We start from the raw sequence: 72,089 nt of genomic DNA, 5'->3' as shown, positions 1-72,089 counted from the left end.
CCGTTCTGAGAATGAGTAACTGTACGCCCCAGCGGAGTGTTACCTTTATCTCAAGGTTGTTTTTGGATGGCGTACTCTCCTGGTGGAACCTTCAGGTTCAGACCCTTGGTGAAGATGTTGCTTATGCACTGAGCTGGGACGATCTCAAGGAATTGATGCGGAAGAAGTACTGTTCTAGGGCCGAAATCCAGAAGCTTGAGGTTGAGTTCTGGAATTTGAAAATGGACGGGCCGAAGATTTCTGAGTACGTCCAATGATTTCACGACTTGTCTAGGTTCGTTCCCTACTTAGTCAAACCGGAATTCAAGAGGATTGAGCGATTCATTTGGGGACTTGCACCTCAAATCCTGAGCATGGTTACTACCTCAAAGCCTCCAACCATCACAGAGGCTATCGAGTTGAGTGTCACACTTACTGAAGAAGCTCTGCGCATGGGAAAGTTTTCGGGATCTGAGGCAAACAAGAAAGAGACTCATGTGGAGTCTTCGGGCAATAAGAAAAGGAAGCCTTCGAACCTAAAGATAGGCACCCAAGCCAGTTATGGAAGCTCTAAAGCAAACAAAAGAAAGGAAGTGAACCCGCCTCATTGCAGGAAAGCTTATGGAGCCACTAATAAGGCCGGTGGTAAGGTTTACTTGGGAAATAAGCTGAGATGCGAGGAATGCAATTTTTACCATGAAGGTTGATGTCTGAGGCCTAAGTGTGGAAGGTGTGGAAAAGAAGGGCACAACAAGGATGCCTGTTGGGCGAAAGATCCAGACGGAAGAGATAATGGTAAAGTTCCAAGTTGCTACAGATGTGGTGAAGTAGGGCACTTTAGGAAAGATTGCCCTAGGAAGAACCAAGCAAGGAAGGGTCTTCACGATCGGAGCTCATGAAGCACGCTAGGATCCAGATGCGGTTATGGGTACGTTCCCTATTAACCAATTCTATGCATCCGTTTTGATTAATACTGGCACCGACTTTAACCCTGTATCCTTAAGACCTTAAGAAACTGTTTGACCTAGTTTCGAGTAGAATAGACGCCCCGTATTCCATAGAATTGGCATATAGAAGGATAGTTAAAGGGAATGAGATGATTAAGGATTGTATTTTGGGAACTTAGAAGGCCAGAACCTTCCATTACCGTTGACTTGGGAAGTCACGATATTGTAGTTAGCTTGGAATGGATATCCAAGGTTAGAGCTGAAGTTGTTCGACATAAGGAAAATCATTCGCATCCCTCTTGCGAATGATGAAACACTTATAGTACACAACCTTCTTGCAATAGATGCGAGGGCACTAGGCCCCATAAGGCAATGGATTTGCGACATCTCACATTGATTATAGAGACACGGGAGCGCCTCCGAATAGACTGCATAGCCTTCCTAGCTCATATTACCGATAAGGAGACCAAGGAGCTGGAGCTAGAAGATAACCCCGTGGTGGAGGAGTTTCCAAAAGCCTTTCCTGAAGACTTGTTAGGAATACCTCCACAGAAACAAGAGGAGTTTAGGATAAACCTAGGAACAGGAGCGACACCGGTGACAGATGACGCCTTACCGACTAGCTTCGTTCGAGATACATGAGCCTCCGATGCAACTGCAAGAGCTGCTAGACAAAGAAAATCTACCAGGCCAAGCCTTTCACAGTGGGAAGCCCCGGTGATATTCATTAGGAAGTAGGACGACAGTTTTTACACGTGTACACAGTCTAATCTGATAGGAACTTAGAAGAACTAATGTAGAAAAAGTGTTACGCATAGGTTACATGGAGATAGACGACTAACCATCAAGAATCGGTACCCCTTACTGAGAATCGATGACTTGTCGACCAACTGCAAGGTCCCAGCTATTATTCCAAGATGGAATTGAGGACATGATATCCTTAGTCAAGGACACGAGAAGAAAGTTGGCAGTTTCCATTTTGCATCAACTTCAGAGAAGTGGATATCAAGGACCGGTATCCTTTGCCAAGGATTGATGACTTGTTGAACCAATCGTAAGGTTCTAGTTACTACTCGAAGAGTGACTTGAGGTCAGGATGTCCTCAACTGTAATTACAAGAAGAAAATATCCCTAAAACGACCTTTAGGACTCGCTTCGAGCATTACGAGTTCCTTGTCGTGTCGTTTGGCTTAACATATGCGCCAGCAGTATTCGTGGACCTCATGAATCGGTTGTGTAAGCCACACCTGGATAAGATCATGATTATATTTATTGTCTACATTCTTATATGCTCAACGACCAAGGAAGGTCATGAGCAACATCTGCAATTTATCTTGTGACTCTTAGAGAAAGAACAGTTGTGTGTTAGGATGTCTAAGTGCGAACCTGGGATTCACGAGGCAAGATTCTTAGGATACGTGGGGGATAGGAATGAGACCATGTCGACCCTGCAATCAAGAACTGAGAAGTCCCAAAGACGCAACTAAGAATTTTGCGGATTATAGGTTGTATTAGACGACCCCTAGAAAACCTTTCAAGGACTGCTCAACCGCTAACAACCCTAACCTAGTCGACACCTATCTTGTCTTCACCTGACAGTACCAATAGAGTTGCGGTTCTTGTGACGCTTCTCGACAAAGACTCGATTGCGCATTGATGCAACGAGACCAAGTCATCGCATACGCGTCACGTTGTTTAAAGGATCATGAGAAAAGACCTTGGACTAGGTGCAGTAATTGCGCGTTGAAGATTTAGCGTCATTACTTGTATAGTCAAATGCCGCACAATCTTTACTGATCACAAAGGTTCGCTGCACATCTTTGATCATAAGGACTTAGATATTAACGAAGATGGACTAAGCTACTAAATGATTACGACTATGAGATTAAGTGTCACCTGAACAAGGCGAGCGTTTTGTAGCAGACGCCTTGAGCAGCAAGGAACACACAAAGCCTCTAAGGTGCGAGCCTTAGAAATGATCATACAGACAAATCTCGTCACTTGGATCCGTGAAGCTGAGCAAGAGACGCTCAAATTAGAGAATCCTCAAGCTGAAGCGTTATATGAAATGGAAGTGCAATATTGCCTAAGGAAGACGGAATCTTACACTTCCTGGAATGACTCTAGGTTTCGTTTCGCGGCATTTATGTACGCTTATTTTGGGGCAAGACTCATAGGTCAAGGTACTCGATCCATCCTAGGATCCGACAAGATGTACCAAGACTTGAAGGATTAATATGAGTGGCCCAAGATGGAAGCTGATGTAGTTGTATATGCGGGTAACTGTCTTACCTGTGCCAAGGTTAAGACAGAATATAAGAAACCATCAGGGCTACTGCAACAACCTGAGGTTCCCATGTGGAAGTGGGAACGAATCTTAATGGACTTCATTACGAGCTACCAAAAACCCAAAGAGGTCACGATACGATTTGGGTAAGTATTGACCGACACACCAAGACTGCACATTTCCTACCAAATAGTGAGGAAGACAGTGCAAGGGATTTAGCAGAGATTTAGCCTAGAAAGGTTGTGGCACGTCATGGAGTGCCTGATTCTATCTTGACCAACTGAGATGGTTGTTTTGTGCCAAGGATATGGCAGACGCTTCAAAAGGCGTTTAGGTCATGATTGGACCTTAGTACTGCATTTCGCCCGCAGATAGACGGCCAGAGAAAACGAGCGATACAGGCTTTGGTAGACTCGCTATGTGCTTGTGTGATAAACTCTGATGAAAAGATGGATTACTCACTAGCCCTTAGTGGAGTTTTCCTACCATAATATTTATCACACCGCTGTTTAGGCCGCTTTGTGTGAAGCTTTATAGGAACGTAAGTATCGCTCCCCCTTCGTGTTGGGCGGAGACCGGAGATAAATGATTTACTGGCCCAAATTGGTTCAGGAAAACTATAGGCAAGATCGTTCAGATATGTGATCATATCAAGACAGCACGCGATATACAGAAAGGCTACGCCGACGAGCGGCGGAAACCGTTGGAATTTGAGATAAGAAGTATGGTTTTAATGAGAGACTCACCTTGAGAAGACGTGGTATGATTTGGAAAGCGTGGGAGGTTGGACCCACGGTATATTAGACCTTTCGAGATCCTGGAAAGGATCGGGACCATTGCTCACAAGCTGAAACTTCTAGAGAAGATCAGTAGTGATCACGACACATTCCACGTGTCTGGTCTTTAGAGGAGCCGGACTCTGGGAACAGTCGTTATTCCCGCAAACAGGATTCATGTCAATGACAAACTCCAAGTTATTAAAGAACCTGTTAAGGTTGCAGACTGGAAGTCCGCAAGTCCCGGAGAAGTCGTAATTGATTTGTTAGAGTTCGTTGGAATTCATTTCATGGCCCAGAGTTTACTTGGGAACATGAAGACCAAATTAAGCCTAAGTGACCACATTTGGTTCACAACTCCCCTGCGACCGATGGCATCACTTGAATTTCAGGATGAAATTCTTTTAACGGGGGGAGAATGTGACAACTGGCACTTTTCCATGCATTCCGTACAATAATTAAATAGTAATCTGTGCTTTAATGACTGTGCATGATCTAGTTTACAAGACGAATAAACTTTTGATTTCTGTTATATACATACAATGGCATTTCATGTTGCAAGACTTTTATCATTATTGCATGCAACCCAATATAGATCTATGAATGCACAGAGTAGAGTTAGCAAAGTTGTTAGATAAACTAGAGGTACTGACGGGAGTTCAGTACTTAGACAGACAGGAGGTTAAGACACAAAATAAGCCCCAGGACCACGTGGTACACTAGTATAGTGTGTAGGAAAGTAGGGATCACAAAACTGCCTTCCTAGTGATGACATAGGTACCGGAAAGTGCCAGAAACACACTAAAACTGCAAAATTCTGCAGAAAATAAATAAATTCAGCTTTTAACAACTAAATGTAATGCAGAATTATGATTTAATGGTCCTGAATACTTTCCTAAGTGTCGGGAATCGAAACTGTCATAAAATAAAACATAAAGCACACTAAACTGCGCAATTTAGCACTTTAACGAACAGTAACGAAACGAACAACCGGACACTACCCGACACATCAAATTTTTACTAGAAGCACTGTTTTTATGTTACAAAGCTAGTTATGGTCACTGAACATCATAACACCTCATAAAAATATCTAGTAACTAAATCCTAACTAACACTTGGATTTCAACTAGTAACTAACTAGTTTAGTTTACACCTATGTCTAGACCCCCCCCCCATATCTACGGCCCCAACAAGGGCCCCACACCTTGATTTGTTTCAATATTATAATAGATTATGTTTATGCTTTCCTAAACATAGAAACCATGAGTTAAAGACTTAAAATGGATTATAAACGTATCTAAGTGATCATAACCTTCATTCTACACACACCAAAAACACACACATCTTCTCCTACCCTTCTTCTTGTTCTCAGCCGACCCCAACACACACACACTCACCATCATTCATCCATCCTACATCCATTCTAAGCATACACAAGTGTGATAGAAGGTGCCTTGATCATCCCTAGCCTTGAGCTAGTGGTAAGAACCTTGATCTTTCCATTTTACTTCTATTTTAAGTGGTTAAAAGATATTAAATAATGATAATCATGAAGAACACTAAGAATCACAAGAATAAAACTTGAACATAAGCTTGAATAATGAAGAAACTAAGTTGTTTATGTGTTGATTTGCTTGTTGATTGTTGTTTATTCATGTAGTTGATGTAGATCATCATATGATCTTGCTAGATCATGATTAAAAACATAATCTAGCAAGATGAGAGGATGAAAGTGTTGTAGGATCATAGATCATCCTCATAATAAACATGAACGTGAAAGAATATGTGATTTTCTTGAAAAATAATGATCAAAGTAAGTTGTAATACTTATAGATCAAAAACTTCATGGATGGTTTTTCAAGGGAACCAAGTTAAAAACACAAGATCTACTTGATCTTGGTTCTTACATAAATAAACCCTATTTTTAAATGTTAAACAAGTGTAGAAACACTTATGTAACAAGAAAAATCAAAGAAGAAATATTTTTGAAAAACATGAATATAAGTTGTGAAGATCCATTTTCTTTAAAAATAAAGTTTTTAAAGAATCAATCACACTTTAAAAGGTAACAAGGCTTACTAAGAACACTAGTAAGTTACTACAAATTTTTGTGAAATTTCAAGTTCATGAAGTAGTAGATTATACTTGTTTTTAGCAAGATCGGTAAGTGTAGATTGTTTATTGTTGATGGTGAATTGATTGTGTTGATTATACAGAAGAAAATGATATACCTTGATAGTATGGAAACCTCCATTTTTAGGGGAAACTATGGCAAATTTTTTCTAAAAATTAAACACTTAGAAAAATATTTCTAAACAAATATTTACAAGTGTATTTTAAACCATAAATTTTTACATAAACTTTGCCACAATTTTTGGTTACAAAAATATAAATATTGGAGGTTGGTTTTTATGAATAAAAGTGACTAAGTATGTATTTAGGGAATATATATTTAGAAGTCACCATGTGTGTGATTATTTGTATACTTTGTGTATTAGTTATATTATTTTAGGGCATGAAATAATATAACTCATCAAAACACCAAAAATTACAATCCAAAATATTACCAAAAGTCCAAGAATATGATTATACAAGTTATACACAAAATATTGGTGAAACCGAACTAGAGAATATAACTTACAAAATACTCCGGAAATAATATTCATATGTATATTTTGGTAAATAATATTTTGGACACCAAGTGAATAAAAGTATGATTTTTTAACAATTACTACAATAATATATCATATTTTTTATAAGAGAAAAATATATTATTTTTGGCAAGTATAAATATATATTTTTCTGAAAATTTTTAGAAGATATATTATTTTTGAAAGAAATATATATTTTCTCAACAAACATGAAATACAATATTTTTTGGTGAAAGATATATTTTCTCAAATAAATATGAAATGTATCGTTTTTGGAAAAAGATAAGTTTATATATATTTTCTAAGTTAGACTTGAAAATATATTACTTTTGGAAATTATATGAAAATACAAATATTTTGCCAAAGGAAATTTATAAATAATTTTTCTAAGTAATATTTATTGAAATATATATTTTAGAAATATATATTGATGAACTTTTATTAAAGATAATATTCCAGAATAATTAATACGAAATTAAGTATAAGAATACTTAATAAATACAATAAAGATACGTATACTTGTATGTATAAGTACACACCGGAATACGACCCCAAATACATGGCAAAAATATACAAGTATAAGATACCCCCATCCTTGGGAAAGAAATACAAGTATAAATATTTGAAAAGTATTAAGTTAAAATATATTGTTATAACAATTATTTCAAAATTTAATAAATATAATTTAAGTTAAAATATTTATTATTTTAACAAATAATTATATAACTTGGGATATATTGGAGACACAAAGAACGTAACTCAAGGACACTAATTAATACTAATTTAAGGTGCGCCCCGCTCGTCTAATAGATCATAGCACGTTGTAGGTAGTTGTGTATGCTAGGCGAAGCTTGAGTTACTGTGATTCGAAGACGCAAGACTGTGAGTTCATGTTCCCCCTTTTCTTTAACTGTTTTCGGTTTTATAACTCTCGGGGGTGGAATACATGTTACAAATGTTTAAACGGTATGAATTGACTAGGAAACGGACTATTAGATCATGTGAGCATAAATTGAATTTGAAATGCCATTAATTCTTAATTAGGGACGAAGGTTAGATCTAACAGGTACGGCCGAACCCCACTCATGGTACTTATATGACCACTTAAGTGCTTCGGTGTCCCGGTCGAGGTAAATCGACAATGGTCAAGGGTAAAATTGACATAGTCGAAGGGGAATTCGACATAGTTGAGGGAATCGACGAGGGTATAAGCCTACTCATTTTGAGTGCTCCCTATGTCTTCACATGCTTTAATGTCCTTGTAAAACATTAATTTGATATGTTCATAAATGCCTTTCATACCTGTTTTTAGAGGAGTCTCTCAAAAGTTTACAAGTTTTTCAGTACTCAAACAAAACGCATGAACTCGCTCAACTTTTGTTGATGTTTTCCCAAATTACATGTATTTCAGGTAGCAAGTTGAATCTTGGGCGCTGGTGTAGTTTCTAGAAGTAAATTCCAAGTTTAGATGCCATCCACTTTTGTTAATTTGTAACTTAGTCGAAGGTTGTGTTGTTTAAAGCTTAAATCAATGGTGTTGTAATACTTTAAATTAATTGAATGGATGAACATCATTTTGATCATATAGTTGTTTTTTATTATAATTGAATGCAATGGTATTGAACAAGTCACACATCATACGCTTCCGCAAAAGTCAGGGTGTGACAGAGCGAATGCCCAGAAAATCTGCGTACCCTGAACGCTACTGGAGTTTTTCAGTCCAGGGCTCTGGACTGGTGGACTGCTGAGCGCAACAGGCATGGTAATGATGTAACTTACGGCCTTTCATGGGAAGAGCTCAGGGAGCTTATGATGAAGGAGTTCTGTCCTCCTCATGAGGTGCAAAAGCTGGAGAATGAATTCTGGCATATTAAGCAAGAAGGAGGTGACAATGTTGGTCTCACCGCTCGCTTCAAGCAGCTTAGTATCATCTGTCCTGGTCAAGTGACAACTCCGGATATCACGATCAAGAAGTACATTCGAGCTTTACCCGATTGTGTAACTGACTTTGTTCAAGCAGCTAAGCCTACCACCATTGAGGAGACTTACCAACTCGCCGCTGAGATCAATGATAAGCGATTTTTGGCTGGTTATTTCAAAACCTCAACCAAGAGTCTGAATCAAGCAACCGCAACTCCTGCTACCGAACCTGCAGCATCACAAGTTTCAAAGTCTTCATGCCAGAATCGCAAGCGCAAGGGTAACAAGAACTACGCTACTACTGCCGCTCCTCTCAACGTCGTTCCTGTCCAACCCAACACCAACCAAAACCGTCAAATCGCAGCACCTGTGACCAACGCACCGCCTGCTAAGCGTGCGTACACTGGTCCTCAACCTTTGTGCCCTACTTGCATCTATCATCACCCAGCTGGGTCAGCTTGCCGTTTCTGTGTCCACTGCAACCTCTATGGACACTTCACAGCGAACTGTCACACTGGCCCACGTCAACAAGCTCAAGCTCCTCCAGCACTACCAACTCCACTCCCCGCTCCACAGGTCAACCAAGCAGCTCCTGCGCCTGCTGCCCATGCGTGAGCTTGCTACTCACGTGGTGACCCAAACCACTTTTCTAACGTCTACCCGAACCGTGTGGTGAAACAAGAACCACATCAACCACCGCAGCAGCAACAACAGCAACAACAACAACCAGAACAAGCAGCCGCGGAAGAACTTTCAACATCAATGTCCGCCAGGCTCAAACTAACAACAATGTTGTCAATGGTACGTTTCTCGTTAACGGTATTTATGCTTCGTGTTTATTTGATACTGGAGCCGATAACTGTTTTGTGTCGCTTGAATTCGAAAAGCTCCTAAACCGTAAACGCGCTAACCTCCCAACGACGTTCGACGTAGAAATCGCCACTGGAAGAACCGTCACCGTTAGTTCTGTTCTTCGTGATTGTACTCTCAAACTCAACAATCACGTTTTACCGATCGATCTCATTCCGATGCAACTCGGTAGTTTCTATATCATAGTAGGTATGGATTTTCTTTGCGAAAATCGTGCCAAAGTTGTTTGTTTCGAAAAGATGATTCGTTTCTCTCTCGCTAATGGCGACCAACTCTATGTTTTTGGCGAAGTATCTTCGAAGGAACTGAAACTCATGTCGTGCATACAAGCAAGCAAGTATCTCCGAAAGGAATACATGGCTTTCTTGGCACACATTGTAGTAGCGGAGAAGGAAAAGAAGCCGATGGAAAAGGTACTTGTGTTTCGTGATTTTCCGAATGTCTTTCCTGACGATTTACCTAGTCTACCCCCGTCTCGTGATATTAATTTTCGTATCGACCGCATTCCTGGAGCTAACCCTGTTGCTAAAGCCCCTTATCGTCTCACTCTGTCCGAAATGCATGAACTTTCTAGTCAACTCCAGTAATTACTTGATAAAGGCTTCATACACCCTAGCACATCTCCATGGGGCGCACCTGTCCTTTTCGTTAAAAAGAAGGATGGATCGTTCCGAATGTGCATCAATTATAGGGAACTTAATAAGCTTACTATCAAGAATCGCTATCCATTACCCCGAATCGACGATTTATTTGATCAACTACAAGGTGCTACTTGTTTTTCTATGATCGATTTACGCTCTGGCTATCACCAACTACGAATTCAGGAGGAAGATATTCCTAAAACCGCTTTTCGAACCCGCTACAGCCATTATGAATTCGACGTTATGCCCTTTGGTCTTACCAACACATCCGCGATTTTCATGGATTTGATGAACCGCGTGTGTAAACCCTTTCTCGACCGCTTCGTCATCGTGTTTATCGATGATATCCTTATCTATTCGAAGTCAAAAGCTGAACACGTGCAACACCTACGTTTAGTTCTCGAACTTCTCCAAGGGAATCGCCTCCATGCCAAGTTCTCCAAGTGTGAATTTTGGCTTGAGGAGGTTCAATTCCTCGGTCACATCGTCAACAGTCAAGGTATTCATGTCGATCCCGCGAAGATTGAAGAAGTTAAGAGTTGGATTACACAGAAAACCCCATCCGAAGTTCGTTCTTTTCTCGGATTGGCGGGTTATTACTGTCGATTTATCGCTGATTTATCAAAAATCGTCGTTCCTCTCACCTCTCTTACGCACAAAGACAAGCCTTTTGTTTGGGGAACTAAACAAGAGGAAGCCTTTCAAACCCTCAAGCGTATGCTTTGCGACGCTCCCGTACTCGCGCTACCCGATGGAAACGACAACTTTGTAGTCTATTGCGATGCCTCTAACCTAGGTCATGGTTGTGTCATCATGCAACGGGACAAGGTTATCGCGAATGCCTCTCGACAACTCAAAGTCCACGAGAAAAAACTACACAACCCACAATCTCGAACTCGGTGCAGTTGTTTTTGCGTTAAAGATTTGGCGACACTACCTTTATTAAGTGTACGGTCTTCACCGACCATAAGGGCCTACAATACATCCTGAACCAGAAGGAACCGAATATGCGCCAACGCAGATGGGTTGAACTTCTCAATGACTACGACTGTGAGATACGTTACCACCCAGGCAAGGAAAATGTCGTTGCCGATGCTCTTAGCCGACGAAGCTATTTACATAGTGTTCGCAATGTTCAAGCCCAGCACGACCTTGAAGCTCTCATTCGCGACACTCAACATGCTTGTTTTCTCGAGAACACTTTGAAGGATGAACGAATACTTGGAACCGAAAACCAATTAGTGAATAAACTGAATGGTATTTTTCACTATCTCGATCGCATTTGGATCCCCAGTCGCATAACCTTCGGGAGATATTGCTAACCGAAGCCCACAAATCTCGATATTCCATTCATCCAGGTGCCGACAAGATGTACCAGGACCTCCGTGCCAGGTATTGGTGGCCTGGAATGAAGAAGGATATCGCTCTCTACGTTTCGAAATGCCTGACTTGCTCGAAAGTCAAGGCTGAACATCAACGACCCTTTGGCTTACTCGTACAACCCGAGATCCCGATGTGAAAATGGGAGAGTGTAGCTATGGACTTCATTACGAAACTCCCTCGCACACCATCAGGTCATGATAGCATTTGGGTTATCGTTGATCGTCTTACGAAGTCCGCTCACTTTCTACTAATACGAGAAGACTATAAGGTTGAAAGATTAGCACGAACCTATACCAACGAAGTCATTTGTCGACATAGGACACCTCGTAACATCATCTCTGACCGCGATGGTCGATTTACCTCGCGCCTTTGGGAAACTTTTCAATCCACTCTCGATACTACTCTTAATCTCAGTACCGCTTTCCATCCCCAGACCGACGGTCAGACTAAACGCACGATTCGCACCCTTGAAGACATGCTTTGTTTATGCGTTATAGATTTTGGTGGTAATTGGGATTCGCATTTACCTTTAGTCGAATTCTCATACAACAACAGTTATCACTCTAGCATTCAAATGGCACCCTTTGAGGCATTATATGGAAGAAAATGTCGATCGCCCATCGGCCCCATCGTATGGCACGAGATCGGAGACGCGCAAATTAGCGGTCCTGGGTTGTTACAAGAAACGACTGACAAGATCCTCCAAATACGGGACAATCTCTTGAAAGCTCGGAGTCGTCAAAAGAGATACGCCGATCAAACGCTGCAAGCCTCTTGAGTTCGAAGTTGGTGATCACGTACTCCTAAAGGTCTCACCTTAGAAGGGGGTGATCCGATTCGACAAGAAAGGAAAGCTAGCGCCTCGATACATTGGACCCTTTAAGATTCTGGAAAGAATTGGCAAAGTGGCCTACCGACTCGAATTACCGGAGGAAATCAGCAATGTACACCCGACTTTCCACGTTTTGAACCTCAAGAAATGCCTAGCTGAAGAGAACCTGCACGTCCCTCTCAAGGATTTGCAAGTTAACGAAACCCTGCACTTCGTGGAAAAGCCAGTAGAAACCATGGACCGAGAGACCAAGAAACTTCGACGCTCTAACATTCCTATAGTGAAGGTTCGCTGGGAAGGCAAACGCAGCACCGAGTTCACTTGGGAACTCGAAAGTGATATGAAAGCTAAATATCCACATCTCTTCATTACGCATGCGCCTTAATTTCGGGACGAAATTCCCTAAAGTAGGGGAGGCTGCAACAACCCGACTTTTCGGGTCATTACTTAGATCTGTCATTTAATGCTTAATTGCCATGTACTCTCGAGATTTCGAGTATCGCCATGGGTTGACTATTTTTAATATGTTTTACAACGTATTCACAACGCTTAATCACAATGCAGTTATCGCATTTAACGCAGTTTATAACACATACTATTTAACGCATTTCATCGCATATTACATCGCTTGTTTGTAATAAACGGAATCACAACGCTATCACATCGCAATCTCAACGCAACTCGAAACACAGATTTACTTTATGCATCTTAGTTATTATGTGTGTTACTTGTGTGATTACTTGTCTAATGTTATGTGGTTATCTCATCGCAACGCTCACTCGCAACTCGCTTAAACACAACGCAACGCTCAACGCACGAAACGAAAGTTGGAAAACTAACTCGCACAACTAGGCTGTCCGGATAACCAACTGATCGAATGGACTACCGTCCGGATGACCATCCGCTCGGATGGCCATCCGATCGGATGGTCATTTGACTGGCTAACCATCCGACACCCTTACTCTCTCTCACCCTATAAATACCCGCCTGTCACATCACTGTTCACTGATGTGACGACTCCATTTGATCAAACACTCTCAAGTCCCTTTCAAGCACTTTTCGTCAAGATTCAAGGCCATTTCGTAAGTATTTCTCCCTAAATCTTGTACTTCCATCGTCACTACACACTTCTTCATCATCTTCTCCACTGAAATCAAACATTTTCTCCATGAAATCACCAGATTTGAACTCTTTAAAGATGACATCATCTCGGTTGCATTCACAAACTGTGGTGTGACATCATCCCGTCAAGATTGGTTCAGATCTAAAGGATTTCTATACTATTTTACACGAATCTCAACAAGATGAAATCAGTTGAGAGATGATTTCATCCTTATCTTCAACTTTTCTTCATTTTCTACACAAACCGATGGAATCTAGACTCATTCAGGCTCTCTACTCATTCTCTAGTTGAGAACTGGTCTGAAAATGAATTTCCACTGGAGAGATGACCGATTCACCAGTTGCAGATGAACCTCCATCAAGAACAGTTAAGTCTGATCGAATGGGGTGATTCCCACCCGATCGGCTGAGCTGGACTTGGTGTGGATTCCCGTTGTTTGACACGTCGTCACACCGTCTCCGTTAAACTTCGAAACCTTCTAACTTATAGGTTTTACAAAATTTTCAAACAATCAGATCGCTCAATCGAATAGCCATCCGATCTAATAACCATTCAATCGAATGACTATTCGACCAGCTGACTTGCCCTTTATAATATTACTTGTTCAAAATAATTTGACCAAAACTTCAAACTACCAAACTCTCGATGGAATAGCCATCCGATCGAATGGCCATCAGTCCGGATGACTTATCATTATACTACAATGAAAACTTCAAAAGTTGGAAACAATTTACAAATACCCACAACTCATTCGAATGGCCATCCGTTCGAATGGTCATCCGCTCGGATGACCATCCATCTGGATGACCATCCATACGGATGACCATCCAATCAAATGGGTGTTCACCCGTTCGACTCACCATTCGACACTTATCTCATCCGACACGCTGTTTACGCACTGTTCAACGCTTATGCTACTGTTCTATGCTCAGGCTAACTCCAACGCGCTCCCTTCAATCCAATTCAAGGTTGTGTTTACTTGTTTAAACACAAACTGTGAGTATACTCGAACCCTTTTTCGCTTAACGCACTTTTGGGTGCTACATATGTTCTATATCAAAACACATCAACACACAACATAACACTTTTAAACGCTAACCGTTCTCACATGTTATACGTGACTCGATGAATGCTTGTATGTTATGTTTACACAGTGATTGTTGCGTGACACCTTAGCAACGATAGTACTTTAGTTTGGACTCAGCACCTGTCGTGGACAGGGGTTGTTAAGGGTATTACTTCACATGGTCACAGTGGTGAAAATGTGTTGCGCATTCTACACTCGCAGTCATGTCGGTTGCATACGTCATTGTCGATAGCTTACTTGATTCACATTTCTACGTGTTACATGCTAGTTACGCGTAAACGCTTTTGCTATACTATATGCTACTCAAACTTGTGTACTCACCTTTACATTTTATGATTTGACTTTATTTTAGCGTATGTAACAGGTTGATAGGATGCTATGCTAATCTTTTGTGGAATCAAGATAGGCAGTCTAGAAACCCACGAATAAAATCTGAGTTGTCGGAACAGTATTTTTGTTTATGAGGCTTATATCTGTAATGACAATTTATGATTTATATGTTAATGGTATAGGACATTAATGATAAATATATTGTCACTAATAGTTGTTATGAATTCTCTTGGACAAACTGTTTCGCTCAATGCCACGCCCCGATGTTTCCGCCATCGGTTGGGGTGTGACAGCTAAACCCTAAATATATTAGGGTTTAGCTTTAGGGTTTAGCTTTAGGGTTTAGTTTTAGGTTTAGCCCTTAGGGTTTAGCTTTTAGGGTTTATAATTTAGATTTTACGGTTTATCTTAGGTTTTAGCCTTATTTTTTAGCTTTAGGGTTTAGAGTTTAGGAGTTAGGGTTTAGGGTTAAGAGATCCTAGTTAGGGTTCGACGAGCCGGTTCCAACACCGCTGGAATGAGTCCGATCGGAGTTCGTATGAGTCGGTTCCCCGTTGTTCCCCACTTTTTAGTGTTCCCCAATGAACCTTCCCCAAGATACATATGTATATATAGTGTGTCGTATATTAACCACTACAACCTAATGCAAATATCAAAAAATAGACATCAAATCCACAGATGGATTGTGGTCAGACCGTGAATCGAGCGCTAAGCTCCTTAGCCAAAATCAACAATATTGCTTGAGACAGCAAGACCACGATCACCTTCACAATCAAATTAGGGAAAATTGCATTTTACGTCCTTTAAGTTTCGACAAAATTTTATGCGAAATTACAGCGGATGTTCTTTATCTTCTATTTTTTTCAGGTGGTATTCTTTCTCACTAAAAAGATTATAAAAATAAAGGGCATCCACTGTAAAAAAATGAAAACATAAAGGACAATGCCTGTAAAAAAATTAGAACATAAAGAACATCCGCTGTAATTTCATTAGTTAAAAGACATCGCTTGAAAATTTTACTAAAACTTAAAGGACATAAAAATGCAATTTACCCATCAAACTGTGAAGAGACCATATCACTTCTAGCTAAATTCACAAATCAACTACACACTCCATGACAAGAAATGTGTATGATATTACCTCAAGAGTATAATTGATTGAACATAAAAGTTTATTTATGATAGAACGGAAACTAGTGTCCGCGCGCCTGTAGGTGATACAAACATCTTTCCTGTGGAGGTAGGACTCCATCAAGGGTCTGCGTTGAGCCTTTTTCTTTTTGCGATTGTCTTCGATGAGTTGTCCAAGTTGATTCAGGAGACAATTACGTGGTGCATGCTTTTTGCAGACGATATTGTGTTGATTGCAGAGAATAAACAGTGCCTGAACGCAAGGGTAGACGAGTGGCGAGTAGCTTTAGAGGGCAAGGGCCTAGGGATTAGTCAATTTAAGACTGAGTATCTACACTAAGATTTCAGTGGTGTAGCCGATGACAATGACACCCAAATCACCATTGAGGATCAATTGGTCCCGCAGGCAACTAAATTTAAGTATTTGGGGTCGTTTGTACAAAGAGATGGTGACATAGATAGTGATGTAACCCATCGCATACATGCTTGCTGGTGTAGATGGAGGGCAGCCAATGGAGTATTGTGCGATAGGAGGTTCCCAACTAAACTAAAGGGGAAATTTTACAGGGTAGCAGTTAGGCCCGCTATGTTATATGGAACAGACTGTTGGGCTATCAAGAAGACACAAGCACGCAAGATGGAGGTAGTAGAGATGAGGTTGCTGAGATGGATGTGTGGACACACGAGGTTAGATCAGATAAGAAATGAGGTCTTTAGGGAAAGATTAGGAGTGGCTAGTATATCTGATAAGATTAAGGATGGGAGATTGGGATGGTTTGGGCATGTGAAGTGGAGGCAAATGACGACACCAGTTAGAGTAGTGGAAACTCTTATTGTGGAGGGGAGGAGAGGAAGAGGCAGACCCAAACTGACATGGGATGAGCAGATTAGGCATGATTTACTAGAGTTGCATCTTTCTGAGGACATGGTCCAAGATAGGACTTCGTGGAGGCGTAGGATTAGGGTTAAGGACTCCTAGAGGATATTGTAGTAAGGTCTTAGGTGTATTTTTAGGGACGTAGTTTTTTTCTTATTCTTTAAGCGTCTTTACCGGTGATTGTCTTCTTGTGTTTATGTCTAAATGATGTGTATGCTATTATACATGATTTACATTATGTTGTGTCACTCTGATCAGTTGCTTGGTATTTGTGACTTCTTATTTCTATATTCTTTGACTTGGTGTGTTGGTATGTTATTCGTTTTGGAGCCAAGAGTCTCTCTGGAAGCAGCCTCTCTATCCCTAGCGATAGAGGCAAGGTCTGTCTACATCCCACCCTCCCCAGACCCTATAAGTACCTTGCTATTTGTGGGATTTACTGGGTATGGTTGTTGTTGTTGTTGACCTAAATTATTTTTATAAAAAAATATCAAAAAAATGTGGTAAAAATTTAGGGGAATTTTCCTTATAGGGATGTATTTAAACTAAAACAAGTCAAATCAAATTGGTTAATACATGAGGAGTACTTGTCTTTAAGACCATATGGTGTGGATATGCTTAAAAATTAGGCGTTATTTGACATGTGGATGACACGTCAGCGTGCGTCAGAAACGGGACGTGGTGCCAAAACAGGGGTGTGGGAAGAGGTGTGGAAGAGTGACGTTATTCGACACGTGCCACCTGGTTTTTGTTATTATTTTTATTATTCAAAACTGTAAAATGTGTATTTAATTTTTTTAAAATACCTATATAGTCTATCTATACTTTCTATTAAAAGACAAAGGAGCATTGCATTACAATGTTGACGTGACAATCATATAGATTGTCCAACAATGTCAATCTTATGTCATTATTGCATCATTAATCTTATATTTTCAATTTTATATTTAATATATTTAATAATTTTATATCTTTAATTAAGCTGTTTTGGGCGGCCAATTTTGAATCCAAATTTTGAATTCCCACCACTCATCCCAATTCCCTATACACCTTCATTAATTCCTTCCATCTGCAGAGATAGAACCAGAAAAATCCCCAAACCCTCGCCCCTAATCTTCTCCACTTCAGAGAGAACCAGAAGTCCACACACACACACACATACGTACACCTTCAATCAGTTTGGTATCATCTTCAATCATCCATTGTTCCGAACCATAAACTCCGATGCGACCATTGTTCTGTTTCTTCGCTAACACATGAACTCCATCCACTACTTTTGCCACCATAAACAAGAATGAGAAAATGTGGGTTACACATATTTGAAGATTGAGTGACGAATTTTGAGAAAGAGAAATGATTCCTTCCTCCGTACTCCAGCCTTCACGCCGGTGGTGATCGGATGCTTTCTCCGGTAGGTTAGCATTCATGTTTTAATTTTATTTGTTGAACTTAGGGCTGAAAATTGAGTTTTTTTTTTTTTTTTTGTCTTTGATTAATTTAGGGTTACATGAACACGTCGCAAATGAAAGCAGAAAGCAGAAAGCAGTGGTAATCCTCTTTTAGGTAATCCTCTTCCTCATTCATCTATGGTTAGATTTGGGGTTAATTGGTTTCAGTTAATTCAGTTTTTTGTTGATTTCGGTTAAGTTTTGTCTGTTTTCGGTTAATGATTCAATTATTGCTCACCATTGAACACTGTTAATAGCGTAGCAGATCAATTATTTTAATTAAAAACAATAGAAATTATATACTCAAATTAAAGAGAATAAAGTACTCGTTTTTATTGTGTAATTTTTTTAAAAGAATAATATTAACGTACAAAAAGTATAATCGTTCAAAAATCGTGGGGTAACTAGTTTTTTTTATAAAGGAATAAAATGTAACTACTAATTAATTATCTATAATTTTGTTAAACATGAGTAAATTAAAGTGTAACCAACATGAGTGGATTAAAGTGTAATTAGTGTTTGAAAAACTAATTTACCCTTATCTTAGTATCTTAGGTTGTACCTTATGCAAAAGACTTAAAATGCTCATGTGTTGGTGGATTATATATAGTGTAGATAATATATATTTAATTCAATAAATATATTTTTTACATAATAATTAATGTATACTAAATAAATTATGATAAATATAATCTAATCTAACTACTATAATAAAAGAAACCAAGTTTTGAACACGTGTCATTCATTGAAGGCATCCACATATATATATATATATATATATATATATATATATATATATATATATATATATATATATATATATATAGGGTAAGGTTCATGCGAGAACCAACTTTATTGCGAGAACCGCGAGAACCAATGTGAACACAAGCTAAAATAGCTAAAAAAACCTAAAAAAACCCTAAAAAAAAACTAACCCGCACCCCCCCACCCCCCAAAAACCTAAACCCCCCCACCCCCCCCCAAAAAAAAAAAAAAAACCTAACCCCCCCCCCCCCAAAAAAAACCTAACCCCCCCCCCCAAGCTAGATGCTAAAAACTAAAACCCTAAAAAAACCTAAAAAAACCTAACCCCCCCCCCCCAAAACCTAAACCCCCCTCCCCCACCCCCCAAAAACCTAAACCCCCCCCCCACCCCCACGCTAAAATGCTAAAAACTAAACCCCCCCAAAAAACCTAAAAAATCTAAAAAAATTAAAAAAAATCTAAAATTTTTTTTTTATTTTTTTACTATTTTTTATGTTCAAATCGCTACTTTTAGTAGCCAAAAAAAAATTTTTTAAAAAAAAAATTTAAAAAAATTTTTTTTTTTTTTTTGATACTAAAAGTAGCGATTTTTATATAAAAAATAGTAAAAAAATAAAAAAAAAAAATTGGGTGTTTTTTAGATTTTTTTAGGTATTACTGTTTGTGTTCACACTGGTTCTCGCGGTTCTCGCAATAAAGGGTGGTTCCTAACGGATCTTTGTCCTATATATATATATGTATATATATATATATATATATATATATATATATATATATATATATATATATATCTTATATTAACTGTAACACTCTAGTTATTATTTTAAAGATTTTCGTATTTTTAACGAAAATAAACATGTAGTTAACGTTAAGTATCCTTAGAAAATACGAGTTAGTTATAACTTTCACAATTTCCAAGTACACCGCCTAATGTGACAAAGTTCGTCGTTTAAAAATATCGATTTACAAAGTGCGGAAGCGTGAATCTTTATAGTGTTCGGTTCTTCGATGATGCTTGATCGTCTTCCGGCATCCAGAATGTACCTACATTTCATAAACATGAAATGCTTTAGTCATACGGGACTTAAAATGCGTCTAAACGAGTTCGAGAAACAATTGATAACAGAAACAAAGTTTTCAACCTGACCTCCACCGTAAATTACGGTGGCCACTGGTAGTACAGGCCCCCACCGTAAACCAGGAGGGATCCACCGTAGCATTTTTCAACTCCACCGTAAATTACGGTGGACACCGTAATTTACGGTGGCCCCTGCATCAGCAGGTCTGCAGCTTAGTTCAGCTATGCCAGTTTTTACGGAAACAGCCATAACTTCTTCGTTATTGATCCGTTTTACCCGATTCCTTTTCCTACGCGTCCGTAATTTAATCCTCCATCTTATGAGGTTAAAATCCGACGTTCGACTTAACAAATTTTAAGACTTCTAAGTCTTCGGCTTATTTCTCCTTTTTGCCAATTTTGACCCGTTTGTAATTTCACCATCAAACATGTTTATTTGGCCCTTATATCACATATACTTCTTCGAATTAATGTTGCCTATCATATTAGATTTTAATCGCCGGTTTAATTACTCAAATTAAACCCATTTTTACTCGGATGTTTATTTTGACCCGTTAAGGGTATTTAAGCATTTTCAAGCCTAAAAACGCTTTCGATTTCTTCTAGTATTCCATCACCACATTTCTTACCCTATAATACCCCACCTCGACTGCATTTAAGGTGAGTTTATTATGGTGATCTTATATAACCCAAATTTTACCTCTAAAATCAATATTTTACGGCAAAACTCAATAGTGCCGTTTGACTAAAAACAATACCCCCTTCAACTTCTATACTTATTCTAAGTATTTATCTTATCGCAAAACTCGTTTCCAAACAACCTTTAAAGGTTGTTTGTTCAATTTAGCCTACAAGGGCATTTTGGTCGATTTTGGTCCTTCTTTTACAATGAAGGGCTATCACCAATTATTCGACCAAATTAGTATTTTTACATACATCATAAATAAGCGTACCTGACTCGGGTCAACAAATAGACCCGATCTTAATACCTTGCTTTATATTCGCTAATTAAGAACGGTGCGAATATCCATTGGATATCTATTCCTGTAAGCATATGACTCGACAAAAGAATCATTAGTCTATATAGTCAAAAGGTGTTATCTACACCTTTTGACCCGTTTGGCCGAAATGACCATTTATCTTTGATTTTCTTGTTCCGTTCGATTACACGACGGAACATCATATTTCAATTGTTTAGACACCTCATTCATAATTTATATGATAAGAAAACATTCCACAATTTAAGACTAGTGTAAGTTATACTTACCTTGCATCCGAATTATGCTTTTCCGCCATTCATACTTCGTTTGACCCGCTTCCTTTCCAAGCCTCCACCTAGCTTGTCAAGCGTCAAACTATCATCATAATTCGTAAGACGGTTATATTAGTCATCATTAATTATGACTATTCCATCTTACATATTTTCTATCACAATTATCATTCGATCTTATTAATGGTCGGTTTGACTATTAAAAGTCAAATCACCAATTAACACATATGATTGCACTATCAAGTTCACAAGACTCAATTAGGCACATTATCAACGCTTAGTTCTCATTTAGGCATTTTAACAAACACCTAATGTGCATGATTTTACATATTTACTAACTAGTTACTTTTACCAAGATTAACATCCAAAATTCACCACTATCACTTATGATCAATTACTCAAACTTGCAAGTTGTTCAAGTATCTTGCATCAACTATCAACTATGATGATTTCTTGCATAAACATATCATCATCTTCGCTACACAATCAAAACCCACTTAGCACATAAGAGGGTAATTATCAAATTCCAAGTTTTAGTACTAATTCTTCAAGTTTTCAACTAGGGTTTGTTTCTAAGCATGAATCTCATCCTAGTTTCACCCAAACACCAATCATTCAAGCTTCAATTTCGATCTTCACAAGTTCACCAAAAATCTCAACTTCATAAACATCAAAAATTTGACATACCTTACGATCCCCACGACTAGGTGATCGTTTCTACGTATTCATGCATCGATTTTGACCTTGAATCAGGCTTCAATTTGATGATTTGTTGAGTTCTAGGGTTTTGGCTCCCTTTTTCCTTTCCCCTGGTCGCCCCACGCACACACACACACACTAAGTGTGTGTTGTGTTTTATTTATTTGATTTTATTAAACCTAGTTTGCTCACTTGACAACTTTGGCCCCTTGTGTTTTATCTTTCACAAAAAGGGTTATTACCCATGTTTTCTTCATTGTTTTAAGACACCTTTTTAACTAGGTTAATATTCCTAGCTATTTGGTGAATTCAGGAAAGTTATGATTAAGTTCATTTTAAGTCCCGTTAACTCGGGCCTCTCATAACTTTATTTCCTTAAAACATCTATTTACATTTTATTTAATATTAGGTTTATTTATTTTAAATCCTAATATTTACCAGGTTACCGTTACTGCTAACAGTATTTTACCCGTGTATTAATAATAAGGGGTTTTGATTACCAAACCCGATTTCGGGGTGTTACAAGTCTACCCCCCTTAAAGAGGTTTCGTCCTCGAAACCTTTTATGATATAACTCACTGAGTTTAAACTCAATGTATTTTGAGCCGAGAAATCCCTTAAACATTACTTATACTCTTAGCCAATTGTTAGTATTACCAGAAAAGTATGGTAACATCTTTTTGGCTATTAATTGTCTACGTACCTCTTACGACATAGTGCAATTCGAAATTACGTAATCTCGTTATTTCCACTAGTTTAGTTACTTAGCGTTATTCATCACTTCCATATATTATCGAATTCTTTATGGATCCGTTACTTTGACCCATTTAAAGGTCTTTAGTGAAATCTTTCACTTTTAGCAACAATTTCTTTTGTTTTAAAATTCATTTATTCGGTTCAGTTACACCGAATCCACCGCTTACAAGCAACCAAATTACTTAAATGACCTCAACCGGTCTCACTAACTAGACTTATTAGTCCAGTTACTTTTTACCCTTATTATTTGCTATGGTTTACCTTATAAGGTAACCATTTAAAAACTCGTTATCTTTTAGTTAAAAGTTTTCATGTATACTGACGCGTACGTCTTTCATGTGTAAGGCCTCGCGGGCCGTTACTTACTGCTTATAGCCCTTAATCTTTATTGACTGAGTTGTAACTTGACCACTCAGTCTCGTTAGTCTTTTAACAGGTTTATCACGCACTTGTCTTATATTAACAAGCGTTTTGTATTCTTCATGACATTTTCTTAACTTTGAATAGTTTTGCGGCTAGCCTAATTTGACGCCGTCACTTCATACCCCGTCACGCGGGTATACTAATTTGCCATCTCCGGCCTTATGTGTGTCTAAGATTTTCTAAACCATCTCTTACTACTTATGTTTGTTAAAACATTGCTTTTAACTAAAAACTAAATTTTTAGTTTACATTTTCTCCTTGTCTTATATCTTTTTCTCATGTCTAGGAATTTCCGTTTTAAGTTTTATTCCTGACCGTTATTATTTTACACGGAGAATTGTAACCAGTTCCCCTTGCTTTACAATATTGACCCGTAGGTTTCTTCACTTAGCCTTATGGGCTATTTTTTTTTTAGACATTCACCTCTTTAAGGCGAAGTCCTTATAACTTCTTTCTAATCATGACCCGTGGGTCGTTTTGGTCCCGTAGACCTTTTGCTCTAATTAATACCTCGTAGGTTATGATGATCCCGTAGATCATCTTTTATTCGAGTCTTCCTTCAAATGTGTATACATTTATATACGCATACGGCGTTAAGGCACCATGTTTTTGCTTAACATCATTTATTATCGTTTTGATATTATCTTTGACCTTGACCGTAGTCTAAGGCTACATTCGTTTCTTTTCGGGCACATTTTCCGACTTTATGATTTCTCACGTCATTTATGCGTCGTTTTATCTTATACTCACCATTATCCAGTTTACATACATTCGTGTTTGATTATGTCCCATTGCCGGGCTCATTATTCTCTTGCATTTAACACTACCTTTATCTGGCTAGTGCTCATTTGTGCCATTCGGCGTTATATGGTATTCAACATGTTTGACCTATTAATGTGAAATCCATCACTTATAAACAATCAACTTTATTCTTTATTCGACCCATTCAACTTCGAATAGTTGAACATATTTACTCACAATTTCTATATACGAGATTTTATAGTCATAACTCGTAATCCACGTTACTTTGATCTTTCAACCCGCGTTCACGTCTCTTGGTTTACGCATGTGTTTAATTCTTACCCATCCACCGGGTGTTTTACCGAAATTGTTATTATTGCAACCCTCCTGGTATGCATTAAGACCTCGCTTCGGTTTTTATATTCTGACTTTATCTTTGAGTTCGACGTTTTACAAAAATGACCCGTTAAGGAACATATTTGCATTTTCCGAGTTCGAGTGTAAGTACACCCCCTCCCAATGCATATCTAACTCATCTTACATGTTTACATTCTCCGGGTTCGAGTGTAAGTATCACTCCCTCCCAATATTTGTCTAAATCATTTTACATGCTTGATGTTTTCTGGGTTCGAGTGTAAGTACACTCCCTCCCAATACTTGTCTAAATCATTTTACATGCTTGATGTTTTCTGGGTTCGAGTGTAAGTACACTCCCTCCCAATACTTGTCTAAATCATTTTACGTGCTTGATGTTTTCTGGGTTCGAGTGTAAGTACACTCCCTCCCAATACTTGTCTAAATCATTTTACATGCTTGATGTTTTCTGGGTTCGAGTGTAAGTACACTCCCTCCCAATACTTGTCTAAATCATTTTACGTGCTTGTTTGTCCCTTCACCCGGACTCATTATCCTAATGTAATACGCTCCCGTCACTTGGTTGTGCGTTTACATTATTATCAAACATTTTGCTTATCTGATTCATTTGGGTACTTTTTAATTAGTCCCATTCACCCTGCCCTTACTACATCGGATGTAAACGTGTCCGCCATAAGAAGTTCATGGTATCATATGCCTCTACTTACTTGGCCAGAGTAAGCGATTAACACATGACACGCATGACCTTTTTACAGTTTTCACATCACGCCCTATGTAAGTAATACCTCTATATGTTTTTCTTGGAAACAATATCCCGGATAGGTTTTCTATTCAGGTCTTTCCAAGTTTTCAATCTACATATGCAACTTTCAATCTCTACATATCTGTTGCATATTACTATTTATGCAATGATTTAAAACGTGCACCTGATAATGCTTGCCCTAACGGGCTTCTCTTGCCATTAGCCTTGTTCGCGGTCGTTACGCGATTTAGTCCTTGATGGGCATGTTCCTCTTGTCATGCCTCGGACTGTTCCTCTATCACATCTTGCATTGTTTAACCTTTGCCATCTTTAAATGTAAGTGTCCTTCAATCAAGACATTCACAAAGTTAGTAATGTCAACTCTACTAAATGCCCGTATCATAGTACAAGGCTTTTGTACTATATGTGTCAACGCACGAAATGTTGTTAACTATATCTATCATTTAGTTTGAGGTAACGTGTATCACACGATAGCCCTATTTGTTGTTTACAACACTTTAGCATGCTAAGCTATTAACATACTTGCACTTACCGGATTTGCGATCAAGCCTCGAACCGAACACACCTTACTCTTTAACCCTGAGCTCTGATTACCAACTTGTAACACTCTAGTTATTATTTTAAAGATTTTCGTATTTTTAACGAAAATAAACATGTAGTTAACGTTAAGTATCCTTAGAAAATACGAGTTAATTATAACTTTCACAATTTCCAAGTACACCGCCTAATGTGACAAAGTTCGTCGTTTAAAAATATCGATTTACAAAGTGCGGAAGCGTGAATCTTTATAGTGTTCGGTTCTTCGATGATGCTTGATCGTCTTCCGGCATCCAGAATGTACCTACATTTCATAAACATGAAATGCTTTAGTCATACGGGACTTAAAATGCGTCTAAACGAGTTCGAGAAATAATTGATAACAGAAACAAAGTTTTCAACCTGACCTCCACCGTAAATTACGGTGGCACCGTAATTTACGGTGGCCACTGGTAGTACAGGCCCCCACCGTAAACCAGGAGGGATCCACCGTAGCATTTTTCAACTCCACCGTAAATTACGGTGGACACCGTAATTTACGGTGGCCCCTGCATCAGCAGGTCTGCAGCTTAGTTCAGCTATGCCAGTTTTTACGGAAACAGCCATAACTTCTTCGTTATTGATCCGTTTTACCCGATTCCTTTTCCTACGCGTCCGTAATTTAATCCTCCATCTTATGAGGTTAAAATCCGACGTTCGACTTAACAAATTTTAAGACTTCTAAGTCTTCAGCTTATTTCTCCTTTTTGCCAATTTTGACCCGTTTGTAATTTCACCATCAAACATGTTTATTTGGCCCTTATATCACATATACTTCTTCGACTTAATGTTGCCTATCATATTAGATTTTAATCGCCGGTTTAATTACTCAAATTAAACCCATTTTTACTCGGATGTTTATTTTGACCCGTTAAGGGTATTTAAGCATTTTCAAGCCTAAAAACGCTTTCGATTTCTTCTAGTATTCCATCACCACATTTCTTACCCTATAATACCCCACTTCGACTGCATTTAAGGTGAGTTTATTATGGTGATCTTATATAACCCAAATTTTACCTCTAAAATCAATATTTTACGGCAAAACTCAATAGTGTCGTTTGACTAAAAACAATACCCCCTTCAACTTCTATACTTATTCTAAGTATTTATCTTATCGCAAAACTCGTTTCCAAACAACCTTTAAAGGTTGTTTGTTCAATTTAGCCTACAAGGGCATTTTGGTCGATTTTGGTCCTTCTTTTACAATGAAGGGCTATCACCAATTATTCGACCAAATTAGTATTTTTACATACATCATAAATAAGCGTACCTGACTCGGGTCAACAAATAGACCCGATCTTAATACCTTGCTTTATATTCGCTAATTAAGAACGGTGCGAATATCCATTGGATATCTATTCCTGTAAGCATATGACTCGACAAAAGAATCATTAGTCTATATAGTCAAAAGGTGTTATCTACACCTTTTGACCCGTTTGGCCGAAATGACCATTTATCTTTGATTTTCTTGTTCCGTTCGATTACACGACGGAACATCATATTTCAATTGTTTAGACACCTCATTCATAATTTATATGATAAGAAAACATTCCACAATTTAAGACTAGTGTAAGTTATACTTACCTTGCATCCGAATTATGCTTTTCCGCCATTCTTACTTCATTTGACCCGCTTCCTTTCCAAGCCTCCACCTAGCTTGTCAAGCGTCAAACTATCATCATAATTCGTAAGACGGTTATATTAGTCATCATTAATTATGACTATTCCATCTTACATATTTTCTATCACAATTATCATTCGATCTTATTAATGGTCGGTTTGACTATTAAAAGTCAAATCACCAATTAACACATATGATTGCACTATCAAGTTCACAAGACTCAATTAGGCACATTATCAATGCTTAGTTCTCATTTAGGCATTTTAACAAACACCTAATATGCATGATTTTACATATTTACTAACTAGTTCCTAACTAGTTACTTTTACCAAGATTAACATCCAAAATTCACCACTATCACTTATGATCAATTACTCAAACTTGCAAGTTGTTCAAGTATCTTGCATCAACTATCAACTATGATGATTTCTTGCATAAACATATCATCATCTTCGCTACACAATCAAAACCCACTTAGCACATAAGAGGGTAATTATCAAATTCCAAGTTTTAGTACTAATTCTTCAAGTTTTCAACTAGGGTTTGTTTCTAAGCATGAATCTCATCCTAGTTTCACCCAAACACCAATCATTCAAGCTTCAATTTCGATCTTCACAAGTTCACCAAAAATCTCAACTTTATAAACATCAAAAATTTGGCATACCTTACGATCCTCACGACTAGGTGATCGTTTCTACGTATTCATGCATCGATTTTGACCTTGAATCAGGCTTCAATTTGATGATTTGTTGAGTTCTAGGGTTTTGGCTCCCTTTTTCCTTTCCCCTGGTCGCCCCACGCACACACACACACACTAAGTGTGTGTTGTGTTTTATTTATTTGATTTTATTAAACCTAGTTTGCTCACTTGACAACTTTGGCCCCTTGTGTTTTATCTTTCACAAAAAGGGTTATTACCCATGTTTTCTTCATTGTTTTAAGACACCTTTTTAACTAGGTTAATATTCCTAGCTATTTGGTGAATTCAGGAAAGTTATGATTAAGTTCATTTTAAGTCCCGTTAACTCGGGCCTCTCATAACTTTATTTCCTTAAAACATCTATTTACATTTTATTTAATATTAGGTTTATTTATTTTAAATCCTAATATTTACCGGGTTACCGTTACTGCTAACGGTATTTTACCCGTGTATTAATAATAAGGGGTTTTGATTACCAAACCCGATTTCGGGGTGTTACATTAACTAAATAAATAAATAATAGATTAATATTAAATCTTATCATACTTTAATAAAATATTATCCTCAAATCTAAATTGTTAATTTAATATATTTTTAAAACAAATACATCTCTTTCCTACTTATCTTATATTAAACTAGGTTGGAACCCCGTGTATTACACGGGTTGAATAAATGTAATTTTATATACCAGATAATAAAAAAAATATATCTTTAAAAATCTCGTTTATTACACGGGTTGAATAAATATAACTTTATATACCAAATAATAAAACAATATATATTTAAAATCTCGTTTATTACATGGGTTTGGGTTGAGTAAATGTAATTTTATATATTAAATGATAAAAAAGTTATATTTTTAAAAACCCGTGTATTGTACGGGTTGAGTAAATTTAATTTATATATTAAATAATGAAAAATGTTACATTTTTAAGAACCTCATGTTTTATCCGGGTTGAGCACATGTAATTTTATATACCAAACAATTAAAAGTTATATCTTTATAAACCCTATGTATTATATGGATTGAATAAATCTAATTTTATATACTACATAATAAAAAAAACCCTGTGTAAGGAATGGAGAAAAACGGTGCCCCCTTCCGTTCTTGACCTAATTTCGTGATTTCTTGGTGGTTATGGTGATTGTTTGTGTGATTAGGGTTTCTTTATTCTCTATTCATGCTCGCAAATCAGTAATATCATCAATTGATCCGTTTTTACACATTAGGGCTACGAATTTTTCTTCCTATTTGCGTTTTTCTTTGGCTGCCTTCTTTAAGTGGGATTCTTGTTCTTTCGTGGTTTGGGTTTTCTAGAGAGAGTGACTCCATTCGTTATATTCTGATTGAATTAAGGATTCTTGGTAGAATTAGGGTTTCAAGATTGACGGCTGAATAACCTAGGTTCAAGTAAGGTACTTGACGGCTGATTAGGGTTTCAATATTAAGGTGTTGAAGGCTGGTTAACCTGAATTCACGAATTAGGGTTTCAAAATCAGGTTTCAATCAAAGAGAGTTTGCAATCAGCTTATTCTTATTCTGATTCTTTCCGTTGGCTGGTAATGGATGATCAAATCGCAGATGTTCCAGACAATTCAGGCGTATTTGTAAAGAAGATCAAGAATATTGATGGTAAACCATTTAAGCCAAAGCAATCGCTACGTATGGCGGCTAGGGGAGTGCACAAGAAGGTAACCTTTATGCTACCATTAAATGATGTAGAACACGATTTTGGTCGTTCTGATTCTCCTAACCAGCAGTACGCTAGGGTTGTTGACAAACGAAAAGTTGCTTTTGTGCTTCCGTTTAATGACGTTAGCCCTCTTCCCCGTGTTCATTCTCAACACCAATCATACGCTAAGGTGGTTTCAAAGGAACAAGCTGAACAGGGTGGTGCTAAAATGGACTTCGGTGTGACAAAAGTTGATAATTCAGCTATGAACGCTACTGAATCGGCTGATCAAACTCCCAAGATTAACTTTTGGGCACTAAAGTCTGATGTCTCATTGGAGGGAGTGGATGTTGTCTTACCAATCGCCTCTGTGCATCAGGTCAACAACAGGTTAGCTAATACTCTTTATGGGTATTTCCTGGGGGATAGAATTGCATATCCGGTTGTTGAATACTTTGTGAGAACAAATTGGAAGAAATATGGTCTGCAAAAGACTATGATGAATTTGAATGGGTTTTTCTTCTTCAAGTTTGAAGATAGGAAGGGTATGAATAATGTTCTTGAAGGGGGGGGGGGCATGGCTGATTTGTAATAAACCATTGTTTCTCAACACTTGGTCTCCTACAAACACCCTTACAAAAGAAGATATTAAAAAGGTTGCGGTTTGGGTTAAATTGCATGAGGTTCCGTTATTGGCGTATACAGATGAAGGGTTAAGCATGTTGGCTTCTAAAATTGGTTCTCCTATGAGGTTGGATTCGTATACAAGTGATATGTGTAATGAGGCTTGGGGAAGGAGCAGCTATGCTAGGGCTCTCATTGAAATATCGGCTGAACATGACTTTAAAGAGGTTCTAACCATGGCTATTCCCGAGTTGGTTGAAGGCAAGTATGTTACTGAGACTATTCGAGTGGAATATGAATGGATACCCCCAAGATGTGCCCACTGCCATGTGTTTGGACATGACTCTGAGGGATGTACTAAATGCATTGGTTCGACGTCACAACCTCCTACCAATAAGCCGAAAGTAGATGAGGATGGTTACACTGAAGTTAGGTCGAAAAAGAGTGCAAAAAAGAGTGGTTTTCAAGTAAATAACCTGAAACCCAAGTTCGAATATCGACCTGTGGATAGAAAGAAAAAGACAGGGAGTTCTCCCTATGTAAATGAGCAGGGTACTACTTCGTCTAAGGTTCAAACTCATAACCCGTTTAGTGCTCTTGTAGTTGATGGGGGGAATGGGGGTTCCATACTGGGAAACAGAAAAGGGGGACGTGTTCCTAATGAGGAGTCTCATGAGGATGAGGTAGAGGTGGTTTATGATGAAAGCAATGAGTTTATGACATCGGGCTCGCGTCCCACGTCTACTACGGCAGGGGCAAGCACCTCTCATACAAGGTTCTCCAATGGATAGAGTTTGTTTGGATCGGGCTAGGGGTTTGCTTCTTGGGGGCAACTTCATTTTTGATGATGGCGGATGAAGATTTTGTTTGTTAGTTTTGTCTTGTCTACTAGTTAGTCATTTTCATGATTGTAGTAGGCTAGGTTGATGTGGTTTATTGGTTGTTTTTTGTCATTTTTGATTACATATATGGGGCCTGTCCTGTATATTGTCACACCCCAACCGATGGCGGAAACATCGGGATGAGACGAAGTGTGTATAGATTGTTAGAGACGTCATAACACTATATGACAATATTTAATTAAATTCAAATTTCATTTCAAAATACTAAATTGTCAACAAGGTTCAAACAAAACAACAACATGGTTTCAACATAAATCATAACAATAAAAGATAAATTAATCTAGGTGTGTATCTAGTCCACCCTAAATCTCGTTTCATCTTTAGTCCATACTTCAACAATTAACCTGCAACATGTATTAAAATAGAGTTCAATGCAAAAGCAAAGGCGAGTATACAAGTTTGACTACATAGCATAATAGAATAAAAACTCATATCCAACATGTAACATAGTGATTAAATTTACTAGTGATGCAATTTTTGGCGTACTATATGATCAAACCCAAGAATACAACGCACAATAGCCTAATCCCAATAGTTTAGCGGGATAGAAATGTTTAACTCAACAATACCCAATTAGAATAGCGGGCGGGGCGTTAATCCTATAGCGCTATAATTGTTAAGGTGGGCTAGCAAAGTTAATGAGCATATAACGTTACAAATCGTTCATAGAGCATACAAGCATAGCAATTGATCACAATAGTTTCATGTTTCGTTCATAGATAGAGTATGTTTTGTTTTAAGCATAAAAGTTTGTTTTGTATAATCATACATGTTGCATCCCAAAGTGTAAAGGGAAAAAGGGATCGAGTATACTCACCTTGGTTGCGTTGCGGTTTCTTGTAAATTACGTACGAGTAAGATTGGGAAAAAGATCCAAGGGAACGAACAAGAGTGATTATCCTAGATGTTTAGAATAACACATAACGAACTCATTAACATAAGTTAAATGATATTCCAAATGTTTAATGGTTCACAATTTAATTATCTAGAATTTGTAATTTATGTCATTAATAACTTATGTCACAAAAGAATTTCAAAACAAACAATTAATTTATTTGGGTTCTTATAAGTAACTCTAAACCTTTATGTTATATAAAAAAAAATAAAAAAAACAACAACAACAACAATAATAATAATAATAATAATAATAATAATAATAATAATAAATAATAATAGTAATCGGTCCAAAAATAAAGCCAATTTTATATTCAATGCATGTCACGAGTAGTGTTTATATGAAACATTTTCCATAGTGAAAATAAGTAATATTAGGTTAGTTTAGTGTGCTTTTCTAAAGTTTCCTACAAGAGGGTTCATAAATATATTTACTATGATTCCATCACTCCATGTAAGTTTTATAAATACTATATATATATTTATAGATTAACCAAAAAGATTATGATATTGCGAGAGTAAAAATGGGTCGAAAACTTATGATATTGTAAAATTTAAAAGGATTTATATATATAAAAAAATAGAAAAAAAAAAGCAAATAACATCCCAACCACTAGTCTGCTTCTATCAGATGTGATGTTATTTGGTTATTATTATACTAAAGAACATACCGACGTCGTCTTCTTCGTTCCTTTTTAAACAATACGTAAATTGTTTAACTGGTTATTCAAAGATTTAGTTCATTATAATAAGATGTGCATTAACTGTTGGAATTCTTCTTCAATATGGAACATGAATTTACATGTATGTATAGAAACTATACACTCCATTTACCATAGCATTAGATTTAGTTAAATGAAAGTTATGATTCCAAGCTATATTTCATCTTCTTTGTTATAAACCAAAACTAAACCCACTGTTAACATGTTCTATACTTTTGGTAATTATCAAAATGATTGAAATTCTTTTAGATTCATGTGTAGTGAAGCAAAACGAAAGGAAACAAGAAAATTATACCTAAACGAACGAACAGAGGACTTCGATGTTTTCCGGCGACGACTGGATTCTCCGGTTTGTTCTCCGATCTCTGGCGGCTCCGACGTGTTCCAATGAGTTTCGTTCTTCATTTAAAAAAAACACAACGAACAGAACCAACAGTTTTTGTTTTATTTCGCTTCTATGATTGCGACAGTTTAACAAGAAGGTAAAACAAGAGTAGATCGAAACGAAGTAAAGGAAAGAATCGATACCGAGACGTTGATTGGAAAGTTTCGTCGAACTCCGTATAGCTCCGGTCGTCTTCTCGGTTTTCGGCGGTGTTACGAGTTTCTCCGGCAAGTGCAGGTTATGTGAAAAATGTTATGATGGTATGTGGGAGTGGAACCGTGATGAAGGCTTCGGTTTTATCGAGTTCACGCGTCTCGCAAGTTTGGCAATGAATTGCTGATTGGTTGTATGTGTGTTAAGAGCGAGTCCAAGTTCTTGATTTGCACCGAAAAAGGGAACGCGTAATAATCATTGTCGATTACCGAGGCATCGGCAAAATCAATTAAAAGAAAAGGTAACGGCAGATCAAGTTGTGTTTGGGCGGCACTCTTGATTATCTTTTTAGTTTAGTGTTTTAAAAAAATTACAATAAAGTCTCTTAACACTACAGGTTTATACTAACTGACACTAACGGAGTTATAACTTAGATTAATTAGAAAATTCTAACTTGATTAACTAGCTTATACCAAACTTTATATTACAAACTATTAGTTTAAATATATAACTAACTAGTTATATAAATAACTATATATATATATTTGAAATATTAAATAATTTCATTTTATTAAACAGATAACTATCATAACCAAGCCCATTTTAGAACGTCAACATTTAAAGAAATGTTAAATAATTTGATTAATTACATAAATAGATGACTAAATTAAATCCATTCTGCGGTTATTTATTTTGCGAAGCTTTCGGGTTTCAAAGATTAGGATTCTAATTCAAAACGGGTCGGATTTTGAAAACCCATTTTAACGGATGTTACAGTCTCCCCTCCTTTAGGAAATTTCGTCCCGAAATTTATTTAAGAGGAAGATTTCTAAGAGCTTTGGCAGAAGGGGATTATTTAAAATTGGGACTTTGAAGTTTGGTACGTTTTGAAAGTATGAAATTTTAAAGAACGAGAAGATTTGGCGTTTTACATAAAACGGTTTTGGAGGTAACGACCAACTACGGGTCTTTGCATATGAATAAAGAATATAAAGGTAGTTTTAAAAGTAAAGAGTTAGGTTAGGATTCGAACATTTAAACCGAATTATTGTAAACGAGGTTTATATAAATAACAAGATTGGAGAATGATGGAGGTTTAAGAGTGATTCGATTGCTCAACCATGAAAGGGGAGTACAAGGATGATATGTGTGTTGTAGAGATGAAAGTAGAGCGTTAAAAATGAAGTCTCGTCGTGGATAATCGGATATAATGCGTTTGTGAGTTGTTTAAAGTTTGAATTTGGTCTAAAAGGTCTGCAAAAACACTGAATTTCTTATGGCACGTCTTACGAAAATTTGGTAACATGATGAAAACACTTATATATATAGGAAGTACCAGCGGCGTATCCACCATGTTTTGACCACATTACGTCTGTCTCGTATTCGGTGTCATGTTACGTTCCGTGTCTTACCATACGCATTAGTACACCCTATGGTTCTCATACGCCCATTACCATAATCCCGTGTGCACCCGCGATTATACCAATCGTCGCATGATCCACATAGCTTGTACTAGTTGCGTATGAATTAAGGTATAAATAAATTCTGGAAATAAGATTGCGTGTATAGAGATGTAGCATATAAGCACGCTTGTGTTCCAAATAGTATAACAACGTAAGCGAATCCCTCGGGTTTCGCCCGCGTATAGGTGAGAAAGTATAAATTTTGTGTAAAAAGCATGAGCATAGTATAAGTTTAAATATGAACAAGCACGAGAGCATAAACACAAAACGCATGCCATGAGTATGAGTAAAAGTATAAGCATAGCGTGTATGAAAAAATGAGTATAAATGTGAGTACAAATTTGAGCATAAATGAATGAACGTGAGCATAAACGTAAATCGTATAAATGAGAGTATATATATAAGTACGAGTCTAACATAAATTGTATAAATGCGAGTATAACTATGAATTTAAGTATAAACATATTGTATTGGTATGAGGAAAATATATGGATGTGAATATAAGTTTAAGCATAGTTGTATAGGTACAAGTACAAGTAGGATATATGAGTATAAACACGAATATGAATATGTGAGTGTAAGTATAATTGTATTATTATGAATATAAACTTGGACATAAGTATGGCGTAAATGTATAATTTGTGAACATGAGTATAATATAAAGTGTATGAATATGTATATGATTATGAAAATAAACATAAATGTGTAAGCGTAAGATGTATAAGTACGAATATGGATATGAGTGTAATAAGTAATAATTTTGTATGTGGTATTAATCGTAATATACGAATTTAAGCATGTAAAAGGCCGAGAAGTTTTGAGTATAAAAACAAAATGAGGGGTATATGAGAATTTGTCGTGAGATATAAACTAAGACACGTAAGATAGTATGCATGTATAGTTGCTTGAGCAAAGCGTGAGGTTTAATTAAAATCAAAATAGATTGAGTTGACATGAAATATAGAATCTAGTTCATAAATGTAAAGAGAGTATAAAATATCTATTGGTTATGTGTGTTATACTTTGTGAAAGAAAGGAAATGCTACTCTTGTTTTAAAAAGGATTTACGTTCGTTGGAGATGGTTGGTTCTTATGAAGTTTCCTTGCCCACACATTTTAAATTACATTGACGTATTGAATAATGGTTGAAAAAGTTCTAGAAGTAAATAAGTTTGCATCGTTTTAAATGATCTTGCATTAAAGAAGAAATTCGAAGTTTAGAGATTTTTGTGACAACGTTGATTCGTAAGAAAAAGGATTTTGGTATACGATCTTAGTGATTGTTGAAAAAGCGGCTTTAATAAAACATTTTACTGATTTTGAAAGAAAGTTTGGTAAATGATTGAATAACATTGGTAGTATTTTATAGGTGTGCGTGAAAAAGTTGGTTTGATTCCCAATTTAAAATAGAAAATCTCTAGTTTAAGGATATAAGATGAGCCTTTTTCAATAGTTACGTTGAATACAAAATTTCGTGGGCAATGGATTTCGTGAATTTTGAAAATCGAGGAGTAAGCGTTTATGGTAAAGGTTAAGAATTTTGTGTGTGTGAGCTATATGAAAATAGATTGTGGAATAAGGAATTCGTTCATATAAACAATGCATGTTGAAATAAATAGAGATTTGGCTAATGATAAACGATTTAGATATAAACGTGATCATGTTTATGTAATATAGTCTATTAAAGAAAATATTGGTAACGATCACCTAGGTAAGGGAATCACCCCTAATCCGTTGGCGAGGTCGTTGTAAGCTAAGAAAAAAAAGCGGAGTTAATCGTCAAGGTAAGGAAATCACTCCTATCTCGATGATATGTCTCCACTTGTTGTTACAAAAAGTGTAAATAAAATTACGTGAAATTATGCATGCTAATAGTGTAAAATCGTATGAAAGGTAACAGTATGATGTATGCGCAAAAGTGAAATCTCAAAAATGATTCGAAATTGAGAAGAGTGAATTTCATCATAAAAGATCGAAAGTAATAAAGCGTAAGTTCGATTTAAAATTTGGATGGTTCCAAAATGGAACGTTGACTAACCAAAGTGGTCGAAAGGTCTCTTGAAATTGAGAAGCATGCCTTGACCTAATAGGTGATATACTCTCGCCGACAAGTCGGTTAACGGTATTCACCCTTCCGGTTACTACATGCCCCAATTCAATCGAAAATTCGAGACTTGGCGGGATCTTTAAAATCAAGGAGTGGGACTAGTCGACGAGGTGCGGGTTTCACCCCTAACTTGACGACTTTGTACCCTAAATGTGGTTGGTACTCGTCGGGTCAAAATTAAATTTCGACACGTTGACGAGGGTCCACTAGAATTTGAAATTGAAATTTCCATTAAGATGTGGGTTTCACCCCTAACTTAATGGTGTAATTTCATGCAAAAAAAAATAGAATTTAAACGGAATGAGAGTCGTTTGTATAATATGAGTGTTGTCGGAATTATAATAATCAAGCAAAAATCTTAGAAAGAGCGTATGTTAGGGGAATAAACGAACAAGTATAAACACGTAAGAAGGCATGTCGAGAATAACACATAAAGAATAGAACAATAAAGCAAGTATCAACACATAAGTGACATATATGTTTAAAAGATAAAAAGAGAATAATTAAGAAGCAAATAAGGTAGCATGCAAGTAGTTTCAAGCAAGGTATAAGAATAAGGCTCTAAAACTATAGACTAGGTAAAAGCATTCCTACTTTTCCTAATTCCCTATAGTTATGGCTCTGATACCAATCTGTCACACCCCAACCGATGGCGGAAACATCGGGATGAGACGAAGTGTGTATAGATTGTTAGAGACGTCATAACACTATATGACAATATTTAATTAAATTCAAATTTCATTTCAAAATACTAAATTGTCAACAAGGTTCAAACAAAACAACAACATGGTTTCAACATAAATCATAACAATAAAAGATAAATTAATCTAGGTGTGTATCTAGTCCACCCTAAATCTCGTTTCATCTTTAGTCCATACTTCAACAATTAACCTGCAACATGTATTAAAATAGAGTTCAATGCAAAAGCAAAGGCGAGTATACAAGTTTGACTACATAGCATAATAGAATAAAAACTCATATCCAACATGTAACATAGTGATTAAATTTACTAGCGATGCAATTTTTGGCGTACTATATGATCAAACCCAAGAATACAACGCACAATAGCCTAATCCCAATAGTTTAGCGGGATAGAAATGTTTAACTCAACAATACCCAATTAGAATAGCGGGCGGGGCGTTAATCCTATAGCGCTATAATTGTTAAGGTGGGCTAGCAAAGTTAATGAGCATATAACGTTACAAATCGTTCATAGAGCATACAAGCATAGCAATTGATCACAATAGTTTCATGTTTCGTTCATAGATAGAGTATGTTTTGTTTTAAGCATAAAAGTTTGTTTTGTATAATCATACATGTTGCATCCCAAAGTGTAAAGGGAAAAAGGGATCGAGTATACTCACCTTGGTTGCGTTGCGGTTTCTTGTAAATTACGTACGAGTAAGATTGGGAAAAAGATCCAAGGGAACGAACAAGAGTGATTATCCTAGATGTTTAGAATAACACATAACGAACTCATTAACATAAGTTAAATGATATTCCAAATGTTTAATGGTTCACAATTTAATTATCTAGAATTTGTAATTTATGTCATTAATAACTTATGTCACAAAAGAATTTCAAAACAAACAATTAATTTATTTGGGTTCTTATAAGTAACTCTAAACCTTTATGTTATATAAAAAAAAATAAAAAAAACAACAACAACAATAATAATAATAATAATAATAATAATAATAATAAATAATAATAGTAATCGGTCCAAAAATAAAGCCAATTTTATATTCAATGCATGTCACGAGTAGTGTTTATATGAAACATTTTCCATAGTGAAAATAAGTAATATTAGGTTAGTTTAGTGTGCTTTTCTAAAGTTTCCTACAAGAGGGTTCATAAATATATTTACTATGATTCCATCACTCCATGTAAGTTTTATAAATACTATATATATATTTATAGATTAACCAAAAAGATTATGATATTGCGAGAGTAAAAATGGGTCGAAAACTTATGATATTGTAAAATTTAAAAGGATTTATATATATAAAAAAATAGAAAAAAAAAAGCAAATAACATCCCAACCACTAGTCTGCTTCTATCAGATGTGATGTTATTTGGTTATTATTATACTAAAGAACATACCGACGTCGTCTTCTTCGTTCCTTTTTAAACAATACGTAAATTGTTTAACTGGTTATTCAAAGATTTAGTTCATTATAATAAGATGTGCATTAACTGTTGGAATTCTTCTTCAATATGGAACATGAATTTACATGTATGTATAGAAACTATACACTCCATTTACCATAGCATTAGATTTAGTTAAATGAAAGTTATGATTCCAAGCTATATTTCATCTTCTTTGTTATAAACCAAAACTAAACCCACTGTTAACATGTTCTATACTTTTGGTAATTATCAAAATGATTGAAATTCTTTTAGATTCATGTGTAGTGAAGCAAAACGAAAGGAAACAAGAAAATTATACCTAAACGAACGAACAGAGGACTTCGATGTTTTCCGGCGATGACTGGATTCTCCGGTTTGTTCTCCGATCTCTGGCGGCTCCGACGTGTTCCAATGAGTTTCGTTCTTCATTTAAAAAAAACACAACGAACAGAACCAACAGTTTTTGTTTTATTTCGCTTCTATGATTGCGACAGTTTAACAAGAAGGTAAAACAAGAGTAGATCGAAACGAAGTAAAGGAAAGAATCGATACCGAGACGTTGATTGGAAAGTTCCGTCGAACTCCGTATAGCTCCGGTCGTCTTCTCGGTTTTCGGCGGTGTTACGAGTTTCTCCGGCAAGTGCAGGTTATGTGAAAAATGTTATGATGGTATGTGGGAGTGGAACCGTGATGAAGGCTTCGGTTTTATCGAGTTCACGCGTCTCGCAAGTTTGGCAATGAATTGCTGATTGGTTGTATGTGTGTTAAGAGCGAGTCCAAGTTCTTGATTTGCACCGAAAAAGGGAACGCGTAATAATCATTGTCGATTACCGAGGCATCGGCAAAATCAATTAAAAGAAAAGGTAACGGCAGATCAAGTTGTGTTTGGGCGGCACTCTTGATTATCTTTTTAGTTTAGTGTTTTAAAAAAATTACAATAAAGTCTCTTAACACTACAGGTTTATACTAACTGACACTAACGGAGTTATAACTTAGATTAATTAGAAAATTCTAACTTGATTAACTAGCTTATACCAAACTTTATATTACAAACTATTAGTTTAAATATATAACTAACTAGTTATATAAATAACTATATATATATATTTGAAATATTAAATAATTTCATTTTATTAAACAGATAACTATCATAACCAAGCCCATTTTAGAACGTCAACATTTAAAGAAATGTTAAATAATTTGATTAATTACATAAATAGATGACTAAATTAAATCCATTCTGCGGTTATTTATTTTGCGAAGCTTTCGGGTTTCAAAGATTAGGATTCTAATTCAAAACGGGTCGGATTTTAAAAACCCATTTTAACGGATGTTACATATATGAACTAGTGGAGAACTCATCCTCACTACTTGTACTTATTTGGCGGTTGTCTATAATAGAATCACCGGGGTAACCCTTTACCCAATAAAAAAAACCCTGTGTATTACACGAGTTACATAAATGTAATTTTGTATAGTAAAAAGTAAAAATCTTACATCTTTAAAAACCTCGTTTATTACATGGGTTGAATGAATTTAATAAAAATTTATATCTTTAAAAAGAACTAACGGATGTACTTGATATACGATGATAGGGGGGATTGCGGTGATGGTTCTTATAAATGTCATGTAAACATAGTGATTACCGTATTTGAGTTGAGAGTTGAACACAAAAATAAAAGTATAGAACCAATAAACATCGATTAATATTTTTGTTTACCCCTTATAGACATTTTTGAAATAGGTTATACCCTTAACTATTTTAGTTTAATAAAATAAATAAATCATTTACATTATATTAATTTATATTTAATGTAGATCTTTTGTTAATTTCAGGTTAAATAATTTTGAAATCTGATAAATATTTTGAAATATTTTAAATATTATATTATCTCCTATACGAATTGTTTAAATTTATATTAAATTAAATTTTATAATTCTCTTTTAATTGATATTAATTATCTATAAAAAACAGATGGCTTCAATGAATGACACGTGTCCTCTTATTGGTTTCTTTTATTATATAGTATAGATATCTATATCTCTAATAAAGCAAACCATTGGGGGACACTTGTCACCCTATGGTTGATGCCAAATAAGCATACATGTGGCATAGCTCATAGGGTCCGATTGAATTTGGCTTCTATCATACGCTTTGTCTCAACTCTCTCTCTCATTCTCACAAAATCCTCCAAACGATTGCTGCGAAACCCTAACCGCCGATTCGTATACTCATCAACCCTAATCGGCGATTCCTCTAAGCATCAACCCTAATCGGCGATTCCTTTCCTGACCCTTTCAATTTATCGTTTTCGAAGAGGTATAATCAATCTTCATTGGACAATAGTCATCATCGACGGTATTGATTCCGATATCTCCTTCTTTTATGGTTGATTTAGTGAATCATATACTGTTTTCTTATCTCTTGATGACCGAATCTTCTTCTTTTACATACGATTTCGTTTTGTTTTATCCGATGTTTCAGATTCAGTCGTTTTGTTTCATTCTTTGTTTGTTAGATTATGGTAGGCGATTGATGTTATTTTGCTTTACAATTTCTTTTTTAAGGTCTGTAATAGGTGATTTTGATGTTGGACTGATATATGTTTTGTGTATTACGGTTTTGATTACTTTTTTCATGTACTGTGATTTGTTAATTGTTATTAGCACTTTTGGGTTTCTTGATGATGTATACGGGTTTTGTACATGATTTCAATATGTAATAAGTTAATCCTTTTTGTTAGGGTTTGAAATCTGATTTGGTGTTGTTTTGTTAGATGATTTTGATTTTCACCTACATTTGGATCTAATAATTGAGTGTCGTTTGTTACTCATCATTTTTAATAAATTAATATTAAATGTTATCTTAATTTATTAAAAATATAACTTTTTTATTATTTGGTATACAAAATTATATTTATTCAACTCGTGTAAAATGCGAGGTTTTTAAAAATTTAACTTTTATTATTTACTATACAAAGTTACATTTATATAACCCGTGTAATACATGAAGTTTTTTAAAATATAACTTTTTTATCATTTGCTATGTAAAATTATATTTATTCAACACGTGTAATACACAGGGTTTTTAAGGATATAATTTATTTTTATTATTTGGTAGATTTTTCAACCTGACTATACACGGGTTTTTTAAAGATACGTCGTTTTTAGTATTTAATATACAAAATTACATTTATTTAATATGTGTAATACACATAATTTTTAAAGATATAACTCTTTTTTAGATCTATTCAACACGTCTAATATACGGGGTTTTTAAGGATGTAATTTTTTATCATTTGGTAGATTTATTCAACCCGATTATACACGAGTCTTTTAAAGATACGACGTTTTTAGTATTTAGTATAAAAAAATACATTTATTTAATCTGTGTAATACACATGGTTTTTACAAATATAACTTTTTTTATTATTTGATATATAAAATTACATTTATTTAACTCGTAAAATATACGAGTTTCATAAAGATATAACTTTTTATTATTTAATATATAAAATTACATTTATTTAACCCGTGTAATACACGGGGTTCTAACCTAGTTAAATTATATATGTTTTATATTATATATACAAAAATATAATTATAAAGACATATTTTTATAAACACGCATGTAAAAATATCTATAGATTTAGATAAATAAAATAACGGGGGCGGTTCCCCTAAGAAGCCTATTTTGCCTAAGTTGCCTAAGAAGCAATCTACACCATGTTTTTAAACAACCAATGGACCAGATTAAATCCCTAATATTAAACTAGATAAGTAAACAATTAAAACGCGCGGGGGTATTTTCGCCATAAACAAAAAAATAGTACTGGACAAAAAGGAAAGCAGTTATTGACGATTCAAAACAGTTCTTCTTCACTCTCTCTCAAAACTTCCCAATGGCTAAGAAACGTCCCCTAAAATCGACAATAAGAGAGACGAAAATCGAACAAACAACAACAAAAACAGCATCAACGATGGATTCAGAGAGTACGTTCCATTTTTTTTTTTGCATTTTGGTGTATTCGTTTCAATTTTGTACGGTTTTTCTAAGTTTCTTCGAAATCAAATCGATTACACAGGTTCTAAGAGATCTACAAGAAGCCAGAAGCATAAAGAAACAAAACCTGATGACGATTTCGAAGGTTTGTTAAGGATCTGTAAACGAACAGATTTCTAGGGTTTTAATATGTCTAAACTGATTCATGTTCTGCATTTTATAAAACAGATCCATCGTTGTGTTTTAATGAAATAGTGCTGGTTTATTTTTTGTGCTGGTTTATTTTATGTGCTGGTTTAACCTATGTGCTAGTTTAGTGTTTTAGAAATATCTAGCACAAAGTTGTGGTTGGTTTTCTGGTTTTGAAATCGGTGCTGGTTTAACTTCCGTGCTAGTTTAGTGTTTTTTAAGAAACTAGCACAAAGTTCTAGTTGGTTTTTTGGGTTCCAAATATGTGCTGGTTTACTATCTGTGCTAGTTTACTATCTGTGCTAGTTTATTGCTTTAGAAGAAACTAGCACAAAGGGTTTAGTGTTTTCTAGTAAACTAGCACAAATTCTAGTTGGTTTACCGTCTGTGCTACTTTAGTGTTTTAGAAGAAACTAGCACAAGTGGTTTTTTTGGGTTCCAAATCTGTGCTGGTTTACCGACTGTGCTACTTTTAAATTCAGGAGATAAGTAATATAAGTTTCAGTTGCTTTTTTGTGTGTGAAAACAGAGCTGTACAATCCCAAACCACTACAAATTGTACAACCAGGAGAACCAATCCCTACTTTTGATAATGAACCTTTGCATCCCATTCCACTAAAAGTTGTAAGACCAACAAAAAAGGAATATTATATGAGTCCGAAATTTTGGAATGAAGTAGCAATCTGGGGCCAAACTATACCAATCATCCTACTTCTGGTGGTGAACCTTCAGATCCCATAAAAGAAGAGATTGATGAGAAACCTGAAATCTCAGTTGTACAACCCAAAAAAGAAGAAGATGATGAAAAACAAAAGATCCCCATCCTACAACCTAAACATGAAGAAGATGAGGAAAAACCTATAATCTCAGTCAAGAATTTTGGAAGGAAGTAGCAATCTAGCCAGCTCCTGCTATGATCATCATGTTTATGTTGTTTGTTTTAGTTTTCTAATGTTATCAATGTTGTTATGTATTATGATCATGTTTTTCTGAACCTTATGTAACAATGATGTTTTGAATTATAAAAATCATGGTTTATTATGTATTAAATGATCAAAATGGTACTGGTTATTGTTTTTTTAATATATAGTACACTTTATAACTTGTGCTGGTTACTATGTTTCTTCTGAAATTACTTGCAGGCTCATCAGACAGTGACTTCGAACAACCGGAAAAGAAACAAAAAACAGCACTAAAAGCTGTTGCCACAAACGTTGAACCTATACGATCAACACTTTTCAAGGAATTTGATAAGAAAAAAAGAATTAGAATCAGGAACAGCCCAAAAAACCTTGCTCAATTCATGCAAGTGTTATCTGACGAACAGAAAGCAGAAGTAGATAACATGGGATTTGAAAGCATGAAGAACTTTGATATAACAAAAATACCAACTGATCTGGGATACTGGCTCGCTAACAATTATGAACCTACAATCAACACACTGAATCTAGGTACACATAATGTAGTGATAACACCTAACCTAGTACAAGAAGTTCTTGGCATACCAATGGGTAAAGTGAAGGTTAAGGAGTTGACTAAACCATCAATGAGTGATCCAGTTGTTGCAGAGTTTAGAAATCAATTTAAAATTGATGATGAACTGCCAAAAATGCATCATATTATTCATGTTGTGAAAGAACAGAAGGAGAGTGGAAGGCTATTTCAACTGAACTTTCTTGTAATGTTCAACTCAATAATGGCAGAGCTCACACACGGTGGCAACGTCAACATGAAATTCCTTACAACATTGCAACCTGATGTAGATATTAAGGATGTTGACTGGTGCAGCTACGTGATCGACTGCTTGAACAGAAAGACAACAAGCTGGTTCCAATCTAAAGCAGCACATTACATCGGACCGATAACATTTCTAGTGGTATGTTGTAGTTATCTAAAAATGATTTATATTTATTGTTTTTTTATCAAACATAATAACAAAAACTAACTTGTAAATCAATCAATCAGTTGGTTTATGCGCATGATACATACCAAAGAACAAATCCAACACAGAAGATGATACCAGCTGTAATGTATCATAAAAATGATACAATTAAAAAGCTTGGTCCGGTGGTGGAAAGCAATAAAAGAAAGAGAAGTGAAAAAGATGGGAAACCAGCACAGAAACTCACCTTGACAACACAAACACCTACTCAAAAGGTGGTGAAGAGTAAGAAGAAAACAAGTTTGAAAGCAGCAACAACTGGTGAAAAACGAAAGAATTTGAAGGTAAAACTGAAGAAAAAGAAAAAAGCACCAGCTGAACAACCTCTATCCACATATCAACAAATCTCAAAGGAAACTGATGAAGCTAGAAATCATTACTTTAGTGACTTCCCAGAATCTCTAGACATTACACAAAGTTTGGACATTCCACAATCCCAGGAAAAACTCTCACAAATTCCACCTACAAATCCAACAGGTGGAGTGGTAATTTCTATTTTATTGTGTTTATCTGTAGTATTACTGAAAAAAGTGCTGGTTTAGATGGTTATTGAAAAAATGTGCTACTTTTATGACATTTGTTAAAAAATGTGTTACTTTTATGACATTTAGTGTTTGGAATGTTAAATTGTGCTAGTTTATACCTAGTATATGTTAGTTTAATGTTAGAATTTGGAATGTTAAATTGTGCTGATTTATGTGCTAAAGTGTGCTGGTTTAAATGGATTATAAAACTGTGCTAGTTTGAAATGTGCTACTTTTATTGTAAACTTTTATCATGTGTATGTAAAAATAAAAATGGAAAATGTGCTACTTTTACAATTTGTGCTACTTTATAAAAAGAATGTGCTACTTTTACAATTTGTGCTACTTTATAAAAAGAATGTGTTGGTTATCTTTTCAGGAATGGATTTGTCTGATAAAATCCAAAACAAAAGAGCTGGACATGCATGTCAAAGAAACACACGAAATGATTGCAGAATGTTTAACAAAGTACAAAGGTGAGGAGGTTGTGGATGCTGTGGATGAGTGGAGAAAAAGATTGGTAGTATATGGTGAAAAGTACAATTTCGAGAAGCAAGAATCAGAAGCAGGGAATGAAGAAAAGAAAAAAGGAGGAAGTGGAGAGAAGACAGAAGGAGGGAATGAAAAGGAAGAAGGGAATGAAGTTAAACTTACCCAATCACAAAAAAAATGGTGGTCTCACAATTTGATTCAACTCCTTTCAGAATCACCAGTTCAATGTGGCCAGAGATTATAAAAGAAATAGAAAAGGCAGAACAGGTAGCAAGCAGCAAAAAAGATGGTGCTGATCATGGAGTTGGTGGTGAAGAAGAAAAGGATGCAGGTGGAGAAAAGGTTAAAGATGGTAAACCTGATGGGGAAACAACAAAGAAAGGAGGTGAAGATGCTAATGAACCACCAAAGGGAGAAAGTGACACTGCTGGTCAACCAGCAAAGAAAGAAGGAAATGAGGCTGCTGGTCAACCAGCACAGCAAGGAGAGGTTTTTAAAACACCAGAAAATGAAACCAAAAAAGACAGTGAAAAACAAGAATTCATAGGTGAAGAAGAAAAGGATGCAGGTGGAGAAAAGGTTAAAGATGGTAAACTTGATGGGGAAACAACAAAGAAAGGAGGTGAAGATGCTAATGAACCACCAAAGGGAGAAAGTGACACTGCTGGCCAACCAGCAAAGAAAGAAGGAAATGAGGCTGCTGGTCAACCAGCACAGCAAGGAGAGGTTTTTAAAACACCAGAAAAGGAACCCAAAAAAGACAGTGAAAAACAAGAATTCATAGGTGAAGACCTAAACGCCGGAGACCAGAAGAAAAGCAAACGTACAACTCACCCTGCCGAACCTTTATGTTCACCATATATGCAGCGAGTTGTACAAATAAAAACAAAAACTGAAAAAATTGAAGTAAGGATAGCCGAATGGATGTTCTCGACAGTTGACGACCCCTGGTAAGTATAAAAACCAACAAAATCTTAATTGGATAAAAATAAGTATTTAAACTAATGTGTATTACAACAATGCAGGGTGTTTATATTTGAGACAGCATTTAACACAAACTTTCAAGGGTATTTCTGGAGTCGCTTCACCCGAACTTATACATACATGTCCAAGTCCTAACAGCTTGGTCATTGGTACTAAACAGTGAAGAGGTCTACAGAAGCAAAGGTTCACCGGCAAGAGTTTTCTGCCCATGCAACATGCTGGTATGTTTTCTAATATGTGCTGGTTTTAATAACAGATTAGAAAAAGCACATTTAACAAAATGTGCTGGATTATTACACATTGTGCTGGTTTTGAAATATTAATGTTTTATTAATAGCTGGTTAGTCTAATATATGAAATGCTATTATTGTGCTGGTTCATAACACATTGTGCTGGTGCTGGTTTATAACACATTGTGCTGGTTTCTGTGCAGGGAGAAAACAACTTCAAACCAAAACTGAACAAAAAGACCTGCACACAAAATTTCAGAGAAAACATTGCCGCGACATTGATGACTACCGAGTTTGGAACTATTAGGAAAGTGGACATGTTGTTCATTCCAATACTACAAAACAAGCACTACTACATTGTATGTTTTGATTTCAAGGGAGAAGCCATCAAGATTATAGACAACATGAAAGGGAAAGCAAAAGCACAAAAAATGGCACGTGCTAAAAGAGTGGTAATATATTGATGCCCATTAATTCTGTGCTGTTTATTTTAATTATATTTGTGATGCTTAGGGATTTTGATTTTGAAAATTTTCAAATTACAGAAAGAAATTGTATGTGATTACCTTGAAGTTGAATACCCAACAATGCACCCAAAGATGTCGCCCTTGGAACCAGAAATAATGAAAATGTCGTGGCAAACGGAAAAGAACTTTGTAGATTGTGGTGTCTTTGCAATGAGACACATGGAGACATACACAGGGAATCATGTGAGCAAGAAGGAATGGGATAGTGGGCTGTCGAAAGAGTCACCGGAACAAGACAAAGAGTTGGTTGAACTGAGATACAAGTATTTAAGCAAAATACTTTTATCCGACATCAACTTAGCGAAAGGTGAAATGATGGAACTGTTAGAGAAGTATGAGAAGATGGAGCCTGAAAAGAAAGAGGAATGCAAGAAAAATGCGGAAACGAAAATCAATGACAGATTGAACCAGAAATATTGATTGTGTTGGTTGAACAATATAACATTAGTTTGGTAGTTGTCTGTAATATTTTGTGCTGGTTTAACAATTAATATGGTGCTGGTTTAACAATTACATTGTACTGCTTTAACAGTTATATTAGGAAAGTTAATTTTATGCTGGTTTTACAATTAATATTGTGCTGGTTTCACTATGACAATATGTGATGGTTTCATAGAAGAAGTTTAAAATTGTGCTGGTTTTATAATTGTGCTGGTTTTAAAGAACAAAGTTTAAATTTGTGCTGGTTTTAAAGAACAAAGTTTAAAATTGTGCTGGTTTTAAACAGTATATTGAATGTTGAAAAATCAAATTCTTGACAATTGCATTTACAAAATCAACAAAAACTAATAATGTGCTAGTTGAATGTTGTAAACATAATAAGAATACAAGAAATCCAAACTGAAATGAAAAAAATAACAAATCCAAATATCATGATTTCCAAGACACACGACTAACTGCTCTTCTGGGAATCAGCAACAGTAGTCTTCATCTTACAAGTCCGACTATTATGTCCATGACCTCCACATATCAAACAACCTCTAGTTTTAGTTTTCTTTGATATTCTTGAAGATGATACCTCACGAAAAGACTTTAAGCGTTTGTTTGAACCACACCCCTTGTTTCTAATACTACTAGGTGGAAGAATGGTAGCAGAAGACGATGAACATGGCTGATCAGCATGAAGAATATTAGCTAATCTTGCATTCTTGTCAAGTGATTCTGCAGGAAGGTCAGCAGAATCAACCTTCAACTTCGACTCGATCACTTGGTCTCTATACAACGATAACAGGTCAATATTTGTAACAAGACGGTTAACAATATGTTCAGTTGCAGCCATTATCTCACGCACAATGCTGGAAGCACGTTCAACTTGATTACCAGCAGCATTTTGATCAAAACTCGAAACTTTTGTCTTTTTTGGAACAACATCTCTTGTCCAACGCCCCATAACATATTTTTTAGGGAACTCCTTTATACCACAAAGACGAAGAACACAAAAGGCATGCCTACATAGCAAACCATACTGCTCATATCGGTTGCAGCTGCATTTAATTACCATATCCTTAGGAGTAAAAAGAACCTACACAAATAACAAATGCTTATATTGTGCTAGTTTATAACAAAAGTGTGCTGGTTTATATATGTAAAATTCTAATTGTAAATATAAATCACTGTGCTACTTAAAATGTATTGTAAAAAGCAGAACATGTTTGTGCTACTAAAGGTATAAATAAATACCTCATGAAGGCCAGGAAGATTGACCTGTAGAATATAAAACTTAATTGAATCACCAACTTCTTCTTCACGCCTGCACATACAATTCTTGCAAGCAAGTCGAATTTCTTCTTGAACATCAAAAAATATCCCCCGAGTATAAATCTTTGCAGCTTCCAGTTCCAATTCATAATTGGTTTTCATGCGAGGTTGTGTGTATCTGGTATCATGATCACGTTTGCTGCGCTTAAACCTCTGAGATTCCATTGCAGTATCAAAATGGCTCAAAAACTCAACTAATGACAATTTTGTGTTGGTTAATTGACCAAAAAAATGATTTTCACTCTCAGACCTAGATGTTGTACGCATAAGACCGGACATATGTTCATGACGATAGTATGCAGGAATCCAATCTGATCTGAGGTTGTACATATCAGACAGCCAGCTGTTACTAGTAAGGTTGTACTTAATCATTAAATCACACCATTGTGTCTCAAACTGTGCTGGTTCAAGAGCATCAGTCCATACAACATCACATATATCTTCTTTAAAAACCTCATCTTGTGATAGCTCAGTACCAACCTATAACAAAAAAAAAATAATTAGTATATTAAAACAGCAAACAAATCCTAAAATGTGCTGGTTTATATGTTAAAGTGTGCTAGTTGATGTATAAACTTAAACTATGATGCTTAAACTGTGATGGTTTAAAGAAAGTGTGCTGGTTTAAAAGTGTGCTGAGTTATATGCCAAAGTGTGCTGGTTTAAAAGTGTGCTGGTTTATATGCTAAAGTGTGCTGGTTTAAATGGATTGTTTAAAGTGTGCTGGTTTATATGCTAAAAGTGTGCTGGTTTAAGAAAGTTACCTTTTCAGAAACTTTGATCATTATATGCCACATACACAAACGATGTCTGGTATCTGGGAAAACATCTCGGATGGCAATTTTCATTGCAGCGTCCTGATCAGTCACAACCACCTTAGGTGCATCACCAAAAGCCTTCAAAAAACTTTGAAGAAGCCATTTATATGATTCAGCAGTTTCAGATGCTAACAAAGAACCAGCAAACGTGACATTGTGATGATGATTATCGATTCCAGTGAACGGAACAAATACCAAGTCATACCTAAAAATTGAATTGATTATATTACAACTGCTTGCTGAATTGTGCTAGTTTAATAAAAATATGAATAAATGATCTACAAAAAGTGAATAAAATACCTGTTCGTACGGAACGTAGCATCAAAAGACATAACATCCCCAAAGACCTCATAATTCAGTTTCATTTCTTCATCAGCCCAAAATAATCCAACAAGAGCACTTTTTTCATCACAATAAAATTCACAAGAAAAATTCGGCAAATACAGCTTCTTCTTCATAAGACGTTGGACAGCCATATCCACATCAAACTCTCCAATGAACAAATTAATATCTCTTTTAAAATTTTTACAATCAGTAGACGTCACTCCAACCTTATCAAATCCACCACGAATCTTTCTCATAAGGTTGAATGCCCTAACTGGACCAATATTCATCTCAGAAAAATCAGAAAGCAGTTGCTCTTCAGTGAATGTCAACTTTCTAGACGAAGCTAAAAGATGATAATCCTCTTCATCAACAAAAGAATGATTATGCTCCTCAAATACATGAGAAATTCTATAAGTATTTTTTGGAGTTAAAGACAAACGGATGTGTGCCTTACATCCGGTACGTTTAGAAGGTCTCCTCCTTCGGTCATTTAACTTTTTATCAGCACCAACACTATCATTTACCGTGTCAACAGCACAGGATGTCGCTGAACCCTCTTTCGCACAAACAAAGTACTTTCTAATCACAACACCATTTTTTGAAGATTGAGTATGCTTTCGACCCTCAAACCCAGATAACTTAGCATACTTCTTATAGAAATTAAAGGCAGAATCAATTGACTGGAAATGCATACCAACTACAGGTTTGGAAGAATCTGAAACAATAGGAGTATAATACTGATTACCAGTAGTTGGACAGATACGAACTCCTGAAGAAATCAAAAAACCAGAACAAATAAAAGATATCAGCACAAACTTTACAATAAACCAGCACAAAAAACAAGCACAACTTTACCAGACAAACTAGCACAAAATAAAGATATCAGCACAACTTTACAAACCTACACTTTAAAATATGATGTAATATAAAAAAACCAGCACAACTTCAAAAAACCAGCACAACTTCAAAAAACCAGCACAACTTCAGAACTACACTTTTAAATAAAAACCAACACAACTTAGATCAAAACTAAAAACCTAAAAAGTAGATGAAATTAAAACTAGAAGGTATTTTACCATCGACAGTAGTAGACATCATTAAAATAGAGGAGGATAAATCAGCAAATCAATGAATGAACAGAGGAGCTAGGGTTCCAGCAAATCGATGAAAACGATGAACGATTCAGCAGGATTGATCTCAATCTCGCAGGTACCGGCAAATCGATGAAAACGATCAACGATTCAGCAGGATTGAGATTGAGATTTGCGATTGATTTAGATGAAAACGATCTCGATGAAATTGGTAAGCTCAATGAATGAATGAATGAAAAATATGAAAGAAGGAATGAAAATCGTGTGATTAAAACTAAGTACAGATATGTTTGAAATTTGCATTTTCCAATATTACCCTTTCATCTAAATTAATGAGATTGCCACATGTAAGCTCAAGATTGCTTCTTAGGAAACTTAGGGAAGATTAAATTCTTAGTTGAACAGTATGGAGAGGATGGGCTTGGAGGGGATGAGCCGCCACGTAGGCGCCACGTAGGAGTGGCTTGGAGAGGATGGACCTAGGGGGGTGGGGGATGAACCACTTTGTGTATATATATGTATGTATGTATAGGTATATGTGAGAGAAGAAAGGAGGAGAGAGGAGCAGCAACCCCGGCTGTGGGCTGCCGGGTTAGACGAGCCGAGCCCCAGGGGGGCGGTGTGGGGGTCCGGCGCCGGGCCTAGCCGGGCATCAGCCGGCCCCCATACCTTCTAGTCTAACAAGTGAAAAGGTCCCTACAAGACCTCCTTCATATTCCACACGTTGTAGAACAATGTTTGTATTATTGGACTCCAACTCGATTAAACATTAACGACGACGAAGACTTGATTCCATTCACTCTCGACTTGCAATCGCAATCGCAATCCAATCGATCAAATCCACAGTTATCCCCTTCCTCCTTCTTGTCTTGGTCGCTAAGCAAATAAATCTGAATTCTGAGAATCGAACTTGAATTCGTCAAAAAGCAATTCGAATACTGACAACAAGAATCACACTTCAGGACACCTGTCAACTACTTCGGTGTTTCCGATCTGAACAAACCCTAGGCCTCGGTGCAATCGATTGTATTCTTAATTGTTGCGGATCAATTAGGGTTTCTGTGAGTTTGATCGGACGATGGAGCGGCGGAGGAGTCCTCCCAAGCATAGACACGATGGGACCTCTCCGTTGCCGTTAGGGATGGATTGGAGTCCTCCGCCTAAGAAATGGGTATACTTTTTCTCCTTTTTGTTGTTGTTGTTTGATTGTGTTTTAGGAATTGATTTGATTGAAGAATTGAGTTGGTTATTTACTTGATTTAGGTTTATTTATTTGGATTGAATGTGAATTGTAGTGCATCTGATTGTTTTATGGAATTTCATGTTTGTGATTGGAGCTAAATATTGGTATCTATCTTCTTGTACCTTATGGTCAGAATCTGTTTGAATGTATTGCTGCTAATTAGTGAAGACAGTTGTAGTGATTACCCTCTTTTAGTTTAGATTTACTCCTGATATTGCATTAGGTTGAAGATTTCTACGTTCATACCGTTGTTTTAGAACTTTAATGATCAATAATAAGTTTAGATTTACATCTGGAATAGAAGGCCTGATAGTTCCGGTATGGATTATAAGTTCATATGTTAGTGATAAGCAGGGCGGGTTTGAATATTGGAGTTCTATAATCATGGGGTTGTTCTTGTTTGTATGTAATTTATTTGAATAATTGTGATGGAACCTTGAAATTTTATATGATTTGTTTTATGTATAGAAATGTCAACACACTAATTGAAGAAGTTGTGAATGTTTAAAAAAGATTTTACGCTGCATTTCCCTGCGGTGCTATGATACACCATGTCGGTTTTCTCGGAAATTGACTAGGCACGCCTGATATTGTGCTTCATTATTGTAGAGTTTGAAGTATCTAACGATGATAATTGTTATCCCATGTCATTTACTCAAGTGCATGAAAAAAAAAAAACTTAACAAGTAATTGATGTTAAATGGAAATGTGAAAAACAAGTAAAAAGCCAAAACAGAGCAGTAAACGTATCTGCTGCTGCTTTTGGTTATAGGGGGTGTTTGGTGTTGCGTTTTCAAAATAGATTATGCGTTTTCAAAACAGATTTTGCGTTTTCAAAACTGCGTTTTGAAAAAGCATGTAGGTACATGCTTCTCCAAAACTGCGTTTTGGAGACAGATAATCACTTTTTCATCCAAACACTTTTTTAGATTATTTATGTTTTACGACATACAAACGCAATAATCAAATAATCACTTCAAAACGTAATCCCAAACACCCTCATAGTATTATTGGACATCCATTCATCAGTGGCGGAGTTGAATGTGCTTTCACCATATTTCTATAGCTAGGCACTTCCACATAAGGATATAGATCATGAATGTGCTTTTATGGAAAAGAGTAGTGAGTTTCAATTACTGCTAGCAATAAATGAACTTATTACATACCGTATGGAGAAAACAAAATTATTATACTCCTCAAAAACAACTGTCATATTTTATAAGGAAATTGACTGTAAGCTGTAAACATTATTGTGCAGCTGTAGTACATTTTCTAGAAAGACACTATATACAATCATATGTTAGACTTGTTGATAAATTTGGATCTTGAGTTTTATTAATTGATCTATATATCCAAATTTGAGGAGTCCTTAAAATTATTCCTAATCATGTGCTAGTTTTATATGCAATATGTTCCATTCTTTATTTTTACATCATTAATTATGTTATGCTGTGTAAATTTTTGTCTGAAGACTTTATAATGTGCAGAATGGGCGGGACACAGTTTGGCCACATGATCCTCGCACAGGATGGAGTTACTGCATAACAATCCCAACGTGGGTTGTCCTTCCGAAGTCTAAAGACTCAGACCCTGTTGTGGTACTCACTCAGAATTGTTTTATCTTTACATAGTATTAGATGACGATTTATGCGAGAGTTGGCAAAAGGGGCGGTTTGTTAACAAGTTAAAGTGGGTATTTTTTTACAGGTTGACCCGAAACACTTTTTGTCAATGTTCCTAAAACTTTTAAGAAGTCATTAGTTTGCCTGAATGATTACAGAGTTTATCTTACTTTAACAATAATTTAATCTTTAGAATAAAATGATTAGGATGATTTATGCATTAAACATACACTTCGGGTAATGGGTGAAAACGAACTGGATCAGGTTGGGTTGACTGGCAACACTTCAGTGTTCAGTTTTTCCAAATTAATTAATGTATAATATATCAAATATGCAGTATCAAAATTAATCAAAATGGTTTATGGTTTTTTTTTTTTTTGAAATAGAACTGTTTAGAAGGTTGTAAGCTTTTGAATATGTTTTTGGGCAACTTTCTACTCGTTCGACCCATCATAGTTTTCCATTCAGGAATTTCTGTTTATACCTTACGATCTAACCGTTAAGCATCAGAATGTAAGCTCAAAACAGCACACACAGTTTCTTCATTTTAAAATTTACAAATGCATCTTCTATTCTTTTCCTTTTTGAAACATAATTTGATGTTCATTTGATTTTCTTCAAATTGGCATTGTGATCAGATGACTACTACTATTAACTGTTTAACTTTAGTATCAGAAGGAGACTTTCAACTAACTTTATCCATCTTAATATATTATTGATATGATTTAACTTTATTCTATATTAACATGCTTAGAACAGTTCTACAGGGTTGTGGTTGGTTTACAATCACCTGAAGGGGTCACAACGACACGAGCTGTATTAAGAAGATTTAATGATTTCTTAAGGTTACTTGCTGCTGTAAGTACATCAACTTTCTCATATGGTTTGTTTTACTGTACTTAATTAGTAATTTTAATGCTCTTGGTGTATGGTTCATTTACCTTTTACCTAAACTTTTCCAGCTTAGGAAAGCATTTCCCCAAAAGAATCTCCCACCAGCACCACCAAAGGGACTCTTGCGTTTAAAAAGTCGAACATTATTGGAAGAGGTAGTTACTGTATTTGAATCTCTTACAAAAGATATGGATGTTCTTCTATTGTTTAAATCTGTATTAATCAGATATTCGTCATTTAAATTGTTTGACATATGCCAATGATCTCTAGATCAAGTGGTGGAGGGCTTGCATTTCTCTTGAGAGATGCAGGTTCGCCTCCCACTTGGTGCAGAGTGAGGCACTGGTGGGCAATGATAGGAGACCCAGGGAAACCTGGGTTGGATCCTTGAGCCAAACGGGTTTTACCGGTAATTTCACTGTCGTGCCTACGGGCGGGTGGGTTACCGGGTTTTCCCCGGAATTGGTGGTGGACTCGGGTTACTCTCGGAGTACTCCGTTTGTCCAGTGGGTGCCCCGAGAGTGCTCGGGATTAAGTTTGTTGGCCGTTCAAAAAAAAAAAATTTGTTTGACATATGCCGGATTATTTAAGGAACTAATAGGTAAATACTAAAAAAGCATTCTTGTGAAAAAGAGTGACCTCGTGTGAAATTGTGAAAGCTTCTTAAGTTGTGTCAAAAGAATCGGTAGATAGCAAATATTATTTAACATTTTAACCTTCTAATGGTTAGTTTTCTTGCAACTGGGGTGAACCTTAAACCTGCTTATTCGATCCCTAAACAATGACATCTGTTTATTCAGACATCAAAAACCGATTATTGTGAATTCACGTCAAAATAATTAGTTCCAAAACACAATTTGCAAAAACGGGTTATTGATTTTCTGACTAAATATTTTGTCAGATAAGGTGGAAAAGTTAAGAAAATGGGTTATTGAGATAGGTGTGAAAGAGATTAGATGTTTAAGATTCATATGTTTCCTATTATGTAGAGACGTTGCTCTTTGGAGGAGTGGATGACAAAGTTGCTATCCGACATCGATATATCAAGAAGCATTGTAGTGGCATCCTTTCTGGAACTGGAATCTGCTGCTCGATCTTGTATGTTATTGTCTACTTTACCTTGTATAGCTTAAACTTTAATTTCTGATTAAATATTGAATATGTTTTCAGCATTTCAAGATGAAAACCCACAAACCGTGCAAGGAAACCGTTCCATAAGTAACAGCATCGAATCCATGGCTTCAGGTAGCACACCAATTTCTCCAGATTATGGCAGTGACACTGCTTACGAGACATCTGAAATCGGAACTTCAAGTTTAGGAAGAGATAATATATCCGAAGCCGGTACAGAAGAGTTATCTCTAGACGAAGATTTAACTGGCCCACTAGAAAAATTAGTCAAGCACGGTATGTCAAATATCGATGAGGGATTGTTAATGGGAAGTGCTATTTTAGATCAGGTTGAAGGGTATCATTCCCGAGAGATTAACCGAAGCAGTGATAAAAACGGGAATGGAGGGGGGGATTATGTGTCTGAAAAACAACAGGGTAAGTTAATTGGGAATCCCAAGAAGCTTCTAAATGGGACAACTTCATTACCAGATATGGAGTTTTCGAGTTCGTTGGCAGATGATAATATTATTACGTCAAGTGATATAAACTTAGTGCTTCCGTTGGGGCAACAACAAAAGATAAATAGGGTTCTTATCAGCATGCAGAGGAGACTGGGAACTGCAAAAACAGATATGGAGGATGTAATATCGAGACTAAACCAAGAAATAGCGGTCAAAGATTACCTTATGACCAAGGTATTGTTGAAATTACAGTTTTGGTCGGCCATGATAATCCTCTGCTGCTTTAAAGATGATTTGATAATAAATTATGTATATTGATAGGTCAAAGATTTGGAAGAAGAACTAGAGACGACGAAACTGAGAAGTAAAGAAAACCTTCATCAAGCTATTCAAATGGAAAGAGAAAGAGTTACTCAAATGCAGTGGGATATGGAAGAACTTAGACGCAAATCCCTAGAGATGGAGTTCAAATTGAAGTCTCAACAGGTTTTACGACACTCTTTCTTTTCTCACATCAAACGGGTAATTCTGTTTTCTCACCCGTTGAGAAAAACAACCCGTTAGACCTGTTTCTTTTTAAGCTATTTGTTAGGTGTTTGGAATAGAATACAATCTTGGTCGATGCATTTATTCCAGAAGTAATTTCTATGTTGTATAGTAATTGATGAGTGAAACGTTTCCAGGATGACAAGAGAGAAACAGAAGCGCCAAAAACAACATCTGTGATTGAAGAAAAAGATAAGTTACTTGAGGAGTTGGATGAAACTAAAAACAAGTTTGACCAACTTTTGAAGAAACATCAAGAACTAGAAGTTAAATCTAAAGCAGACATCAAAGTTCTTGTTAAAGAGGTTAAATCTCTTAGAAATTCACAAGCAGATTTAAAACAGCAGTTAAATCAATCACTTGTTGGAAAGTCAGAAGCCGAGGTATTTATTTCATCTCTTCATATATTAAATAGGGAAATTTTAATAGTTAGCAACATCATTTACTTGATTTCTTATCTGTTTCTTTGGACTTCATAAATCGTAATTGGAATCCGTTGTGGATTGAAATTGTCATTTAGATTATAATTAACTTTTCTTTAATTCGTGTTGCAAAGAAACTACTCCAAGAAGAAAAACAGAAGTTTGAGAAAGAGGAAATTGGCAGAGTGAATTTGCTTCATGAATTTGATGTTCTTCAGCATCGGCTTCGAGAGTGCAGCATAAACTTGTTAAACGCAAGTGAAGATAAATTAGTCATTGATTCTCCATCAATGCAAGATGCTTTGGAACTCATTAAAATATCTGATGATCACATAGAAGCCCTCCTTGCCCAGGTACATTTTACGTGCTTGTTATAGTTACGGACTGTGGGCAAGATGCGTGGGTTATGGGCAAATAAGTAAGGCGTAAATTGTGACTACAAAAACAGTAGTGTTAAGTTATGTTAGTGCTTTGATTTTAATATGCATGTATCACATGATGCGGTGATGAGATTGCATCTATGATGCGCGCATCACATGATGCGGTCTGATGTGTTAACCTTATGCAGTTGTTCATATTTGAACAAATTGCAATGGGTTGAGTTTTTCAAATCTGTCCATCAATTAAGCTATGGGTTTGAGTATTTGAACAAATTTGGCTAGAGATTACGAGAATATCCTCTATTCTAGTGTTTAAAAGTTAACAAGTTCAAATATTATCTATAAATACTTTCATAAGTATTTTTTTAATAATGAACTCCTCGCATACGTGATGCGCGCTTTTCAAAACCAGGGTTAGGGCTAAGGGGCTGTTTGGCTAAGCTTATTTTAGTGACTTATTTACTTATTTACTTTTTGAAAAGTTAAAAGGTGTTTAGGTTAGCTTATTATGTGAGAGGAATAAGTAAATAAGTCATTCCATTATGACTTATTTGCTTTTCAAATAAGCAAATAAGTAAATAAGTCATTCCAATAAGCTTAGCCAAACAGCCCCTAACTAAAATGAAAACATCCAAACTTGATACATGGAGATTGGTAATGGGTCAAAATAGGTCTGGCTTGACCACGTCATCATGAGTATGGGTCGAAACGAGCTTTTCTGACCTTCAATCATGTTTTCTTTTCATTTGTATAAATATTTAAGGCGTTAATTGTCACTACAAAAACAATAGTTACAGAATAAGGCTTATGTTATTGTTAAAATGGAAACATGGCAAACGGTCTTAATGTGTCAAAAGTTGATACACAGAGCATTTTCGACTGTTGGCAAGATGGATGGGTAACGGGTCAAAACGGGTTTGGGTTGAACCGGGTCATCATGAGTATGGGTCAAAACGGGCCATACTGACCTTCAACCACATTATCTTTTCATGAATCATGATCATAAATAATGAACTAATGAAGGCATGAATTGTGACTACAAAAATAATATAGTTACACCAATAAGGGTTATGCTACGCTAACTAAAATGGAAACATGTCAAATGGGCCAAACAGGTAAAAAGTTGTCCAAAATTATTTAAATATTTGTTTGGTTAAAAGGCTGTACAATTTCATAGTTGAAAATTTGGGATGTGATCAATATCTAAGTATGGCAAATCCGCTGACAGGTCAAACGTTGAACGTATGGTTAAAAAGCTGAGATATGAATCCTATGATCAATATTGAAGTTCTATATACTGATATACATGTTCATTGGAAATATCTGCAGGTACAAATTATAGCACAAGACGATGCTTCAACGGCTGCTGGGGACATGAATGGTGAGGAAGGTGGCCGCACATCAAGTCATAAACTTAGGCAGATGCTGTCAGAGATCCTTGTAGACAACATCAATCTAAGACGGCAGGTGAGTATGCTTATTCATCACGCTCTCAGTACTGGAATAGTAACAACAGAAGACAAGAAGATAGATACGAGATGAGAAGTATATGTGTGAGGATTGTATATACCGCAATTACATAATTATAGCATGTCGCCCGACTAACCTTACTTACATTACCTTTGTGGGTAATATGATGACTTATTTTCTACCAAGTTGTTATGGACCTTCCCTTTGTTCTTCAGCAATTGATGTGTAACTTGGGGTGGGAGATCAAGTATAGTGTAGGTGGATTATAAAGTTTAAGATGTTCATGTTTGTTGGATGATAATGCTTTGTTGGTAATGATGGTCAATGCTTGTATGTTAGGAATCAAATGCTATGATGAAATTTAGAAAATGTCTTTTGAGCGATGAATAATTATGATAATTTTGTTAAAGTTTATTTATATGGGCAATGACCTTTTTTATAAATAAAATGTTTTTTTATTAGAATTCTTATGTATATAAATAACAGGATGCCCGCGTGATGCGACGAGAGCGACACATCGTATTGTGATACTGGTTTTTGATAGTTTTCTTATTCATATAATACTAGTTTTTTTTACCCGCCGCGCATTGCGGCGGCGCCATACGCAATATGATAACGTATAGACTACAATAGACTAGACTCGTTTCCAAACTAAATTTACGCCGAAACATACGCTAACTCAAATTTATACCGTTGAATCAAGACGAATTACATTTGACCCAATTTGTTTCCAAACAAAATTTACGTTAAAACGTAGTCTAACTTAAAACGTACATAAAAGAACACATTTATAATTGACCCCGTCTCGTTTTCAAACAAAAATACGTTAAAGTGTAAACGAACTTAAATTTATGTCAAAGGTTTGAGGGTTAAAGAAAAGTTAGAAAGTATGAGGGTCTTTTTGGAAAGTTAGAAAGTAGGGGGGTTATTTTTGTCAAGTTAGAAAATTATTTTTGTCAATTTAAAAGGTTGAGATGTGAATTTTGTCAAACAAAACTTGATGGGTGAACGGTGATTTCAAAGAAAAACAAACGTTGACCAGCTTTGTCATTTTGCAATTTGTGAACAAAAGTAATATAACACAGTGCATGGTCGGTCTCACCCACCGAACATGCATTTTAAGGTTATATACAATTCATTGTAGCATCATTATGATAGATATACATCAAAAGCGAAGTAATCGGGTAATCCATTTCATTGGGATGTGCATAGTTCGGTATGTTCGGTTATTATCCTCAGGGCCGGCTCAACCATTTTGGTGGCCTAAGGCGAAGTAAAATCTTGTGGCCTTTTTCCCAAAAAAATGTATGTAATTGAAAGTTAAACTTAAAGGGCCCAAGTGTAATTATTTGAAAGATTGTGTTAAAATTTAAAAACAAGGAAAAATAAATGCTGAACCAAGGATTCGAACCCAAGTCTCACCAACATCCATACATACACAATACCACTACACTACCAACCATCAATCTGTTGATAACCCACACCCTAAATCTTTTATAAATGGACTGTGGTTTCATCAAATTGTTGAGGCCCTATAGTTTTGGTGGCCCAAGGCCCAAGCCTCATTTGGCTTACCCTTGGGCCGGCCCTGATTATCCTCAACCGAAGCTGAAACCAAAGTAATCGGTTAGTCTATTTATTAACCAATCAATTCTCAGTTAATCACATCAGTTTATTTGATTAGATTGACGGTTTTTTGTTTTTGGTTTGGTTCATTTAATTTCAATTAATAGCAAAAACCAAATTGAAGCTAAAACTTTTGGTTAGAAATATATGAAATTTAAGTATAAATGCATGAAATGAAAGTATAAATATATCAAATGGAGATATAAAATATGAATATATGAACCGGGGGGATAAAAGCTAGAAATATATGAAAATATGAATGATTTGGTTCGGTTTGGTTTAGGTTAACGATTTAGTTTTTGCTCACCGATAACCGGTTTTGGTTAATAACCAATATATGCGCGCGCGATGCGGCGGGAAACACAAACATTGCCATGCTATGCATTGTTCGGTTCGTTAGATTATTATCCTCAACCGAAATCGAGGTCATCTATTAGTCTATTTTATTAATCAATCTGTTTTCAGTTAATCGGTTTGGTTTATTCAGTTAAATTGACGTTTTTGGTTTGGTTCATTTAATTTCGGTTAATAGCCAAAACCAAACTTAGTCTAAAAATTTTTATTAGAAATACATGAAATGGATGTATATGTACTTGAAATGGAGATATAAATACATAAAATGAGAGTATAAATATTGAATACATGAACTAAAGGTATATATATAAGCTAGAAATATATGGAAATATGAATGGTTCGGTTAAGTTAATTCTGGTTACATGAGGGTACAAAAAAATCGATAACCATTTTTAGTTAATTCGGGTTTCGGTTAATTAGTTTTCAGTTAATTCAGTTTTTGATTTATTTTGGTTCAGTTAACGATTCGGTTATTACTTACCATTAGACACTGTTAATCACGTAACATATCATTTTTTAATTAAAAAAAACTATAGCAATACTATACTGAAATTAAAGAGAGTAAAATACTTGTTTATATGATGTAATTTAAAAAAAAATATTAACATACCAAAAAGTTATAACCGTTTAAAAATCGTTCGCGGGAGGGTTAGTTTTTATAAGGGGTTAAAGTGTAAGTACTAACTAACTATTTATAATTTTATTAAAGATGAGAGATTAAAGTGTAATCTAGATGAGGGGATTAAATTGATGGTATTTAATCACTAGACATTTTGTAGCCATTAAACATTATGGGATAATTATTAAGTACGTTGGGCTTTAATTACTCGTACATAAGGCATCATCTATTTGTACCTTTTAATCCACACGTCAGTGCTGACCAAGACAACTATCAAAACGTCGACATAAATGAGTAGGTCGTCACGACACTTTTGGATTTTTTTTTAAATATTATAATTTATAAGATATGCAAGAATACGTAAAAGAATTATAAGTTTGTTGTGGATGGGGAAAAGCGTAACTAATTACCCATAATTATATTAAAACTAAGGGATTTAAGTGTAATAAGATGGGGGGCTAAAATTTAATTATTGTTAAAAGACCAATTTACCTTATTTTTGTGACAACTGGCATTTTTCATGTAATTCCGTACGATGTGAACCGTAATTTGTAATATATGGTTGTGCATGTTGAACTTATTATATGAATGATTTCATGATTTACTTTCAAAAGACTCACAAATACATTACATAATGCATGCTACTTATTATTGTTAAATGCAACTCAAAACAGTTCAATTAGTGCATAGACGAAACTAGCATACTTATCAGATAAACAAGTAGTACTGACAGGAGTTCAGTACTCAGTCAGACATCATGTTAGGACACAGATTGAGGCTCAGAACCAAAATTTATACTAGAACTCTATGTAGGAAAGTAAGGGTTACGAAACTGCCTTCCGAGTGACGAATAAACACTAAAAAGTACCTGAAACGCACTTTAAATGCAGAATTCTGCAGAATTCTGCAGAATTCAGCAAAAATCAACAAATAAACATCAAAATACCATGCAGAAAAAAGGTTTAGATGTCCAGAATAACTTGTAAAGTGTCGGGAATGAAAACTGTCATAAAAAGTACCTCATAACTCACAAAACTGCGCAATTTAACACCTTAACGAACCGACAACCGAACGAATAACCGAACACTACCCGAAACACCAAAAATAGACTAGAAGCATTGTTTTAATACCATAAGACTAGTTATTATCAATAAACACCTTATTACACATCAAAAATCCCTAAACACACTAAACCCCTAACTAAACACTTAAGATCCATCATGGACGGTCAACATGGGGCCCACCCCATGTCCCCATGTTGTCCCCTAACTTTATTTTTAGGATGAAGGTTAAAGGAAATGCATATTGGTAAATAAAGTTGCAAGATGATTTAAGCACATCTTATCCCAACATTTCCTTCACATTTCTCAAACTCCAAAATTCAAACAAAACCTCCTCCATCTCCTTCAAAACCTACGTCCACCATACACTACTCCCACATCCATTTTTCTAGTCCATTTCCAACAAATCCAAGGGTGTTCTAAAGAGAATCAAGCATATTTAGGAAAGTTGCAAGCAAGAGGAGTTGAAGGACCACCTTGAGGAGCTATTAACCACCACATTTCTTCTTCATCTTTCATCTTGTTCATCCCTAGCCTTTGTGCTAGTAGTAAGTCTTCTTGATCACATTTTTACATCTTATTTTAGTGGTTAAAGTATATAAGTAACTAAAAATCTAAAGATCACACCAAATCAAGAAGATGAACATAAGAATAAAACTCAAAATCTCAAGAATATAAGTTGTTTAGTGTATGTGATGAACTTGTTTGTTGATTTCTTGAGTGTATGGTGTTAGACACCACATAAAAGCTTGCTAGATGATGATTTAAAACATGATCTAGCAAGTATGAGGTTAGATCTTGAAAGATCTATGTAAGACTCACATTATGTAAAGTATGAACTTGAAAGCAAACATGATTTTGTGTAGGATGATGGTTCCTACAAGTTGTAGGTTTTAAAAGTGAAAGATTTCAAACATAAACGTTTCAAGAAAAACAAGTTTACTTCAAGATTAACATGATTTGGTTTTTAAAGGAAACTGAACATGTTTTAAGTGTAAAAATGGAACCATTGATGTATAGAAGACATGAAAAATTCAAGCAAATGAATTTTTGTAAAAATGAGTTACAAGTTGTGAAGATGGAATTTGTAAAAATGATTTTTATGAAATAAAAATCATGTTTTTGGTGTTAATAAATCATGTTAAACACTATGTTAAAATACTACAAGATTTTATAAAACTTCAAGTTCATACCTTCATGTAAAAATGTGTATTTTTGGCATAAGGTAAGTGTAGTGTTGATATTGATGATTATTGATGAGTTTTTAAAAAAGAAAATGATATGCTATAAGCATGGAAACCTCCATTTCAAAGGAAACTATGACAAAATTTCTGTAGAAATCAAACACTTAGAAAAATATGTTTAAACAAGTGTTTACAAGTAATTTTGGAATCATGGTTTTAAGTACAAAATTGCCATAAATTTTTGGTGTAAAAATTACAAGTATTGGAGGTTGATTTTCAAAAATAAAAATGACTAAGTATATATTTAGGAAAATATATATTTAGAAATCACACAAATTATATGCTATGTGTATATTATTTGTATTAGTTATATTAAAAATTAGGAAGTTGAAAAATAATATACCTCACAAATATTAAAAATTGTAATTTGAAGTATTACAAGAATCACAAGAAAATAAATACATAACTTGCACCCAAATATTGGACGATTCGGACGATGGACACCTTGGACAAAATATATAAGTATTCCGGAAATATAATTCGTATCTTGACAAACTTGGTAAACGGTACCTTTAAAACCGAACAAATGACAAAGGATGTATTTGTACAATTAATATGAGAATATATCATATCTTGCCAACTTGGAAATATATTATTTTGGGAGTATAAGAAATATATATTTTCATAAACAACTCAAAAATATATTATTTTGGTAAGCACTAAAAATTATATTTTTCTAACTTTGATATTAAAAATATAATATTTTTAAGATATATGTGAATATATACATATTTCTACCAAGACAAATTATAGATATTTTTTCTATAAAATTTTCTTAATATATATATATATATATATATATATATATATTAAGAATATAAAGATGGTAATTTTAAATTGTGCAATAACAATATTCCGGAAAATTCCACATAAATTAAGTATGAAATCCTTAATAAATACAAGAAAATACGTATTCCTATACGTATAAATACATACCGACATACACTACCAACACTTGGTAAATACACATAATACAAGTATACCTATACTTGAAAATACGTATATGAGAACCGTATGACAAAACAAGTTAAAAATATATTATTTTTAACAAAACCCCCGAATACTCGTATGAAAATAATTTAAGTTAAAATATAATTATTTTAACTGATATATTAAAAATCTGAAATTATATATAATTATAAAAAATTATATATACACCATACATCGAAAGTATAACTCAAAGTATACTAAGATTTCCAAAATAAGTCCTAATAAAGACAACTAAGGCTAGGAGTCGTTATACGACCTAAGTGTCTAATAAAACATAGCACGTGTGTAGGTAGTGATACAACCCGTGGATAACAACTTTAAGTGCACGAGACTTCGGACGCAAATCTGTGAGTTCATGTCCCCATTTTCTCTTAACTATTTTCGGATTTATAACTCTCGGGGGTGAAATACATGTTTCAATGGTATGGTTAAGCTAAGGAATGAACTGTCAGATCATGTGGATGGGTAGGCGCACTCTTAAGGCCATTAATCTTGTTAAGACAGAGGGGCAGGAGTGGTAGATCTATCGGGTGGAGCGAGCCCCACTCATGGGTCCTTGTGTGACCGCATGTAGTGACTATGTCGTTCTAGCCGGATGGATCGGAGGAAATTCGCTAGGTTTGAGCACTTCCTACACCACCACACATAATAATGTCCTTGCAAAACATTAATGATCTGTTCATAGACGCTTTATATACCAGTTATCAAAAGAATCTCTCAAATGTTTACAAGTTTATTGGAGCTCACATAAAACGCATGAACTCGCTCAACTTTTGTTGATTGTTTTCAAATTACATGTACTTCAGGAAACTAGATGGATCTTCGACGTTGGGATAGTTTTCAAGAAGTGAAATTTCAAGATCTGATGTCATCCACTTTTGAAGGGTTTGATTTGTATATCTTATCCTGGATAAGTGATGCGTGTGTGGTGTACTATATTTTTATGTATATTTTTAGCCCTTTTTAACCACTTTAGTCAAGTTTTAAATTTATAAAACACGATATTTACTAACACCAAACACACATATGGGCAAGTGCACCCATCGTGAGCGTAGTATAGTGTTGGTAAGATACCGAGGTCGTCCAAGGACACAAGAGCTTTTAATACCGGTTTATCCTCAACGTCTAATCAAATCAAAAATTTGGAAAAAGGTTTTAAACTAGAAAATAAAAACTAAAATGCTGAAAATAAAAATAAAAATAAAAACAGATAGACAAGATGAATCACTTGGATCCGACTCGCCTATGGTGTAACCTTTGATTATTTCCGCACTTTTGCACTTTTTAAGAGATTATCTTAGTTATTGTAGTAGGCCCCTCTTTTGAAGGTGACGTTACCCTAAACCCAGTAGTTTGAGTCAGCAAGGATACAATCCTAAAGGGTCGGATTATTGAAAGATAATTAATTAAGTTATTAATGCGTAATGTGGTAGGCCCCTCTTTTGAAGGTGACGTTACCCTTGGCTAAGTAGTCTGAGTCAGCAGGGATACAGTCCTAAGTAGCCGAGGTAAAGTTTTAATAGTAGTTTACATATGAGGGGATCAAAGAGTTTGGACCCCCGCCATCCAATACCATTGGGTATTGAAGGAGGTCATACTAAATTTGACCTAGGTCCTTGCAGGATCTATACACTGAACAAGGCAAGACTCTTACCAAACCATTCCCTTAACCCCCGACCAGGTAGCCAACATATCTTCATATAGACCGTGGAGATATGAATGGTGAAAATCTTTTATTTTATATAGACAATTAAATAATGCCAAGACACCACGGACAAAAGATAAGGAAGATGCACCTTCAACATAAGAAACTAGTTATTAAAGTCATTAATACATAACCAAATAAAAAGTGCGAAAAGATTAAAAATAAAAAGTATTACACTAAATGCTTGTCTTCACCAAGTGATGTAAGAGACTTAGGCAAACATGGCCTTTGATTGTCAAGAACTCTTACGATCAATCTTGGATCCCGAGACTACTCACACACTCTATGATGGATGATGGATGATGGTGGTGGATGATGGTGTTGTGCTGGTGGTGGAGTGTGGGTGAAGTGTGAGAGAGGTGGTGTGTCAAGGGATGGTTTGCAAATGAGCCAAGCACCCCTATTTATAGCCTGAACAGAAGCTCGGGCATGGCCCCGTGTCCATTGGGCAAGGCCCCGTGTCCATCCCTCTTCTCTTTCTTCATTAATTGCAGTTTGTATGCATTAGTTGACCACGCCCCCGTGTCCGCTGGGCACGACCCCGTGTGCAGAAGCGTATCTGTACTATCAAGATTTCCTCAGATTCTGCGAATCTTAGAGTTGACCACAGCCCCGTGTCCGCTGTGCACGCCCCCGTGGTGGGTGATAGCAGCTTCTACAACTTTGTCTTTTCTGCTGACACGCACGGGGCGTGTTCAGCCTTCTGTTCTCTTGTTTTTGCTTGGGAAGATGCTGTCGGGGGGTCGGGCATGCCACGTTTGTTCCTTTTCTTGTATTTATGTTAGATTTAGCTGCCTTTTTGCTTCTTTTGTTCATTTGAGCTCATTTAATTCTGAAAATACAAAAGGAAGAGAAAAACACACTTTTTCCAACATTAGTACTAAAAAGGGTTAGTTTTATGCCACAATTAATGTAATTTATATGTTTCATTTTGTACACATCAAATACCCCCACACTTTAATCTTTGCTTGTCCTCAAGCAAAACTCTTTATAATGTGGCTTTTCACTCCCAAATGGAATGAGTTGAAGAGAAGGTTTTTGGGCTTGTCATAGAGTGTGGGGATTCCAAGATTTTTATTAGGTTTTATTTTTATTTTACTTACAATCCTATTCGTCATGATTTATTTAAAAAAATTACATAAGATAAATTACTTATTAGGGCATAACATGCCTTTTTAAAATTCCATTTATATACAAGTTCACATACCTCACGGGGGATCACTCAATACTCGGCCGAAGATGTATTTTAGTGAATCACTCGAGAGCGGCATGGAACTTACTCCTACCATAAGCTTGCCAAGCAATCAATCCACCTCATTTTTAACTATACACCTTTGTAAATATAAAGAGGACTTTTGGGGTGAAGGGTTAGGCTTGGGTTAAAGGTAGGTGGTTGGGTTAGTGGTTTGTAGAAAAAGGGCGAAAGGCGTAAAAAGCGTCGGTTTTCGTAAGACTTTTTATTTTTTTTCATAACTTTTTATTTTGATGAAGCAATTCTTCAAACAAATTAGTTTTTGATAAACTTGTTTGTTTATTTCTTTTGGCTTCATCATTATCGTTTTTTTTATAAGGAAGTCATAAGAAAAACCAAGCTTTGTTACTAAAATAAAGAGTTTAAAATGAAAAAGGTTTTTGGTGGGTAAAAAGGGTGTTTGTTTTGGGTGAAGAAATGAAAAGGTTTAGGCTCAAAGGGGTTAACTAGGGGGATTTTGGGTAGGTGGTAAAAAAAAGAAAAATAATGGTGTAGAAATAAAAAGGGTTAGTCCTAATGCCTCCATCATTTACTTACTCGGGTTTAAGTTGTTAAGGACCGGGAATGTATCGTCGTGGCAAGTTCTATAGTTGTAAGAAACCAAGTGGCTATTCACACAAGAAACGAAAAATGAGAATTTAGTTTAAAGATATGTATTTGTATGCCCAATAAAGGCTCAAAACTTACTTTATGTGGGAATGGGTTTTTTATGTGATCAAGTATATATAATCAAATTTTAACTAGATATGTCATGCCGTTTCATAATTTTCTTATGTTGGTTCTTTTTATCACGACGCTATCGGTTGTAAATTTGTACAAACATAACATTTTTAAAACTTGTAATTCCCAACTTAAACCAAGACAAGTAAAAAAAATGAAAAATTTTTGAAAAAAAATTGGGTGATTAGCGGTTCCAATAGAGTTTTGTGTAAGACCTGTAGTTAGGACTTGCAGGATTCAAGGTTTAGCATCCCCCCACACTTAAATTACACATTGTCCTCAATGTGTCCGAAAAATAAGTTTTTAGGTTGATTGAATGTGTAAAAAGGTGTGAAAAAGCAAAATTTTATGTTACTGGGTGTCTGGACACGGCCCCGTGGTGTCTGGGCACGGCCCCATGTTCAGATCGCTAGTAACAGAAATTGGTGAAAAGAAACAGAAGCCTGGGCACGGGGGCGTGTCCAGTGAACATACCTCGTGTCCAGTTACCTGAACTGGGCGATTTCCTGCAGATTGTGCAGCACGGGGCCGTGTTGGGTGGACACGACCCGTGCTGAACTTGCTGTAACGAAGAAAAAATTTCGGGATGTTCTGTTTTTGTGCATGGGGTGCTGATGCAAGTTTCCCTTGGTATCCTTCACCATCCTGAAAATTAAAACTAAACTAGAAAACATAAAAATATATCTAAGCTAAACTAAGGATAGTTCCGCGGAATGCCTCCGTGGTGCGCCACGTTTATAAGGGTCCTTGGCTAGACCCAAAGCCAGTCATATGCTACTCAAGCGGGATGTTTTGCATCCCATGTTGCACCGTCGGAGAGCATCATCCAAACTTGAGTCTATGACCTTCATGTAATTGACCGGATCGTCGTCTTCTATTCTCTTTCCAACTCCAAACTTCATTTCCTTGTTTCCAATCCTCAATGTTAGTGTTCCACCATTCATGTCTACTAATACGTGGGCCGTAGCTAGGAAGGGTCTTCCTAAGATGAGTGGTACTTCGGTATCTTCCTCCATATCTAGTATGACAAAGTTGGCTGGGAAAACGAATTCGCCGACCTTGACTAATAGATTTTCAGCGATACCTTGTGGATATTTTACGGACCTATCGGCGAGTTGTTGCTCATTTTTGTAGGGCTTGTTTTTCCTAGGCCGGGTCGGTTGAACATTGATGCGGGCATGAGGTTTATGCTAGCCCCAAGATCGGCTAGTGCATTACGAATGGGGGATTCCCCAATCGAACAAGGGATTGTGAAGCTTCCAGGATCGATCTTCTTTTGTGGGAGTTTGTTGAGTAGTAAGGCGGAGCATTCTTCGCTTAAATTAACTAATTGCAATGATTCAGATTTCCTTTTATTAGTGAGGAAGTCCCTCATAAATTTTGAATATTTAGGCATTTGGGTTAGGACTTCAATAAATGGAATATTAACATGCAATTGTTTTATTATTTTTAGAACTTTGTGAATTGCTCATCGGTCTTTTGACGGACTAGCCGACCGGGGTATGGAATCGGAGGATTCTTGGTCGGCTCTTGATTTGGTGTAGGAGCCGTCTCTTGTTGGAGTGTTGGCGAAGTTGTGTACTGGCTAGACTGGCTCGTTTCAGTTGAAGGTAATGGGGCCTCTTCGAGACCCACGATACGGTTTCTCAATGTGATAAGATGTACTTGTGCCTTTGGGTTGGTTTCGGTATTACTTGGTAACGCGCCTTGTGGTCTCTCGGAGAAATTTTGATCTATTTGATTTAATTGTTTTTCAATGTTTTGAATATTAGCTTGTTGATTTCTAAAATTCGATTCCAATTGTTGAAATCGATCCGAGTTTTTCTTTTCGGTGTCGGAGATGAGGCGAGATACAGTATCTTCAAGCCTCTCTCGTCCCCCTTGTTGTTGAGAGAAATTTTGTGACTCGTTTCTTGGTTGCTGAAAGTTTGTTCGTTGGTTTAGATTTTGTTGGTTACTACTATTGCTGGGTTCTCTCCAACCAAGGTTAGGGTGGTTACGCCATCCTTGGTTGTAGGTACCCGTTGGAGGACCCGACAGCCTAGGTCTATTATCAATGTAGTTTACTGTTTTTGTTTGATCATCTAATTCTTTCATACAACTCCAATTTTCATGTGGCCCACCACACCCTTCACAAGCCATAACTGAGGCCGCTTTTGCCATTTCTAGCTTTTTGATTTTTGAAGAAAGGGCCTCGATTTGGGCTTGTAACGAAGTGCTTTCGTCAACCTTATGGGCGCCCGGGGCAATAGATTTATTGCCTCGGGGAGTGTGCCACTGAAAATTGGTTTGAGCAATTTCCTCAATTTGATTATAAATTTCACTTGGGCGACGATTACCTAAAAGTCTCCCGGAGCTAGAGTCAAGTGTTTGTCTTGTAT

General features: G+C 35.9%; 3 protein-coding genes across 3 annotated transcripts; 2 read left to right on the top strand and 1 right to left on the bottom strand.

Moving 5' to 3' along the window:
- Positions 1 to 42,776: 42,776 nt before the first annotated feature.
- LOC118488225 lies at positions 42,777 to 44,034 on the top strand. Its single transcript, XM_035985462.1, has 3 exons — positions 42,777 to 43,094; positions 43,187 to 43,249; positions 43,823 to 44,034. The coding sequence occupies exons 1-3, from the start codon at positions 43,004 to 43,006 to the stop codon at positions 44,032 to 44,034; spliced, it is 366 nt and encodes a 121-aa protein (XP_035841355.1). The 5' UTR covers positions 42,777 to 43,003.
- A 4,850-nt stretch (positions 44,035 to 48,884) lies between these two features.
- On the bottom strand, positions 48,885 to 50,638 carry LOC110917876 (protein FAR1-RELATED SEQUENCE 5-like). Its single transcript, XM_035985461.1, has 3 exons — positions 50,515 to 50,638; positions 49,673 to 50,230; positions 48,885 to 49,514 (listed from the first exon to the last, which is right to left on the bottom strand). The coding sequence occupies exons 1-3, from the start codon at positions 50,596 to 50,598 to the stop codon at positions 48,885 to 48,887; spliced, it is 1,272 nt and encodes a 423-aa protein (XP_035841354.1). The 5' UTR covers positions 50,599 to 50,638.
- A 1,987-nt stretch (positions 50,639 to 52,625) lies between these two features.
- LOC110918674 (PX domain-containing protein EREL1) lies at positions 52,626 to 60,520 on the top strand. The gene is made up of 10 exons (XM_022162949.2): positions 52,626 to 53,157; positions 54,717 to 54,827; positions 55,611 to 55,709; positions 55,814 to 55,900; positions 56,735 to 56,843; positions 56,916 to 57,553; positions 57,641 to 57,805; positions 58,003 to 58,248; positions 58,422 to 58,640; positions 59,997 to 60,520. Exons 1-10 carry the CDS (start codon positions 53,065 to 53,067, stop codon positions 60,207 to 60,209), a joined length of 1,980 nt encoding a protein of 659 aa, XP_022018641.1. The 5' UTR covers positions 52,626 to 53,064; the 3' UTR covers positions 60,210 to 60,520.
- The last annotated feature ends 11,569 nt before the right edge of the window (positions 60,521 to 72,089 follow it).

This window comes from Helianthus annuus, chromosome 16 (assembly GCF_002127325.2).
Source record: "Helianthus annuus cultivar XRQ/B chromosome 16, HanXRQr2.0-SUNRISE, whole genome shotgun sequence".
Lineage (NCBI taxonomy): Eukaryota > Viridiplantae > Streptophyta > Magnoliopsida > Asterales > Asteraceae > Helianthus > Helianthus annuus.
This window is presented reverse-complemented; position numbering and strand designations above follow the sequence as displayed.

Excerpts from the sequence above, each read along its gene's own strand:
- LOC118488225 (XM_035985462.1), top strand. The coding sequence starts at position 43,004 with ATGGCTAAGAAACGTCCCCTAAAATCGACAATAAGAGAGACGAAAATC. Across the intron at positions 43,095-43,186 it reads ATCAACGATGGATTCAGAGA|GTTCTAAGAGATCTACAAGA; the intron begins GTACGTTCCATT and ends TCGATTACACAG. Across the intron at positions 43,250-43,822 it reads ACCTGATGACGATTTCGAAG|AGCTGTACAATCCCAAACCA; the intron begins GTTTGTTAAGGA and ends GTGTGAAAACAG.
- LOC110917876 (XM_035985461.1), bottom strand. The coding sequence starts at position 50,598 with ATGAAAATTGCCATCCGAGATGTTTTCCCAGATACCAGACATCGTTTG. Across the intron at positions 50,231-50,514 it reads TGATCAAAGTTTCTGAAAAG|GTTGGTACTGAGCTATCACA; the intron begins GTAACTTTCTTA and ends TTTTTGTTATAG. Across the intron at positions 49,515-49,672 it reads ATCTTCCTGGCCTTCATGAG|GTTCTTTTTACTCCTAAGGA; the intron begins GTATTTATTTAT and ends TTATTTGTGTAG.
- LOC110918674 (XM_022162949.2), top strand. The coding sequence starts at position 53,065 with ATGGAGCGGCGGAGGAGTCCTCCCAAGCATAGACACGATGGGACCTCT. Across the intron at positions 55,901-56,734 it reads GTCGAACATTATTGGAAGAG|AGACGTTGCTCTTTGGAGGA; the intron begins GTAGTTACTGTA and ends CCTATTATGTAG. Across the intron at positions 57,806-58,002 it reads TCAAATTGAAGTCTCAACAG|GATGACAAGAGAGAAACAGA; the intron begins GTTTTACGACAC and ends AAACGTTTCCAG.